Source organism: Colius striatus, chromosome 7, assembly GCF_028858725.1.
Source record: "Colius striatus isolate bColStr4 chromosome 7, bColStr4.1.hap1, whole genome shotgun sequence".
Classification (NCBI taxonomy): Eukaryota; Metazoa; Chordata; class Aves; order Coliiformes; family Coliidae; genus Colius; species Colius striatus.
The window spans coordinates 31,896,097-31,968,185 of record NC_084765.1 but is presented as its reverse complement, the minus strand read 5'-3'; the positions used below and the strand labels follow the sequence as shown (position 1 = coordinate 31,968,185).

At 40.4% G+C, this 72,089-nt stretch overlaps 1 protein-coding gene across 2 annotated transcripts; it reads right to left on the bottom strand.

Annotated features, from left to right (window-relative positions):
- Positions 1-30,992: 30,992 nt before the first annotated feature.
- Positions 30,993-71,540, bottom strand: FAM169B (Protein). 2 transcript variants are annotated; one of them, XM_061999989.1, is made up of 9 exons: positions 71,445-71,540; positions 58,418-58,548; positions 55,566-55,665; positions 47,924-48,009; positions 46,202-46,376; positions 38,890-39,072; positions 37,228-37,356; positions 32,359-32,432; positions 30,993-31,387 (listed from the first exon to the last, which is right to left on the bottom strand). In XM_061999989.1, exons 1-9 carry the CDS (start codon positions 71,482-71,484, stop codon positions 31,334-31,336), a joined length of 972 nt encoding a protein of 323 aa, XP_061855973.1. In that variant the 5' UTR covers positions 71,485-71,540; the 3' UTR covers positions 30,993-31,333. The 2 variants fall into 2 exon arrangements, with proteins under 2 accessions (XP_061855973.1, XP_061855975.1); XM_061999991.1 differs by lacking the exons at positions 47,924-48,009; positions 55,566-55,665.
- Positions 71,541-72,089: the final 549 nt, after the last annotated feature.

The following is a 72,089-nucleotide window of genomic DNA, read 5'->3' as shown; positions in this document are numbered from 1 at the left end:
TATTCAATAACTTGCAAATTGATTCTTCCTCATGAGAGAGTACTGGCTGGATGCCACTGAAACAAAAATAACCACGTTTCTGGAGGTGAGATTGCTTCTGTTTATTCAATAAGCTGCATCTTCACTGTGTTCTGCTATTGGAAGTGTTTTAAGAAATTCCCATTTCAACTGAATTCTGAAAAGGCAGGATGTTTTGTTGATAGATGAACAGTGTCCTGACACACTTAAACAGATTAATATTTGTGAATTTTAACATAATTACTGATTTCTTCAACAGATTTAAAGTTTAAGTTTATCTTCATGTTAATCCAATTTCATGCCTAGAACAGAGCAAGCACAACAGAATGTCTTTCGTAACCTTCTGATATCATTAATTATTGCTACATTGGGAGTTACAGCATGGAACAAACAGGTTTTTAAATGGAAATCATTTGTCTCTCAGCAGGGAGACTCAACAGTTTTATTTCCTTCAACGCCAAGCTGCATTCAAATAATCTTGTTTCATGGTGATCCTCCCTCGACAACCTGCAAGTCAATGGTGAAATCCCATCTATTTTGTCCCTGGATTGGTCAAATATGTTGCCCATAAGGAGAAGTGTCTATTTCCTTTCCTAATTGTGGAGGAAGGGTTTTCTATATGTTCAGGCCACGCTTTTCCCAAGCTGTGGGCATTTGGTCAGGTTTCCTGGTGATTTTCCACAAAAGGAAATCCCCTAACTCATTAAAAAAAAAATAATAGATTAATTGACCGGTTCAGTAACAAGCTGCCCCAGGACCCAATAAACTTTACAAAGGGTACATTCCAATTATGACTGGGCTCAGCATGAACCTGATAAGTAAGCCAGCATAATCTTTCTCCAGCATTAAGACTTTTTTTTCCCCTTTTTCCTCCATTAATTTAACTCTTTCTCAGCACTTGTGGATTGACAAACTTCTCATTTTCCCTTTTCCTGTGAATGTTAACCCTACTGAACAACTTCAGCAAAATGATCTAACAGGTTCAATAAAACCAACCACTGGTCTGCAGTCGCTTGCTTGGCACTGCTGTGGCCTCTTAAGAAGGGCTAGCCACAGTGCTGACTTCTTCCACACTTTGCCTGGTGTCATAAAATGAATCCAGATCTCAGACCAGGACAGGGAAGAAGGAAAGGGATCTTTTCACAGCAGAAACATCTAGTGGGGTAATTGTAACCACTTGGTAACACAGTACAGCTACAAGCCTGCATTCACATGTGACAAGGTTGTAAGAGGCACAGCGTCTTTTGCCAACAAGCATGATTGCAACAGCAGAAGGAAATAGAATGCAGATATCAAGTTAGGGAGACAAAACCAAAAGTTACTGTCTAAAAAACATTTGTTGGTTTACATTCTCATATGTTAGTTCACCATAGCATGACATGATACAGACGGTCTTTGGAGAGGTTCCCTGTCTGAGGCACCAAGCTGCATGTGGACACAGGAGACCATGTGCTTCCACTCTATCTCCTCTTTGCCTATGAGGAATATTGTGGAAGCTCAGGCTAAGCATGTGGTTGTCCTCAGGTACAAAAAAAAATCGTTTGACCACTCCAGCAGCATCTGGATGTTGTCCAAACAACCATTAGGTATCTCCTTCAGAGACAAGACACAAAGGTTAGATGGAAGTGACCAATGAACCGCATCTGCTCTGCAGAATCTCCAGGCTGACCCTGCTGCCACACAGCCTGGCTCAGGCCAAGGCATTCCATCAGACTGACCACTGTTGATGCAAGACAGCCCTTATTCACAGAGGCTTGTTTAGAAAACATTCGATGACTAGCTGACTAGTCACATAAAGCAAATTTACACAACTGCCTGGTAACTATTGTGACTTTTAAGACAGAAAAATGCACAGAAATTTGTACAGAAGACAAACTGTTTGGACCTACATCTACTGCTGCTCACATTTAGAATATCATTTTCATACATTTATTATGCCTAGTCCGCACTGTATTTCTTATAGGAACACAAATAGCTGTAATTATTGTTGTCAATCAACGTTTCTCTGAAGTCCTCAGCTTTACTGTTTCAGCAACTCATTTTTACCAGTGGCAAATGTCTTCAACAAACACTAGAGCCTAATTTGCAGCTCGATTCCCTTGTCATTTTCTGAGTCATCCTGGTGGAATGCTGTGAGGCATGGGTTTAGTTTTAGGGTTTTTTTCCACTTTTCATGTGAGGGCTGTTAAGAAGCCTGGTTTCAATAGCTCTGACAAATCCAAGGCACACTACAGGTATCGAAGGTGCAATGAAATACAAAGTTTATTCTACCTCAGTACAAAGAGAATACCTGGTAAACTGTTCCAAAGTCAGCCTTAGCACAAGCAGCTGCAGCTGTAATTGGTTTCACTGAAATTAAAGTTGCTTACAACTGGTGCTGGAATTAGCCCCTTACAAGTAAACTCAACATCACATAAGGCTCCTCTGTGATTGCTCAACCATCGGTGTGAATCACAATCCTACCAATGGTGCACAAGCTTCAAGGTAAACATCTGTCTCCCAAAATAGCTTAAGATGCCAAAAATAAACCTGTTACAATGTTGATGGATATACAGGCAACTGACAGTTTCCTTCTCAGATTCTTAATCAGGTGTCACTGAGAGGTGCTAATATAATTAAGGATGAGATATGGATTAATAGGAAGAAAATATCACAACCTCCCTCTTTACAATGAAACAGTCCACACACTATACTTACCCACAAACTGCACCATTCTTCTGGTAGCATGACATTTGCTAAAGCAAAAGCCTGTTGATAATCCTCTATAGTCCTATATAGCACTCTGCCATGACTGCTCTTCAAAAGGCCATATTTATCCCTTGGGAAATATAGCTGTATTAATATGACATCTTGTCACAAATTAATCTTAAACAGGGGTAATATTTTTGACACTGAGTTGAAACTGGAACTAAAAGGCAGTTCAGGTGGTTAAAGTGGCAATATCCTGTAGAAGACTTATATTCCCTGAGATAATACTGTTACGGTGTAAGTACCAATGTACTGGGATGTACCAAGAGGGAGAAATGTGCAAGTCTTTCTTCATTTTAACAACACACAGGATCATTGGCCTTCTACTCTTTATTACAGCTGGCAGTATAGCAATGCCCACTGACCCCAAACATCAGAGCCTATAGTGTCAAGTGCAGTATGGAATAACAAACCTTGTGCTCACAAAAAGAGCCAAGGCAGATAATCAGCATCTTATCCTATCATCATATTGGGCTGCACTGTAGAAAAGTAGGCAGTTTGAAAAAGATTTTCTTTAAAAAACTAATTTCTCAGCAAAGCAAATAAAAGTGTCCTGGTATGATTTTTAAGTGAGGTCCCATGGCACAAGTCAGTTCTGATGAAAGGGATTCTCTGTTATGCACTCCCTTTCCTGCTGTGGAAGTTCCCAGGCTTTGTACAGTTCATCAGTGCTAATTAATACAATGTAATCTTGTCACACCCATTTCCCAAACCATTTGCACTTGGCTTCCATTATTAAAGAAATCAGGGTGAATTCAGAACAGGTTTCCACAGGAGTTGACCCTATTATACAAAGGATGCTGTTAACCTTTTTTATTTCATTCCTCTGAAATACATGATGCTGATTGTCACCAAAGATGACGGGTGATTTGGTATACTCACATCTTACCTTATGGGGACTTGAGTGTATATCTCAGCTGTTCTTCACCAATTGCATGTCATTTGCATTTAATGGGATCACTTTCATTAAGACTAGCGTCTCCTCCCTGGCTGTTTAACTCAACTCCCTCCTGAACCTGAAGGCTGCAGCCAGAAGCCTTCCAAAATCACACTTGTGTTACATAAAAAGACTGAAATACCTACATTTCTCATCTATTTAATACTTGTCTTTGAGATGTGATGGGAAGCCCACTGACCACTAGCAGTCATTAAAGATCCTATGGCACTTTTCGCAAGAGCAAAGGGCATCATTAACTTCAGGATCCTGGCTACATTCCAGTTTGGATAATTACATTCTACCACACCAAATTTCCCCCTGCAGTTTCAGTTGGTGAATTTCTGTTCTTCACTTCCTCTTCTAACAACCAGAGCAAAGTGTCACTTGCACTGAATTGCCCACACGTTCCAACCCCGAGCCTGCGTTTGGGATTCAACCCATGGGCACACACTCTGCAAAATGCTCTGGGACTCATTAGTAAGGAGGTGCACAATGTGTGACCTAGACAAACCATAACAACCGAGTTCCAGCCTCAGTGATACTGCAGATTGATCACAACGCTCACATGCTGCTGGATTTCATTTCTGGTGAATGCAATTAATATGAAAGGTCTGGGTATCTATCAATGCCAACCTGAAAGTCCCCAAGCTGGACCAAGAGGTTTTGCTGGTGGGTATTTTAACAACTGCTCAAACAAGTGTAATAATTGATCCAGCCAAGATCTAAAATTTGGGGCTTTCTATGCCTGAGTAATCGCTTGGTTGTAGTGAGCATTTGTGAGTTTTAGGTAATCATTGAATCTTCTGGAAATGGACAGTAAATACAAGAATCTCTAATTTCTATACTGGAGAGCACCAGAAAACGCTAGGCAGGATTTCTTACTTGAACAGGTAATCATGCTTGTTTATCCACCTGAGTTGCTTACTCATTCTAACCTATTGGCTAAGGATTAAATGCACCTGTAGTGAGGCAACAAGTGGTCATAGGAGTACCATTTTCATGACCTAGAGGGAGAGGTGGAGCAGAAAGAGACAATATAAGAGTGGGAAGCACTTCTGTAACTTTGTTGAGAGAGGTAACCTACCACCTGTTTAGTTTTGAAAGTCCGTTTGGCTTTCACATGAAAAACATTCCTGGGAAAGCTAAGTCTGGGGCTCAGAATTTATGATGGTTGAATGAAGCAATTCACTGAACTATTAAAGAAACCTTGAAAATACTATTTCTGAAATCACTTGAGAGCAAAGAAAGAAAATTTCTCTTTTCTAAATTCCTCCAGCTTAGCAAAAGAAAGATGATACACTGTAGATTCTGTTGCTCCAGGCAGCTGATGAGGAACCTCTTTGATGTGCATTGATTAATGCTGGCATCTTTGATTCAGTGATATTTGGTTCCAGTTCCACTTCAAAAAAAGAAAAAAAAACAAAACCTCCTGAAAAACATTAAGACCTCAGGGAAAAACATTAAGGACACTTATTTGGAAAACACTTGGTCTCATGTTAAGAGTTTCTTGCTCAAGATAAGAAATTTTTGTTTCCTGTAGTGTTTGCTCTCCTTTGAGCCGATCACCTTGACTGCAAACCTAAACACCAGGTATGATCTCCTGGCGTAGCACTTTCCATCTTCTAGACTGATAGAAAAAAGCAGGAGTAAAAGAGACTTGCAGAGCTCGTGCAGCTCCCCTTCCCTCCCAAACCACTTGATTGTTTCTAGCAGACATCTATCTGTCTCTGCGATGGAGGTTTCATGCTCTGCCAGAGTGATCTATTTTAGGATGTGACTACTCTACCCACTCACACCTCCAGACAAAGAGATGCTTTCAGGAAACATGAGGCCTCCAGAGAACGACAGACACTGCAGACATTTCTGTAGTAAACTGTGGAAGTTATATAAAAACACAGAGAGCGAATCACATCAGTAATGTTTGATAAAAAAGTTAAAATGAGTGATGTATCCAGCCCAGGTGGAAAGGGATTCAGCTAGAGTCAGAACAGCTGGAACCTACCAGGATTCCCTGGCTGTTTGACAACTTTGGGATTTTATCTTTGGTAATTTTGAGTTGAGTAGATTTGGATTAATCAGACCAGACCACAATACAAAGTTGTCTTAGTATGGTATCCAGCTAACAGTAGACGAGACAGAGCCAGCAACCAGAAAGAGAAAAAGAGGACCACCTATGGTGTTTCATTCACAGGGCAGGCAGCCTCAAACTCTCAGTCCAAGAAAACTCCCACTTGTTTCTGAACGAGCTGTTCAAAAGCAGCATTTTCCTGAATGGATCGGTACAGCTCATAGAGTAAAGGCTATTCTAGAACGAGCCAATGGCATTTTTATACTGCTCTGAGTTAATACTGGTCTATGCTGCACTGAGTATACTGAGAGTGGTTTAAGTTAAGACATTATTTATCTCTTTCTTTTTAAAGCTATGTGAATTCCCGTACGCTCTACTTTGGTAGCTTGAAGATTGTAGGAGGTCAAAAAAAAATAGGTCACTGAAAATAACATTGCAACAAGAAATTAATTGCAAAGAACGTTTAATATGACAGGGGACTACATAAAATCCTATTATATTTCTTCACTATCCTACTCAGTAGTCTGTACTATTGCTATACTCAAAGGCCAGGGCAGTCTCCCAGGGTAAATTGCTACATTAGTTTGACATTTCTGGCTCCAATTAACCTTATATTTGAGCTATTTTCTGAGGGTTTTTAAAAAAAAATATGTGATAAGGTTATGTTTTTCTATTAGAGTTTCAATTGCTTAATGGCCTGTTCCTGATGCCAACCCCTCTTTAAACACATCTTAGGTGAGAAAATTAGACCATAGTTTGACAATACATTGTTTTGGCAGCAAGATCAGCCTAAGGTACTCCAAATTCTCCCTCCTTGCCCCTGTCCTCGCAGGGCAATCCTCTCTTTTGCAGCCACCCAACTAAAGTGCTGCACTGCAGTCCAGGAACTAATCCAGCTTCAAAAGCTTTACCAAAACACCTATCAGAAGAGCAGAGAGGATGCCTGATTTCACAAGGAGAGTAGAATAACATCTGTCAGATCCTGCTCTCTTTCCTCAAGTTTTAAGGTGCACGACACTCTTGATGTGGTACCATGTTACCATGAGGAAGGCTGTCATATGCCCCTCATTCCTGGGCATGCCTTCACATTTGCATCTGAGGGGATGAGAAATTGGATTAGAGAGCCCTTCTATGTGCAAAGCAATGCTGATCAAGCAGAAACAAGATTTACCCTCCAATCTGTATATTAGATTAATAGATAGATAATGCAGAAACAAGCAGTGCAAATGATTGTCTCAACAAGAAAAGAGCAGGAGTACAGTTTTGCTTATACTTTAAGCCTGGAGTATAAGCACATTCACTCTGACCCTCCTTGCAGCTATTACTACTAGTTTTAATAGGTATCTCCAATTCAGAAAACACTGCCAAGTACATGCAAAAATGTGTTGAGAACCAATGAACCCTGCCCACAGCTGCAGATTCAGGCAGATCAATATCTGCTGGGGACAAATCAAAGAGAAACAAGAAGAAATTTAAGCAAGCTTTCTCTGTGGCCACTTGCCAAAATAACGTTCAGTGAAATACACTAGTAGTGAAATTAGCTTCCTCCCTCTCCACAAACATATTCATTATTTGAACTTCATCAGAAGGTAATTCTTGGGAATAAGTCTTGGTCTGTAATTTGCTGGCAAGCAGTTTGCTCCAAGTATGAAATTTTCAAAACGTGAAATTCAAGCTTTATGACCTACAAATTTGGCAGAAGGCTCCACTTTAATGCTTTAATCACGATTCTGATCTAAATGCTTACACTTACGAATGCAAATTCATTAGCTACAAGCATTTGCCAAAAAACCTATCTTTTTTTGAAACACTCCCAATGTCAAGTCTGTTTATTTTAATGTTTCTGGAATAGAATTATTGGGGAAGTGAAACATCTTAGGTTTTATTTTTATTTTCATATTAATGTGTTTCAAATGGAAAGAATAATAGCTAGATTTTACAGATCCATCTATAGTATGAGGTGAGGGGTAATAATACTACACAAAGCATCATAGAGACAACTACAGAAGTGTGAGAGCTGAGATATGGTTGGCAAGGAAACCACAATTTACAATAGCTGGGATTTTCATATCCAGAACCTCTCGCACTGTAATGTTAATTATGTACAGCAAGGCAATGCTCTGCTGCTGAAGTCAATCACTGCTGACTGCCATATGAGCCAAACTAAGCAAATACCATGTACTTTATCCCCACACAGCATTTCTATGCTAGAGCCAAGTCAATGACAAAATTCTCCTTTATTTTGGAGGATGAAGATCAGGACCTTGGGCTTTATTTTACTTATTTTAATCCATTTTTAATACCATTTGTCATCCAAAACTAAAAGGTATGGTAAAAGCCAAATGATGCAATACACTCCTCTGCTTAAAAAATCCAAGCATTTTGGAGATATACCGTGAGAATATAATCACAGCTAAGGTTCTCAAAGGTCAAGGGAGGTTCTGCTTCCCCTCTGCTCTGCCCTGGTGAGGACTCATCTGGAGTCCTGTGTCCTGTTCTGGGCTCCTCAGCTCAAGAGAGACAGAGAACTGCTGGAGAGAGGCCAGTGCAGAGCTATCAAGATGATCAGGGGACCGGAGCACCTTCCTTATGAGGAAAGGCTGTGAGACCTGGGGCTGTTCAGTCTTGAGGAGACTGAGGGGGGATCTCATTAATATTTACAAATATCTAAATGGTGGGTGTCAGGAGGCTGAGGCATCACTTTTTTTCTGTTGTATCCAGCGACAGGACAAGGGGTGATGGAAAGAACCTGGAACACAAACAGTTCCATTTAAACATAAGAAAAAACTCTTTCACTGTTGATGTGAGAGAGCCCTGGCACAGGCTGCCCAGGGAGGATGTGGAGGCTCCTTCTCAGGAGGCCTTCAAAACCCCCTGGATGCATTCCTGTGTGACTTAATCTAGCTGGAACCTTCTTTGGCAGGGTGGTTGGACTGGGTGATCTCTAAAGGTCTCTTCCAACCCCCACCATTCTGTGATTCTGTGAAATCACATACCAAAACCACAAACATTCACTTAGGTGCCCAAAGAAAGTTAAAGACAGAAGAACTTTTAGCAGTCATCAAAAAAAATCCCAGCACTAAAATCATATTTCTGAACTACAAAAATCATTCACCTCAATTCTGAAATCGTGGTTAATATTAACATCAGGCATATATGCAAATTACTAGACCAGATTCAAGCTGCAATTGAAATCTGAAGCACAATTGTGGCTTGCAGCTTATGTGAACAGGTACAGACTTAGAGCAGACTTCAGGCAAAATTCAGCTCCAGTTGCTGTGAGCAATTAGCTGATGCTCTCTCCCTTCTTCTCAGGGCCTCAGAATCAAAGAGCTCAACCCCTCAAAAAATAACCTCCAATTTGGAGGAACCTCTATGTCACATACTGAAAATGCATTTTGAACTCAGTAGTTTGAGATACAGATCCTGCTAGCAAATCTGAAGTCACAAGAGATGCTGCCCTTTGTGCAAACTTGCTGTGCCCTGTAGCTAAGCCCTTGCTGAGGGAGCCCTTCTGCCACGCAGGAGGAGCAGGCAGGGGTGGGAATGCCACCCACCCCTCACTGCTCGCCTCTGCCCAAGAACCACTGAGCCCACCATTATGTAATCTTCCATCAATTTGCATTGTAGATGCCGTCAGGAGCATCACTTTATCCATCTGGAGGTTACAGGCAGATCATTTATTTATTGTGTTGTCTAAAAATTACCTTCAGAAATATAAATGCTAATTTGACTGTGAAAAGATTGCATCAATGCAGAGATTCAGACTGGGGGATGTTTTCTACATTCATTAATGCAGAATAAACTGCTCTGTTTTTCAGGAGCTAAGGATCAAGGACTGTCTTTTACATAATTAAAACTCTGAAATTTTAATATTATCTTCCCTGTACAAGATTCAGAATTCAGGAAACACCTCTCTGAGTATTAATTGTGCAGAATAATATGGCTGTCTGTCTGTATGATCTCTCCATCCTTTGATGTTTAAATTGATCCTAGTATTCTGGAGACAGCTTCTGCAGAACTGATTTCCTTGTCTTTATTTTAGCTAGGTTCATTCAAAGGGCAAAATAGCTAAGCATTCAGCTTTTGACCCTACTAGCAAATATTTAATGTATGAATTAAACTGGACAGGGCTTTGCCAGAAGGTCTCTTCATGTTTTATTTCTGAAGCTATTTTTACCAACATTTAATCGCTTAACTGTAAGGAGATAAAGACATCTCTGACAAACTGTGTTTATTGAGCTAAATGCCATCAAGGAAAGCCCTTTTATTTTTTTATAATGGGTTCAGCACATTTTGCATCTCTGGCTTTATTCTGAAACAGTCCTAAAGGATGATACAGTAGCTAATATCGCCACTAAATAAGTGCACAAGTGGATGGACACAGGAGGCAACTTGACAAAGAGATGAATGGATAAACTGGAAACCACCTTTAATAGGCTCCCAGGAAATAAAAGCGTGGTCTACAATCTCCATTTACTCTCCTGCCCTTTCTGTGTATATTTACAAGGGACCATTCTGTAAAAACCATCAGCAAGCAAACAACAGCCAGACACCTGATTAAAGGTCAAACCAGCAGCAACAAAGCACAAATTAAAAGGGAAACCCCTGATTTTCTCTCCCTCTCTCCACTGCTCCCACCAACCAGCAGACACTAGAGACCAGTTGCTGTGAATCAGCAAAATCCAAAACATTTTGGACATCCAAAATATCCAAAGTTTGTTGATATATAACTAACTTTGGGACAGCCAGGAAGAGGAAGAAGCCAGAGGGGAGGAGAGGGGTTTAAGAACAAATAGCTAAAAGGTGGAGAGGGCAGCATCAGAATGGGAGAATGACAAAATCAGGCCACCTCCAGGTGAAAAGGGCATTGGTAGAGAAAGTAATTGAGTAACTAGCAGGTGGAGGGGAAGTAAATAGTCAAAAAATCCATCTGTCAGAAGGCAGCAGAGAGTTACTGCCACCGCAACAGGCTTTTGACTGAACAATGCAAGAGAAGGGCTGCAGGCTGTCGGGAGGAAATTGCTGCCAAACATCTGCCTCAACTCTGCACTGGCTGTAGCACACTCCAGAATGGCCCAAAGTTTGCTGCTTCTGATATGCTTGCTCATTTCTGAGGGGAAAACAAGACTTTGCTTCGCTCCCCGTGGGTAGACAATGAACATGCAGGCTGCTATGATCACTAGATTTTGCTTATCTAAAGACGGAGACAGACATTCCCAAACTAATTCCAGTCCACAAACTGTTTTAATGTAAGTAATTAAACAGAATGGACTCTTCACTTCTCAGACATTTTGGACCCCAACTTGTTTCTTTTAAATTGTTTTTATCATGTCTTGTCATGGCAAACAGAGCACCATGATACAAACAGCCAGAATGAGCTAGCCCATGAGGGAGGCTTTTACTCCAAAGACATGAGGCAAATTTATATACTCTTCTGACTTCAAGAACACAACTGTCTGTCTGTTTTTCTGAACTACCCATCCTTTGATGTTCAAATCCATCCCCAAGCACTGTAGAACTGATTTCCTTGTCTTTTTCTTTTTTTTGCAAGGTTTACCCAAAGGTCAAAAATCCAAGTATTCCACTTTTGACCTTGACTAATCTGATGGGCTGTACCAGAGACAGGAAAACTCTGTCTATAGTAAAAAGGCAGAATGGCAAGCGCTGAACCAAACTTCCCCACTGCACGTCCTTTGACAAATTTCCATTTACTGTGAGGGAGAGAGCAGTGTTGCAGGAGGTGAAGCCCTCCACCACTGCCCAGCCGCCCTTTGGTGCCCCTGTGAAGGCCAATAATAGTGGTGATTTTTGTTATGGGGTAGTGATCTGTAATTTAAGTGGAGACATTCATCATTCAGAAGTCACAGTCGAATAAGCTGCTCCACGATGACCTGAGGGCATTCCCAGTCATGAAACCAGACTCAAACAGCAGGCTGGGGATATAAACGCTCATGTTTAGGGTTGAGTGTTTACATCCTCTCTCTCTCTCTCTCTCTCACTACTTCTATTGTTTAATAAATGGGTTGAGACCTCATGTGATGTCCTGCAAGAGTGTGTAAAGAGCTACATGAGTTCCAGCAACCAAAAGAAAAAGGAGACTTTGTTTATAGACCATACCAATGATCCACTCACATTCATTGTAAACGGATAAAAAAAAGTTGTTTCCAAAATCTGAAGACCAAACCCATGAGTTTATTGCACAGAGATGCACTAATCAACTGTTCTGCTCCCTTAAGAGCCAGGTCCCAAATACTGTTCTTTCAATAGCAACTGCAGAGCTATGAGCTGTCTCCAGGAAAAAAAAGAAAAAAAGAAAAAAAGAAAAAAGAAGAAAAAGTCAGGAGGGTAGAGAGTGTGAAATTTTTTTCCCCAAGGGGCCTCTAAATCCATTTTCAGGCAGGACACAGCAAGAACACTGAGATTTTTCATGGAGAATGGCTGGAAGTCAATAAAATTCTGAGAGCATTTCATGGCCAGCACACCACACGAGGGGTGTTTGTGAGGAGATGATCAGGCATCTTTATGACTGTCTGGTTATCATGCCCATCTGATTACCTATTGGATAAACTCTATCCATCACCTACTGTCTGCCTTCAGTGAGGACAATGCTACTGTCTGTTCCAGTTTCCCAGGCAGAGCAGATTGCCAGGAACAGTAGCAATAATGACATCCCCTTCTGTCCTTGTGGGAAATGAACACAGAAATACAGCTGTTGGGATTCTTCTGCACACTCTTGCCACCTCTCTTGCCAAGATCTAACTGTAAGACAGATTGGATCCAGAGATGGCTTCCAAAACCACTAAAAATCCCCAATGACCAGATGTGCCCAATAATTGAGAAGACAGACCCTTTCTGTCACATAGCTGAAACTTGCAGCATTATGCAAGACCCATCTTTAGCTAAAATATAAAATCTCAGAACTCTTTGGATTTTGCTCCTGCCCCTGATCCTTGTGCAATTCACTTCACTCATCTATGCCTTGATATCCCTTGTCTAAAAGGGGATGACAGTACTTTTCCATGCCTTGGTGGTTTAATCCTTATTAACATTTGCAAAGCAGATTGGGACCATTGAATGGAAGGCTGAAAAGAATTTACAAAGACTTATTACTTGAGAGAAAAATATTAGGGGGAAAAAAGTTCCCAGTTCAGAAGAGAAGACTCCGTTCCCCTTCCTAATGTGGCAGTATTTGGCTCTTTGGGACCAGTTTAGCCCTGTTCTGTAAGGCTATTCTCTGGCTTAGCTGACTCTGAACAATCATGCTCCGCAATCACCTCTTTTCATACCCATTACAAAAGGTGAGCAATATTTATTGGTTCAAGCAGGGCCAAGGGCTGACATTAAGCAAATTTCAAGGGTTATTTGAAGTTAATTGAGTTTAATCATGTAATGATTTTATAATTAGTCATAGTTCCCAGTCTTGTACTGAAAAAGTCACACTTAAGAATTATTTAAAAGAAAATTAAAGCCAATTTAGAAGGTAGAAACTACAATCAGTGATTGGTGGGACTGGGTGAGAGCATCAGAAAGTGTGCTGGCTAAATGCACTAACTGCTTTAGTGCACTGAACCTCTGCCTTAAAGTGCAGTGAGCTGAGGTCCCAGCTGGGGACTTGCACTAAGGGGAAGGAGAGCACTAAGTTTCCAAATGTTAAGTCATGCTGAGATGGTGGTATTTCTCACTGGCAAGGACTTGGATGGATCCTGCCCCAGGGGAAAAGAAACTTCAGAATTTTTCCAGCTCACTGGAGCCAAGTCCACCTGGCTGATTCAAAAGCGAAGGACAGAAAAGTGTGTTTATACATCCTTAAGACAGGACTTGCCAGTTGAGTACTTTACTCCTCAGCTACGTAGCAGAAGGTAAGTCTTACAATGTCATTACTTTAGAACTTCAAGCAGGTGCTTGTCAAGTTGAATCTGAAATGCAGTTGTTATTTTTTTAAAGATTCCCATGAAAATGGCATGTGCAGTATAAATGATGTGTAAACAAGAGAAGTATCAATGAGTGAAGTTATGACACTAATCCATCAGCCATTCTGTCCCCAACTCTACAAGGCATTCAGGATACGTGCAAATAGCCACCTGTATAACACAACACCTCAGACAGTGAACTTCAGTCTCTGCTTAGGGATGAAGGGACCTGCTTAGAAATAACGGACTCATACCACTAACTACGTGCTTGATAACAAGTACCACTCCTCCTCCCTGCTAATCCAGAACACTCCTTACATCAGCATTACCTTGTCTTGATGAGCTGGCTTTCACCAAGTGGTACTAAAACACAACAAGTAATGGTGGGAGTTTGCTCTGGGTTTAAACAACGTGTTTCTCTCAAGAGTAGAGGCAACATGCAAGTCAGCATCATAGATTTTCCCTGCATCTCTGAGTCTCTGTATACTGTGGAAATCCAGTCTCCTAAAGTTAACATATTCCTAGGATGAGAAACCCCATTGCAGCCAGAGAAGAACCCTAGACAACAGCATGGGAACCACCTGCAATTTTGACTTTTAGGGTTGAGGAGAAGGTCAAAATGTAAGACTGTAACATTTTAGAGAAGCAGGAAGGTGTTTTCCAACAATAGGAGCTATAGTCTGACTCAACTCACTCCACAGTGGCAAAAGCCTCTTCCTGTTGTCCCTTCTGCTTCCCCTCTACTTCCACTTCACACCCTCCAGAGCAACCAGCCCCTGGCTGAGCTCCTTCTCCCGGTCTTGTCTCTCAAGACTAAAAGGCACTCAAAGTTTTACCTATGCAACTGAACAGCCTCGCAGGGATGCTGGCTGGCTCTGGGTCTTGTCCCGCTGCACATGAGGTATTACAAAAGTTTCGCAGTGGCTTTTTCCCTTTGGTATGGGATGGAATGGTACCATCACCACACACGGCTCTTTCCACACACGACAGCGTGGCCGTGCTCAGGGCAGGCCCCGAGGACTATGGCACTCATTTGCATTTAAAAAGTCCTTCTGAAAAACAGCTTCTAGGGACCACTCTGCACAGAAATACAATTATGGATAAAATCATACTTCTCATCACCCACTGAGAATTTTTCTATGATTATCTTGCTTATTTTTACCAAATTACAGAACCACTGTGTCCACAGCCACTTGACAATGAAGAGCCACAAGCAACACTAGCAGGGACAAAATTGTTCTTTCAAATACTCCGATTGTGTGGAAAATTCAGCCAAGGAAAAATAATTAAACAAAAATTCAGAGCAAAAATAAAAATTATGTAGAACACTCTCTAACTATGATATGTCAGAATTAAATTAATTTGATCTTTCACTTCAGAAATAAGATTTCCAAGTGTTACTTTCCTAACTTTGTTTATAAATACATTTTTAAATACATACGTTCCAGCTTGAAGTGACTGCTTCTGCTTTTAGTGAGGGAGGGAGGATTTCAGTGTTAAAGCTGTGAGACAAGACTTTCAGAACAGCCCAGTAAACATCAGACCTTCATCTTCTTAAGCAAAGAAATAATTTGGAGGCAATGTTCTACATGTGCTGCTGTAGGACCTGAGCAGTTCATAGAATCATAGCATACTTTTTGACTTTTAAGATCCTCAAGTCCAGTTGTAAAGCCTGACAACGCTGCAGGGTCTACCTGGGACTGCATTGCTACTCAAAACATCACCATGTGGAGTGCTGCCTGATGCAAAATCTTTGGTCCTTCTTGAGACAAAAAACCAAGAACAAGAGGAAGGAGCCGTGGGACGTGTGATATGCCCAATGGACAGCAAAATCAGAGAACATCAATTTGGTGGCTAATTGTTTCAATTTGTTGACTAATTCTTTCAAAGGACACCCACCTCCCAGGACACTTTCCAAAAGCTAGTGCCTTAACTCCAGAAGATGGTGTTTAAAATGATGAGCCTACCAAAAGATTCTTTTCATTGTAAACACAATCTTGTCCACAGTATTCTTGCCATCTCCCTACAGCCATAAATAATACCAGTGTATTACTTAATGATATGACTTATTTATTATTTAAGTGATTTATGAGGAGCCTATAGCCTTAACAACCATAATGATAACGATTCAAAAACCAGAAGCAACATGAAAAGGAGATGCTTAAATAATTAAAAGCCTCCCCCCTTTCCCGAAAGCAAGTGTGTTTTTCTTTCTTTAGGTTTTTAGTTCTACAAGTGAAAGGGTAGAGTGCCACTGGCTAAATGCTGGCTTAGCAAGGGGAAAACAATAAATCTGAATAACCAGTGTTACTGTAGCTCTTGTCTAGCCTTTACCATCCATGCATCTCAGAGAAGTACCACAGGATCTGTTTTTACAGAGGTGAAACTGAGGACAAGGAGGTGATACAAATGGTCTACAGTCACCCAGAAGTTAACATGCAAAGCTGGGCATAAATCTTTTTCTTCTTTTCTAGATCAGACCTCATCCACCATGCCACACGGCTTTTATATTCTCCCTTCTTGATATTTTTTCCTTCATGACTCTCTGCCTTTTCAGCATTTACCCCGTACCTTCTTTATGTCCATCTGTCTTCCAGTGTCTCTATTCTCAACTTCAAATATTCCACCTCCCCTGGGAGCTTTTCCTTCCATGTTTACCCAGTTTTTCCAAATAGGTTTCATCCTCTCCAACTAGGTAAATACTTGGCAACTCACAGCACAAGTGAGTAATTGAGCACAGTTGTAAGTGGACTATCATTGAAACAACTGATTTGACACAACGCGGAAAGCTCAAAGCAGCAACAGGGTGCTTTGCAATTTAAACACTGTAAAGAGAGGGAAAATATTTTCAGGTTTCATTTTAAAACTTTCTAGCTGGAAAAATGGAAGCCTATTCCCCAATGGCAAGGCATAAATACACATTGTAAACTCTAATCACCAAATGTTTGCCTGGTTCTATTAGAGGGAACAGATGAATTATCAGAATCAGGCTTTACAGAGCAGCTGGAGCAGTAAAAAAATCATATAACATTTTAAAAGATATCCTGGACTACTCTTCAAACAAGCCAAAAACACAGAAGTTCCTTGACATTAGTCTTGGGGTGCAACGAAAAACCTATGAAAGAAGGCAGACAACTAACTCCAAGAGAAAACCCTAAATCCTTAAACTTTGAGATCTCAAAGTTTACACCCATACTGTGGAGCGTTCACAAACAGCTTGAGAATTCATGGGCTTGACTAGAAATTGCTAAAGTCAAACTCAACATCTGTCTAATCCAGGGATCCCCTCACTCAATTTAACACATTTAACTCTTCAGCAAAGGGAATTTTAAAATTTCTCACTGATTTAATTGTGAGCACAGAGCAAAAAGTGCTTATGGGTGTTCAAAAGCATTGGGGGGTTGTTGTGGGGGTTTTTTCTATTCAGGACACTAGGCTGAGATTTGGTAAATGGATCTGAGATTCAGCTCTGTCACAAAATTTCTGTGTGACCTTGGAAAAGTCATTTAGGTCTCTGAATCTCCATTAGGAAGCTAAACCAACTAGATGATGCAGAGAGACGGAGACAGGCACCAAAAGGGTGGGGATACAGACCACCTAAATAATACATAAAGATATTATTTTCTCCCACTCTTCATCTCCTCTATTGAGTATTGCTCGTTCGATGTTGCATTATCTTTATGGCATAGACTTTTCTCCCACCCCCAATAGGATCCCAATTTCATACACCCAACTTGAAGTATTGCATTAACACAAATAACAACAAGAACATGAATTCCAAATTGTTATATTTATCTCATCAGAGCTGCTTACATTTAAAAGACGTAGCTGTCACAGCGAACAGCTCACAAGCAATCTGCAAACTAAAACAGCAAATAAATGTTTTTGTTAAAAGTTATTTGAGGAATGATTCTAAAAACCACAGTCAACACACAAAAACCGCAGTCTGCTCAGTGACCCATTGAGAACAGAAACAGATAGGAAGCTGGAATTTAAAAATTCACAACTTAATCTGCCAAACTACCTTCTTTATTCTCAGAAATAGCAAATAAAGGAAAGCATTTGTGAATAAGGGCTATTCATGACTGGAAGCAGGTACATTAGATATGGTGGACTGAGAAAGCAGACTCAGTCTGCTGGAGACAGACAGTCGCAACAATTTCCAGTGTCAAAGAAAAATCTGGCACCTTGTTAAATATTAATAAGCTGTCGGGGTCAAAATGTTTAGGTCCTCCCAACTCAATCACTTTCATTTCTACTTCTCAGAAGCCATTCAATTGGAAATACCCTTTCCTGTCTTGCCCCTCCCCATCCTGCCTCCTCACCAAGAACCATGCAGAATCAGATGAAAATGGACAGTAAATGAGTTGGCAGGCAAATGACATTTTTGTCTCCGCTGCCTGTCTTTGCTGGTATGCATTCTGTTATTTTTAGTGAGGCACAGGAAACTTAAATACAAGAAAAAAGAACAATGTGAAGAGTTGGTTTAGCAAATCTCTGCTGCATTTTCTGCAGGTTAGTATTATTGATTACTGACACCTAAGGGTCTGACACATAATCGATAGACCTCACGACCCACATATGTGACATGGCCTGTGGGGGCTTTAGAAACAAGAATGAACATGGCAGCTCCATCCAAAGCTTTTCATATAATATTTATTTATTTATTTGCAGGCAAAGCTGTTTCTACTCAAATTGCTGTCATGGTGAAAGCTAGTGTCTGAGGGGTTTGCTCATTTCTTCTCCTGGTGCCTGAAAACTAGAGGAAAAAAAACACAAAGAAAAAAAAGCCAAAATGAAACGAAAAAGGGAAATAAAATTCTAACCCTACATCAGCAATCTAGGAGCTGAAGCTCCTCTTCCCTCTAGAATTTAGTTACTTGCAATGAGAACTAGTCATCTGAAGGAGAAAGAACTGCTTGAAAAAGAGAAAGAGGCAGAAGGTGTCTCACCATCTTACCTTTATCTTTCTGCAAGGTGCCAGAGTAGCAGAGACTAGCGTGGAAAGAACCACTTTGACTTCAGGAGATAGGAAAGGCTCTTTTCTTGTGCACAGTCCTCAAAGGTAGACAGTGAGAAAAGCTTTTGTGCTGCAGTTTGCAGACCACAGTCTTCTCCAAATATATTTCTTGGTTTTGTTATTTTCTTCTCCCAGTAGCAACAGGTCACTGGGGATTACTGCTGGGTCTCAAAGAGCTATACCAGATGTGCTCATTTTCTTGACTGCAGTGTTGTTTTTATCTGGGATTTTACTCTCCTAGATTTTTCCTCCTTCTCACAGGGGACTATCTTTGTTGTTCCCGAATGGGAATTGTCTTCTCTCAGCATTGCTCACTTTTAGGTCGAGGAGTCCCAGTGCTGAATTCCTGCCTATGCAGTATTCAAATGAGGCAAACATCTCCATTTGGAGTTTCAGACATTACTAAAGTTTTTCCTCCCATTTCTCCAGTCTATCCTATCAATTGCCCATCACTTCTGCATTTTTTTTCTAGCTTGTTTGGGTTTTTACTGTCTGAGGGGCAATTGTTACAGTCATTTCATTGTTATTGCAATATTTTAAGTCCAAACCATACACATAGGCCATTTTCAGGCTGCTCATGATAGCACTTTAGATAAATGCAGGTATGTAACTTCAGGAGCATAATGAACAATTGAAAGCATTCACTATATAGTTAGTGGATCCTGGCTGGAAGAAAACAGGAAACCAAGGAAAGTCAAACATCATCAGGAGGCCTGATTATGGCTCCGGGTATGCATCTTCACCCACATAAACTGATACTGTCATACAGCAAGTCTGTTACCAAGGCTGAAAAATCAGCAGGCATAAGACCTAGTCTCATGTTATTGGAGTGTTACGCTGCAGCTTCCTCCCTGCTTTGGAGACTTAGCATATTAGAACATAGCGTCCTACCACAGCTAGGCACTCTGCCCAATCACGGCAGGTTAATTCTTTCCTGAATGAGCAAATCCATGCCAGAAAAGCCTAGGCTCTTTCATAAGTGAGCAATGGCTTTTCTACAGTATCTGCCTTTTTACAGCAAGCAACCTAGCCTGCTTTCAAGCCAGGCCTCAGGAATCACTTGTTGAAGCTGTCTGAGGCCACAGAAGGCGTCCAGCTGTTTTCTTCCCTCTAGACTTTTCACTCCACTTCTGTCACATTGACACTTTCCTGGCACATTTTCAAGGAGAATACATTTCTGACCCAAAGCTAGGTGGACTTTAAATGCTTCTTTCAAAGCACAAATAGCCAAGCTGCTGGAACTAAAGAGTTCCCATCAATAGCATACAACCAAGACAAAAGCTAAGATCTCATAGCAATCTTTTCTTTCATTAAATGCTCCAAAATAGCACCCAATCATGAAATATCAGTCAGCAAAAGTCAATTGAGAGGTTTTTGACAAGTCCTTCCACAGTCTTTTCCCCTCAGCCAGGTTCTGGGTAACACTAGAAAGATTTCCGTTCTAAAAAATTCTTTGTCAACATGAGAAAAGTTATTATTAGGCCAGTGAGGCATGCATGGATGTAGTGTACTGTACTGTGTGTTGGTAGAGGAGCAGCTTAAGAGGTAGAAATGAAACACATGCATGGCATCATACAACCCACACTTACCTGGTGGCCTCAGAGCCACTATAGTTTTACAGTGGCTCACTGTATCTCTCAGTTCTTAGGAGAGAAACTACTTCAAGTGCTCAATACAGAACAAAGCTTGGCAATTCAACCGTTTCCACTCAAATCTTCCTCCAGTGTTTTTCTGCCCTCTTTACTAAAAAACATTGATTTCTGATGCTGGGCAGCTTCACCCCAGTCTTGTGCTCCCCCCAAGCCGGCTGCATTTGAAGGCAGGTGGCACATAGCATTTTGCATTCTTGGTCTGTGAAGTGGTTTGAGTTCTTCAGGATAAAGAACACTACACATTTTATCCCCACACATCTTATACAAGCCAACTAGCCACCTTTTTTGGTTTTCCTTCTCGTTTTCTATCTCTTGCAAGACACTGTTGTTTTATGGAGAGACAAAAAATACCCATGAGTAAGTCAGAGGCAAATAATAATATTCAGTGCACCACTAGAAACCCTATGAAGCTTTTCTCTTTCCACAAGACCCATCAATATCCTGCATGAGAGATGGCCTGCTGCTATCACTTCAGAGGTGCAATCTCTCTTTTTTCTCATTCTTCCTGCTGCAGAAAATTCTCCATCAGCTCCTTGTAAACACTATTTCTGTTTTACTCTGTTGTGCCGCATGGGGAAACACACTGCTGGGTGCAGGATCTTCCTGGTATCTATTTTACGCCTCCAGGAGTTTTCCAGCAGCCAGCAATAATATAAAAGATCACCATGGACTGTGATGTGACCAATTACAGCAGACAGCAGTTATTCACAGAAAAGTCAGCAGCACTGAAGCTTTAACACCAGCCAGCATACCCCTCTGCTTCCTATTGCTCAGCGCCTGTGCTAGTGTCCTGCAACACCCTGTGTAGCAAGGAGTTTTAAGGCAATTGCCTCGGTACCTCATAAAACTGTAGAGACAGGTGGCATATGCCCACAGCACAACGAAGCAGCAGCACTTTACATACACTGCATCTTCAAGCTGCCACAGCATATTTAGTTTTCATAAACTGCTGACCCCAGATGTCACATTCACTCTGAAATCCTTGTCCTCCTACTCAGCAGCGTAGCACATTAGGGCACAGCACCGTCGATGCGTGTAAGACCCTGTAACACACACCTTCCCAATTCCTAGCTCTTTGCTAAATGGCTCTTCTCATCCTTCCCTGGGACCTGCTATAATTTGTGTCCAAAAACTATGGTACTAAGGAAGAAAACACATTAGCTAGGTACCCTCCCCAGGTAGGATATAAACTAAGCTAGTTCGTAAAGCTTGCATTCTCTTTTGATGGAAAGGTGGGAAATCTACCGAAAAAGTAGAAAAAACCCGCAGTAAGCAAGTGAGAGATGTTCGTGCCAGGGTTCATACACTGCCCCACTGAGTGCCTGCTGCGGGGCAACGCTGGCAGCGCCTCCCGGGCAAACGGCCGCCCCCAGCGACGACAGCAGGGGCAGGGCCCTCTGGGCGCTGCAGTTTGTAACTCTGGCACCCGCCATCAGTCACGGGAGAAATCCGGATTCGAAGTGGAACGTGGGATTACTTTGCTTCTGGGACATTTACCACCCGACGCGAGGGGCAGAGCCGCCCGGGAGCGGAGGCGCGGCCGCGCGTCGGGCGCTCGCTGCGGGGAGCGCTCCGCGCCCAGCGCGCTGCGGAACGCGAGGCAATGCTGCCCCCTAGCGCCCCGACGGGAGAACACCCCGCGCCCGCCACTGCGCGGGCACGGATCCGTGGTCCAGGGCGGGGAGTCTTTGAATCGCAGTGAAAACGTGATTCCGGCTGGTCCGAGGTCACATCACATTAATACAGCCTTCAAAGCTTTTTTATTAATACAATTAACGATTTCTGCCGTACCATTAAGGGAAATAAAGACCAAAAACGTAGGCAGTATTGACCTATTCCATTTCTGGTTTTTAAACAACCTGGTTTTACTTCTGCTTAAGCTCACAGATACATCATTCTTATTAATCATTGTGTTTGTGTTCACTTGTACTAAAGATTTGGATAAGCCATTAGATTCTGATTAGCTAACGCCTTTTTTCTTGTGAACCAACAGGTTGGGCCTAGGACCTGTTGCACTACAGTAAGGACAGCAACACTCATTAAGAAGGTCAACACTATGGTTTGATGCTGAGACTAACTTCCACAAAGGTACTTTAATTCCTCACCCCTCTTTCACAGAATCATTTAGTTTTAAAAAGATTTTTAAGCCCATTGGGTCTAACTGTTAACTCAGCACTGTCACTGCTACCACTAAACCATGTCCCCAAGTACCACATCTAAACGGCTTCTAAATACCTCCAGGGATAGTGATTCAACCACTTTCCTGGGCAGCCTGTGGCTGTTGATAAATGGCATTTCTCAACAAATGGGGCTATTAGTTGGCTACTAACTTCAGCCTGATCATCCCTGGGTTCAAAGTGCTTCCTTAGCAGCAGTGCAGAGTGGGATGCTGGCTCCCATCAATATCCACTATCAGAACACACAGTGGGGTTCGAACTACCCAGAGGCTGTGGCCAGAAAAGCAGGACAGATGTGCTCTGATACAGTTGTTAAATGAGCGAGGTCAGCATTAGAAAGCAGCAACACGGTGAGTTTCACCCTGGATGAGTTCCAGTGTTCAGGAAAGATTTTAGCCAAACTGGCATTACATCATGTGCCTCTGTATCTTCTATGTTCTGTTCTGTGCTTGGTTGGTTGATTTCTTTCTTGGGATTTTTCTCTTTTTGAGTGTTATATATAAAACCTGGCAGTCCGTGTTTATTTTAAGTAAGGACAAGGGAATCCAGGGTATGTAATTTTGAATCAATTGCTGATACTGGCAGGGTTTTATGAAGAAAAGCAGAGTTGTGTGAGACTCCATCCCACTCCTGGGCAGGATAAGAGAGGAGAGAGGCAAAACTGCACATGTGCATGAAAAATTGCAGACAAAACCAGGGATCTGTGGAAAATCTATAGCAACAACTCAGCCCATGTCATCACCATACGAGCTTATTGTCTCAGGCAGGGGTCCACCATGGGATTTGGCAAAGGTTATTCGTCCTGATCAGAGTTAGATAAATCCACTGCTACGAAGGAGAATAATCTGGCATCAAAGCTGTCAGGGTTTTATTCCCCTGCATTTCTTGGTCCCGAGCAGCAGAATACTGGCTGCCTTTTAGATTTCTAATATCAGTTGTTTTTCCCTTGGCTAGGGCGGGTAATATTGTTTGTCCTGACCCTACTAAGTTGAAAGGTGAATGATCAGAGTACATCTTACCTCCTCTTCAGATCCCATTGTTGGGCTGGGAAGGAAATGGGAATCATATCTATCTTTGTAACTATGCTACATCAAAGAGACTGTCTGGTCTGAATGTAACTCACTGCAAGGCTGTGACCAGGCAAAAATACAGAGGCAAAAATCAAGCATTTCTATTGCTTGCAACTGATGTCAGCTCTGCCTTTGGTAGAAACCTGCCTTCCCATTGCTCTGTAGGACAGCAGCACCACTGTAGGCTTGGCCTCTAAGTCAAAAGCCAGGCAAGGACAGAGCACAGCATGGTATATCCATCTGTGGGAAGCCAAAAGCTCTCTAAAGCTCTCAGTCTGTTTCCTCAATGAGTAGCAAGACACAAGGTCCCTCCCTCCCATCCCCAGCATGGCAGAGCAATGTGCTTTGCAATCTATTTGACAACTCACAAGGACATTACCTATCGAAGCACTAGTGGCTTTGATGCCTTAACTGTTCAGGCAGGACATGCTAAATATCATCGTGCAGAAACTTCTGATGTCTACAGGGAGCAAGACCCCTTCTTGACCTTTTCTCTTGCTATTTTGCTGGTTTTGTTCTGTGCTTCTCAGAGCTGCTCTTCCATTCCAGATGCACAAAAGAGGTCAAACTAGCAGAGGTGGCTTGTGCCAAAGGCTTTGGCTTCTACCAAGAGACACTTTAAAAGGAAGATATTTGTGCTTGTGACATAGAGCAAAGAGGGACAATATGTCTTTCACTCCAATTGATTTACCCACCAACCTTCTACGCAAACAAGGATAAAAGCAGCATTTCAGTCTGGATTACAGCAGATGGGCTCTGCGTGCGGCACAAGAGAAATAGCTTTAAAAAAGATTGAATCAGCCCCAAGATCTGGAGAGGGTGGGGGAATCAGGAGGCTCTTTTCTATCATACAGCTTGAAGACAGCACTTACCTAAAACGTATCTTAGTTAAGATACTTACCAAAGACTTGAAGGACAAGAGACGTGCCAAGCAAGGAGAAACTTAGAAAATTAGTCAGTTGAACTAATCCTTTTAGGAATGTGTTTTCTCTTCTCCCTCCCTGCTTTTTTCAGAAAGCTAGGATGGGATTGCTGGTTCCAGGTAGGAAGACTGAAAGTATGCTGCACATCTGTATCTTTTAAAAGCAGCATGACATTAATGCTGTTAAGCCAAGGACACTCCTGTTGACCAGAGGGCACACATAACTCTGAAGTGTTTCTCCTCTCATGGTCACTGACCTTTAACATATCAGTCCAGAGAGGCTGAGCTATTAATTTACAAATCAGATGTTGGTGAATGAATACCATCATCCCCAAATGTCCTCATCATAGTGAATGCCACCTCTGATCTCCTCCCTGAGAATTCAAAAAAAACCCACAAACCTCAAAAGTTCAACCTCATCTAAGTGTCAGGTGGCTGTGAGAAAAGAATTCTTCCAGATGGAGTTTATTGATCTTTCAAAAATGGAGCCTTCAGTTTAAATTAAAGCCAAAAAGACTTCTTAAAAAAAACCACACACCACCAAAAAAACACCCAACAACCTTCAAGACACAGAAATTCAATAAAACAAGGATAAAGTCTAAAGGCAAATAGAGAAGATTAAACTGAGACTTTACCATCAAGTTGAATTGCAAGAGAAAACAAACTGAAAAGCAAGCTAATTACAATCTCCTAATTTTGTCTCCTGTGTACTTAAATGTTATTGCATACTCATCTGTAACAAAATATACATAAAGGAAGGCCTAAGTCAACATCAAACAACTAACTATAGCTGGGTGTATTCTTTGTTTATGCAGCTGAGAAAAAAAAATTACAAAGAAGAAATGCTATTTGGACATATCAATTTTGTCTTTTTCTGGAACATCCTTGATACGCAAACATTAAGAAGGATCCAGCTAGATACTGAAGTTTAGACTGTTCCCTCCCTTCTTCATCCATAGTGAAGGATGCTAAAATGTGGATCTGAACACCCCTAAATGACTCCAACTGCTGTGTCTTACTGAGCTGCCAAGGCTTTCTTAAGGAACATGGGTCACTCAGACAGAATCAATTCCAATTATGCCAGCTAGGCATTCGGCTCTAAGGATGTCACCAAGTCTCTGTTTGAACACAGTCAAGGCAAAGATGTGCCGAGTTAGTTTGTTTTTCAGACTAACGAATTCAGACAAGTCATCTGTTTTTTCCTACATTTTCCTACTTATAAGGCAGTCTTTTGGATGGCTCACTTCTCATTATCAAGTAACACATGTGAAAAGTGGTTATTTAGACGCTTTACCTTGTACTTCTAAAACTCAAAAAAGAATCCACAAAAAAGCATAGGAGACAGAAGGCATCAGAAGTTTCTATAAGGTGACTTCTGGTAGATCCTTCAAGAACAGTCCTTGAGTGTCCAAACAGATCCCACAAAACATTAATGCCATCACAGAGGTAGGAGGGAGGGAAGAGTATTGGCCCAAGTTACTGATCTCATAAGCTCTAAGAGTTGCACAGAGCTCCTGCTATTTCACAAACAGAGGTATCACGCTACACTAATCATGGAGTGTGATATTGCAGCCCTGGAGGAATGGGAAATCACCTCAAAAATAAAGTTAGTGTTGGGCTTTCAAAGAGCAAGTGAAAGCAAAGAGAATGACTTGCTTTGAAATGTCTGCATTACAACCTTTGATTAGGATGTTAAGCTGTCTTTAATGCACTACTTTATCTTTTCACTAAAGTTTTAGTTTCTCAAACTAAACAATAAACATTTCCTCAAAAAAAATATATTAAATCATCTGCTTACTTAATCTGCTTCTCTCCTTTGGAATGGTCACATATAAAACACAGCAAAGGAAGAATCTTAGCATTTAGGGCAGATGTAGACCATCCTTGCTTTCTTAATGCTCATAATATTAACAACATATTACATGACAGCTGTTATTACATTAAAAATAAATAATATACTCTGATGCAAAGTATGTAGTAGACATAGCAGAAACAGAATCACAGACTGGTAAGTGTTGGAAGGGACCTTTAGAGATCACCCAGTCCAACCCCCCTGCCAAAGCAGGTCCACCTAGATCAGGTCACACAGGAATGCATCCAGGGGGTTTTGAAAATCTCCAGAGCAGGACCCTCCACACCCTCCCTGGGCAGCCTGGGCTAGGGCTCCCTCCCTTCAATAGTGAAATAGTTTTTCCTTATATTTAAATGGAACTGTTTGTGTTCCAGGTTCTTTCCATCACCCCTTGTCCTGTCACTGGATACAACAGAAAAAAAGTGCTGCCCCAACCTCCTGACACCCACCATTTAGATAGTTGTAAATATTAGTGAGATCCCCCTTCAGTCTCCTCCAGACTAAACAGCCCAGGTCCTGCAGCCTTTCCTCATAAGGAAGATGGTCCAGTCCCCTGATCATCTTGGTGGCCCTGTGCTGGAATCTAAAATTAGATACTCCAGTTCTCTGTTGAACAACTAAGACAGAATCATCTCATGCTGGGAAACCACGAAACACAACATGGAAAAGCCTCACCCAGGCTTCTTGAAGAAACAAGAGTACAAAGGTGCACAATCTGGGTGCAATTTGGATTTTGTGCTACTCTGACTTCATCTTGGCTTCACAACTACTTGAAAAAATCATCCCAGGCCCACTTCAGACAAACTGCACAGATAGAATTAGATTGAATGGCAATCTCAAGTCAAGATTTACCACACCTTCATCCTTCTTTTTCTGAAGGAGTAGCCTTTCTCTGAAGAAGTCAAGCCAACCGGTGAGGAATTTACATCTTGAGTACCCTCTCAAGTACCAGAGATGCCAACAACGTTACGCTATGCAACGGTGCCATCTCGTGGCAATAACAAAAACGATGCTGGATAGACAACATTTCCCGTGGTCTGCTGCAGCCATTGTGGCTACTCAAGACAACACATTAAAACACATACCTCCTAATTCCTCCTTGTCATTTAAGTTTTACAGTGTATGTTCACCATTAAGACACTCTCAAGCACAAAAAGAATCCTTTAATGATTTACCATCGCAGGTCATAGCAGTAGGGAAATGCTAACCCATAAAGGTCAGCGTGATTGCAACTGAAGCTGGGTCTCTGATTATTCAGGCTTCTAGGAGTAATTTGAAAAATTGACAACCTCTCTGCAAGGGCAAGAAGAAGGAATCTAGGTCAGGAAAAGCTGCCTTACAGAGACAGACCCGAAAAATAGCACTGTTCACTGTTCATGAGGGACCACACCACAGGGTTTCCATCCCCACGCTGAAGGAGTCTTGAAAGTACCAGAGCTGTGGCTCAACATTAGACAGAAAAACAAAATCCATCACAGGAGACTAAAACAAAATTAATTCAGACTAAGAAAAAATTGAGTGCACTTGTGAACACGAAACTTTAGAACAACTTGCCAGCCAATGTGGCAGATTTCCCACTGCCCAACATCTGAGAAATCAAAACTGTCAAATCAAACCAATCTTTCTAAAAAAACAACAAAAAAAAAGAGTTGTTTCAACCCAAACCAATGATTTTTTTGATACAGCAACCAAGCATGAAATTGTCTGGCTTACATTATATGAAACATCACGACAGATTAACGCAATGAAACTTCTAGACTTAAAATCCATATGTTTACTTGTCTTGAGAGCGCTTCAAACACTTTATTTAGTTGGCACACACCCACCCCAGTACTTCTAACACTAATGTTGACGTCTCACATCTTTCTTGTAGGCCAGACTATAAGCACCCACGCTTAAAAGAATAGGTACACATTTCCTTTCAGCAGCTCTGCCATCTCTCTCATGCACACACACTTACCTCTGTGTCTCTCAAGCAGAAATACCTTTCTGTCAAGGCATAACCACCAGAATATAGATTCAGAAAGAGATTAAATCCAAGGTTTTGAAAACTTGACTCCAAAAATTGGAATGCTCTTTCAAGCCTTTGCCAGCTTTTCCAGCACTCTGAAACCATCCTACCCTTGAGTAAATGCAGATTTCTTTGAAATAAAAGAACTTTCACTGTGAGAAAAGGATGTTTGTACTGTTGGTTTGGTTTTTTATGATATGTTCCATTAAGAGTGAAGATATTGGGTCTGTTTCTGCTTCAGACCCTCTTGGGATTTTTGTGATCTCACTAACAAGAGCTTCAGACTGCCAAGAACAAGTTGCAGGTCCAAGCTTCTAAATTAATCAGATACTTTAAAGCACTAATACAACAAAACAGAAACAAAACCAATATTCAGATTAATTATTCTGTAAGTCAGCTTTCTGAAATGATATGGAGCAAGCTTGTGTCCTCCTGCAAGCTGTAGCACAGGAGTTTAGTACTGTTAAGTATGACCTCAGAACCCTGGCTCTGAATCTTTACTGGATACAGATAATGGGCAATGTCTGTACCCCTCTTACTGTACTGTTTCTGCTTGGTGTGTTTCATTTGCCAGGCAGGGCAGATGAGCTGAATGCAGAACATGTCTAACTGTCACAAGTTTTGAGTAGAAGGATGGCATGATCACTTTCTTTCATTAGAAAGGACCAAGCCATCTGTCAACAGCACCTCATCAAATGCACCTTTGCTTACTTCTATAATACACACAGTTGCCATCATGCATGTTTTTGATGAAGAAGAGTTACTTAGAAAACTAAAAGCTAAACATAACCACAGAATACAATTCTTACACAGAGGAAAGAAGCAACTTTTCTGTGAGAGTAGCCAATAAAGTGGCTGTTAATGCAGCCAGATGATTACTGGGTAACAGAAAGGTGAAACAGAAATGCTGTTTGGGGATACTGAAGAATTGCTGTTTTTTCCTCTGACTCAAAGTGTCCACAGATATGGAATGAATTTAATCAAATTAGGTGTCTGCCCATTCCATACACAGCATCCCATTCTTTTTTTTTCTAATACAAATTCATGCAGAGTTTTTCAGGGCCTTCTTAGATAAAAGTTTGTTGAGAGACTTAAATAATAGTCCCCACTTGCTGGAGCAACCCCAGTTTACTCTGATCTGACAATTATAATACGAGCTGTTATGTGCACACTAGACATGAGGCTACTGCAAGTTCAGAACCAGATTGCACGAGAGATGCAGTCATTTTCTATCATACTTGGGAGCAACTGGTATTACAAGTCTTCACAAATGTTGCATTTTCAAAAAAATAAATATACCTCAAGTAAGAATATATGCTGCTGCACAGGAGGGCACACAGTTTTTCTACCAGTCTGTATAGCACACTCTTTGTGGCTACCAACAACCTGAAGATCAATTGATTGCAAAGTTAGTCTAAACACATTCTCTTTGAGACAGGAGAACCATAGCAACATGATTAAGGCTGGCACACAATGCAGTGTTTTAATTCTCTTGGCAAAAATTTGTAAGTTCCAATTATAGCATTTCTCTTTTTTTTTTTCTCTAAAGAGATGCCTAGAAAGGTCTGGTTCTGATGTGTCTCAGGCATATGGTTTACTGAGCAGCTCAACAGGGGAGGAGTTACTTGGATACACGAATAAATGCTAAGTTAAATCATGACCTTAAACAAAAACGGGGTGACAGGGCTACCTGTGAGCAATTCTGCCATTCAAGGGGAAAAATACACATCCCTCCAGTGTACCCACAAAGCTTGCCTACAGAACTGTCTCCCTGGAAATACCAGGTTAGCTTCTGGAATGAAATAGCTACCTCTCCTTGTTCCAAGGCACCTACCTAAGAAATACAGGCTGCTAGATCTATTCAGGCTCATCAGGACTCTACTCCTGTTCACCCTTTGCAAAGCCTTCTCTATCACTGAACTAAAGATCTGATCCTTAAGAGGTTCACATGCAAACATTAATACAACAATCAAGCTTTAGAAATTCCCCACTAAAAAATATATTGTAATACACAACCATCTTGTGGTGAAAGAACAAATTTTCTTTACCAAGCCATTAGATGAGTAATCTAGTGAAATATGTTCTACTTCCAAGTTAATTAAAAGCAAAGCATTAGGAAAGAGCCTAGAGGAAAGAAAACACACAATATGTAATCTACACAAAGTTCTACACCCTGAACTTACACACAGCATGATCACCATGCCTGAATTTAAAGGCAGTTTAAGGTCTGTAGCTTGCTCAGCCGCCTTCTCTGTGCCAAACTTTCCCTGCATTAATGGAGTGTGTACGCCATCATGTCCACCACAGGGTTTAAGTCAGATTTTTCTGCTAGAAAAGATCAAATGAAAGCAATTCCAAATCAATTGTTTGCTTTGAAAGGAAGGTTACAGCTGTCATTCTGATACCAACGTATGTTGTGGTATTTCTCTTCCATAATGCAAGATGTGGTTTCCATAGAAATATCTTCTTACATCAGCATCTACAAGCCCTCCAACTATTCCCATTTGGACATCTCATGCAATCCAATAAAATCTTTTCAGAGCAGGGAAATAACTGTTTCAGCTATTACTTATTTACTTGGCGAGATGAAAAAGGAAAGGACAATTAAGAATCAAAAGCTTTATTTAAAACAAAACAGTTTGTTTTGTGGAGATGGAGAACATGTGTCTTGTGAAGAAATTGTATCTTACCTGAAGAAATCTCTCCAGTGTTACTAAGTATGAACAGTCAATTACAGTTTTTAAGACCACACTGAGATTTTGTTGATTTTTGAAAGTGCAATCATGGTATAATTCTAAACTGTTTGATGGCCATGTCTTCAACTAAGCCCCCAGAGTCTGCTCTTCTACTGAATTCTTTGCATTGCTGAGTATTGCCTGCACCTTGTTCTAAGTCCTCTTGTTCAGCACCCTCTCTAGAATCCCTGCTGCTGCTGTGTCATCTTTTTATTCTGTGGCATCTCCTGCCACTTTCCCAACATTAGGAAAGTATTCAACGCCCTGAAATTAGAAATAAGACAGAGGGAATACCAAATTATACACAAAAAACATAAACAGTGACTTAATCCTAATATAAAATGCCTCAGTCAACCACAGCTACCATAAACACGCACGGCAAGAAACTTAGCTGCATTGTTTGTATAGATCAGCTTCATTCCTGCTGCTCTGCCTGAGTTCCCATAAGTGTCAGCATAAAGAAAACTGGGAGTATGGGGAGCTTTGATCTGGCTGGGTGGGCTCTGAAGCCATGACCACAGCACATAACGCAACAGCGTGCACCACAGGAGCCAGTGCTGTCATAGCTCCCCCCAGGAGACCCATGTCTGAGGAAAACAAACCGATTTAATTGTGCCACAACCCAAATGTGCTGGGGAAACAACCCCTACAGCTCTTTGTTTTGCTTCCACTCGTCTCTCTTTTTTCTTTATTACTTGAAAAACCTTCATAATTGTGATTTGTTTTCTCAGATACATGTACCACTAACTAAGTTTAGCCTTTATTCAAACATCTCAGCCTGTCTTAGGCCTCCATCCTGCAAAAAGTCAAGCACAGTTAGACCTGCAGCTTGGTAGTGGGATAAAATAGTTTGGTTTACTCATTCTAAAAGTATCACAATCAAGCCCCTGTATAGGCACATGGAAAAATCACAGTTCAGTTCAGAAAGTCATTGTATACACAAACCTTGGAATTCACTGCGTGGCAGCTTGGTTACAGTCCCCTTATCTCAATAAGGATCCAATTAAAACATTTAGCAAAAACTATCCTGTAGTCTTTAGCCTCTCAAACTACTGTAGCTGTATGAATCAATTACATGTGTATCTATGTATATTATATAGCTATCATTACCTACTTCAGTCCATGGGTCAGTTGTCTGTGATGGTCTGTCATATTTAAACCTTGCTACTTCATGAAAAAGGGAAAAGCTCACCAATGAAAAACAAAGTAATAAAATAGCAAATCAGTCACTGTACCTGTATCTGGTCCACATCTGATTGTCCAGGTTTACTGGTTTGAGCATTCTCCATATGACAGTGTACTTCAGCCTCTGGAGAAAGTGAGTGAATGGTTTTGTCCCAGAAAGAGATTTAAAGGGAAAAAGAAGTTAGAAAATTTCCACAGCAATTTTCATTTTAAAAGCACACCCAAAAAAAAGCCACTTGGTTGTTGCCTCTCACCTTGCCTTTGTTCATTAACTAAACTGGATGAGTTCCTGTGTGACCTACTCTAGGTGGTCTTGCTCTGGCAGGAGGGTTGAACTGGATGATCTTTGAGGTTCCTTCCAGCCCTTAGGATTCTGTGATTGTGTGAAACTGGGGTGCCCAATGACACTATCACAAAAGACTAAGGTGAACAAGTGTACCAGAAACAAAATGTCTCTGGGTCTTTCTTAAAATCATAGAATCATATCAGCTGGAAGAGACCTTTAAGATCATTGAGTCCAGCCTTTGTCCCAGCCCTATCAACCACCAGCCCATTTCCCTAAGTACAACATCCATCTGGCTCTGAAACTCCTCTAGGGATGGTGACTCCGGCACCTCCCTGGGCAGCCCATTCCAATGCCTGACAACCCTTTCAGTCAAGAAATTCCTCCTCATATCCAGCCTGAACCTCCCCTGGCATAACTTGAGGCCATTTCCTCTTGTTCTATTGCTCATTATTGGGGAGAACAGACAGACCCCTGCCTCACTACAGCTTCCTTTCAAGTAGTTGTAGAGAGCGAGAAGGTCTCCCCTGAGCTGCCTTTTCTCCAGGCTGAACAGCCCCAGATCCCTCAACCCTTCATCATCTGAGATGTGCTCCAAATCCTTTCCTGGCTTGGTACCTGCCTCTGGATCCTCTCCAGCACCTCAATGTCCTTCTTGTAGAGAGGGGCCCAAAACTGGACACAGAATTTGAGGTGCAGCCTCACCAAAGCTGAGTCCAGGGGAGTGATCACCTCCCTGCTCCTGCTGAAAATACTGTTCCTGATACAGACCAGGATGCCCTTGGCCTTCTTGGCCACCTGGGCACAGCTCTGCTAAATAGATAATCCATTCATTTCTCACCCTGAGAAAATCCATATCCTTTCCATCCTTGCAGAAAATGCAGATGCTCTGACCAACTCAGATAAAAGTTTATAAGCAATCATTTGAAATTTAACTTTTCCTTGGTCTGTTTATTTTTTGCACTAACTTCACATTTACAAGCTTTATGTATAGTGCTAAACTACTTCAAGACAGCTCAGTTCACTCCCTGGTAGATTTAGCAACTAGTACCAAATCATGTTAAATGATTTCTGTTCCTCCAATCAGCCCCAGAAGAGAAATGTCACTATGTTCCTGTTACCAAGGGTATTTGCTGTAAATAAATCTCTCCCTTTTTCAAACACTAAGAATCATTTCAGAATGAAGGAATGCAGCTAGGTGTGACAACATAAAGAACTTTATTTCTATAGATACATGTATACATGCAGACAGAAAGATGTGTGTATATATGTCTATCTGTGCACACCAAACTGAAGAATCAGTTGCAGTAAACAGTGCTGCAGTTTAGTTGTACCGCCACTAGATGCAGCCACATAACCTTACAAAATTTGAAATTCTGACCTCAGGGTCACAGAAACCTTTTTTTGGAATATCTGTCATTGCAGAATTCTCACAACATTAATAGCATTCAATGCTGCAAACTGAGAGGAAATAAATATATGAGTAGAATTTTCAGTGTTTCTTCTCAATAATTTTATTCCAAAATGTAGCATTGCAAATGTTCACAGCAACCTAAGAAATCAGAGCAGAGTAAGATTTGGCTATTTTCATGGTTGTTGCCATAGATCCACTTCGGAGCTGACAATGCTGAATGACATTGTGTTTTGCTCTCTACATAATAGAGCAAGTAAGAATGAATTATTGTGTTTTTAAGTGACTCCCCTAAAGATAGAATCATAGAATAGTTTGGGTTGGAAGGACCTTTAAAAGTCATGTAGTCCAATCCCCCTGCAATAAGCACTGACATATTCAACTAGATCAGGTTGCTCAAAGCCCAATCCAACCTGACCTCGAATGTTTCCAGGGATGGGGCATCTACTTTCTCTGTGAGCAACCTGTTCCAGTGTTTCACCACCTTCATTGTAAAAACTGTTCTCCTTATAGCTACTCTAAATCTAATGGTTAAAACCATTATTCCTTGCCCTATTGCAATAGGCCCTGCTAAAAAGTTTGTCCCCATCTCCTAAAGGCTGCCTTCAAGTACTGGAAGGCCACTGTAAAGTCTCCTTTGAGCCTTCTCTTCCCTAGGCTGAACAACCCCAACTCTCTCAGCTTGTCCTCATAGCAGAGGTGCTCCAGCTCCCTGATCTTTTTTGAGGCCTCTGGACCAGCTCCAGCAGGTCCGCGCCTTTCCTGTACTGAGGGCTCATTCAAAACCCACCTGGACGAGTTCCTGTGTGACCTACTCTAGGTGGTCCTGCTCTGGCAGGGGGGGTGGAATGGATGTTCTCTTGAGGTCCCTTCCAACCCTTAAGATTCTGTGATTCTGTGAGGGCTCCAGAGCTGGATGCAGTACTCCAGGGTCAGGTCTCATGATCACAGAACAGAGGTGCAGAATCCCCTCCCTCAACCTGCTGGCCACGCTTCTTTTGATGCAGCCCAGGACACAGTTGGTCCTCTGGGCTGTGAGCACACGTTGCTGGCTCAAGTCCAGCTTTTCATCTATTGGCATCCCCAAGTCCTTCTCGGTAGGGCTGTTCTTAATCTCTTCATCCTCCAGCCCATATTGATACTGGGGATTGCCCCAATTTCTAGTGCAGAAACCTTGCACTTGGCCTTGTTGAACCTCATGAGGTTCACACAGGCCCCCTCTCAAGTTTGTCCAGCTCCCTCTGAATGGCATCTTGTCCCTCAGGCATGTCAACTGCACCGCTCAGCTTGATGTTATCTGCAAACTTACAGATCTAAATGACTGTGTGCATATGGATCACATAAGCACATAACTCCAGGAGTTCATAGCCTTTTCCTCTCTCTGTCTCTCTATCACAACTCTGGTAACACAAGCATCTCTTTATGTGTTCGGTAAGCAGCACACTACTTCAGATGATAAAGGATTCCTGCACTCAGAAAATATTTGCTTTATCTACTATTAAGAGATAGCACAAAGCCCTGGAAAATTCTCTTGTTATTTCCTCACTGGTTATCAGATAGAGCTCTGCAGGAGTAATGCTGCCTTTAGGATAAAACAAAATCAGAGAAACCCTCCTGTAGTTTTATCAGGCATTATCTAGCCTGTACTCGCCCTTGGTATTTCTCTGGGTGCAGAATATGTACAGTACTGGAATAATACAAGCACAAGAAGCATACGAATAGATTCCATATGTAAAACAGATATCATAAATGTATTACACACTGTCTTAAATACCATTTTTACAGTCAATTTTACAGAGTTTTCATCCACTGAGGATGGATGAAATAAAGCCTCTTCAGTACATTCAGTGTAAAGGAAAATGATGCCCGGTGAGCTGTGCACCAGAGTACAGAATGTAATTTAAAAAGCAGATTCTTATTTATATTTTAGTGCCAAATTCACTTACTTCCACTCCCTTCCACTATAAAGAAAGATCACATTGCAATTCACAATCCATATAAATATATATACACCCCACTCCCCTCATTTCTGATTTATATTTTCCCTCCTTCCTTTTTTGTAGGTATGAGATATCTCATGTACATGCAGAACTGGCCAAGGCAGTTCCCAGGCCTCATGTATATTTTTCACTGACAGCCACTCTGGTGAAATTACATTTACCCATGTTTTCTGTTGTTTCTCTTTGTTTGTTTTTGTAGAAGATGGCAAAAAGAAGAAAAAATAGAGTATATTCTCCTCCAGGATCTGCTCTCTGTTTGCTGATCCAATCATAGTTCCCTTCAATTGCCATTAATAAACTGAATTTAGCAAGATGGATTAAAGAGCAACATCACTTTTTTGTTGGTTTAAATCATGAGGAACATAAATATAATGGCTTCAGAGGAACCCAGCCTAGGGCTAAACTCTGACTTAACTCTCCTGTGGGGTGTTGCAGACAAGATGAAACGCAATGTCTCAACTGAAGGTCCTCAAGCCAATACAAATCAGGATAGATGTGGGAAGGCATGGGAGCAATTTGCTCTGCAGCACTTCTTGCTGCACTTCCAGAAAGAGACAATGTGTGCCCTTCCTTTGGAGCCTAATGCTTATCACAGCTTGTGTGCATGCAGCAGAGGAGCCAGTCTGGATGCCCAAGCCAGCTGAACAGATTACATCAACAAGATCCCCATATGAACTGTCAAAAGGTTTTCCTATTCTGTCACTATCTTTTGTGAAGTAGGCAGAAAATGCTCCCAGCAAGGATTTACCCTGTAGGAGAGTATCTGAATCTTCCAAAAGCCATAATGTAAATGTTTCTGTTTCCATCCAAAAATGGTATTGGCAGCAAATTGAAGGTAATGAAACACATTGTTCATACAAGTTTCTTCTTTGTAATAACTTCAGAGAAACACACCCCTCTCTATAACTCAGACACTGTATGGTGCAACAGGAATTATTGGGGCTAACTTCTATCCTGCTCTAAGTGCACTCAGTGGTAGTTGCAGGTACTTTATGCCAAGACTATACTTTGTTCAGTAGTTCTCAGGTGCTTTGCAGTTCCATTTTGTTACTTCATAATTTCTAAGAACTGTCCTGTTTCCTGGGAAAAGACCACACTCAATAGTTTCTCCACTTGCAAACAACAAAGAAACCATCTATCTATTATCACTACCCAACCCCTGATCTTGCTTTTTTATCAGTCTATAAATTACATGGCCAAGTTCACACTGTTTATTTCAACTCACTTCCTGAAGGGGGTGACTCCATCTGAATTTTTAACCAGATATTCTCTCGCTGGCTCCAGTCTCCTGGTGCTTCCACCTCCCACAGTCGCTTCTGCTCCTCAGGATAAGTCTGCAAGAATTTCTGGCAAACTGAATAGGGCAAACCAAAGGGTAAAAGAATGAGTGAAAAGTGCATTGGAAGAGGAAGTATATTCTATCCTGGCAATTCTCTCAGACCTACTTACATTAGTTCCTTTGGAAAGGTTACTTTCTTTCTTCTCATCTTCCTTTTTTTCCTTTTAACTGGGGCTTTTAGGAAAAAAGTCTATGTGGAATGACCTGAAGAGGCATGAGTGAATCCTGTCCATCTGCTTCAGTCTAGATAACTTCATTATGAGCATAGAAATAAAGGACTTGAAATGACTTACTGAGCCACCTTCTTCTGGCACTGCATCATAGAACTATCTCCAGACACTTAGCAAGTTTTTGACTAACAGTAGTGTGGGCTTCTTCACTCTCGGTACTCTAAAATAAAAGGTGTTTCAGTATCTCCCAGTTTTAACTCTTAAGAATGCTACTTCAATTTCTATTTATAAACAAAACCTTTGTATTGGTTTGTTCTTGGGCCAAAACCACCTTCTGTTTTACTACTGCTACCCTACACTCCACTGCTGGGGTTCATTTACTTCTTTAGGTGTGGAAAACAGGAAATTGGAAGAATTAACAGAACTAACAGAGGAATAACAGGGGTATTTGTGCCAGATGTGCAATCATCTTTAGAAATGACATTCCTATAGATTCCCATCAGTGTTAGTACACACTGAACAGAAGTATAATTTGTCAACACTCTTCCTTTCTGAATTTAGAAGTAGCACTACTTTAAGTAACCCCTGGGATACATTCAAATATATACACTGGGATATATTTGTACACATTCAATGGCACATACTGACCAAGAGAAAGAATAGAAACAATCCAAATTTTGTTGAGACTTATCGGGAAATGGCTGTGAAGTTATGAGTCAATAGAAACATCTCCCGAAAGAGGATGGTAAAGACCATATCCTATACAGAGAGGAACTTCAGGGAAAAAAGACTTTTCTACAGAAAACAATTGTAACAGGAGCACAGACATTTTCTGTACATTTTACCATCAAAATCGGAACTTCAACCTGAGCACAGAGACAATACGTAGCTATTTGATGATCTTCTAAAAGTGCCAAATGTTCAAAGATAGTCAATACAAAACAAGTACTGATGTGACTGGATGAATGAGCAGAGCCTAGGTATATGGCTTATTAAATCTAATTTTATACACCACTATGTGCCTAGCCTAGGCTTGACAATATCTTCAGATTCTTTTCCCCCTGGTGTCAAATAAAACGGGTAAGTCACTGTCTAGGGCATTGACATAGTTGTGTCTTCAGACAATATCAGAGAGATATCAGAATGCAAGATGTCAAACAGGCAGCATGAACATCATGCTTCTCATTGTGTTACATAAATATTGGCCTACCTTTCTACAGGAAATTCCAGATGTCTCAAGAAAAGTAACCAGTTGCACAGTTCAGTTCAGACAAGTGCACTGAACTCTTCTACAGTTAAGAAAATCCTACCAAGGCCATATTGAAATTTATACATTATGTATGACCTTTACCTAACGTTTCCACATCAAACCATTTACCTTGATACATGGCAGCAGAAATAGGGCAGCTGATCCCCAAGGCATCCTCAGCCATGAAAGACTGACAGAAATCATGTAGCATTTTCATCCCTAGGCCATCTCTTCTATACTTTCTCCGGACAAATATAGTATCCAAAACCGGCAGCAAGTAACATTGACTGGTTGTGCCATCACATAAGGTCCCTGAAAGCAGACAGTAAAAAATAACATGGATTTGAAAACTAAATTGGTATTGCTGCACTAACTGCTCTGTGATTCTAGCCACAAATGCTGCTTTGTTACCTTTCCACAGGCTATGAGGATGACCCCAACTGAAACACATTTGCATAGAGAGTAGACACTTCCCAGGAGGAAGATTTGTGCCATCAAACTGTGAGGACCTGCTTAATATGTGGTTGAGAGGAATTTTCCAGACCCTGATTCTTCATAATCAGATTATCTAGGTACATGGGCAATGTACATAGGCAGGTTCACTGAAAAGACAGAACTGGGATATAGCCAAAGAGGTATAAATATTCTGAATGTAATCTTAGTATATTTCTTCAGGGTTTGGCTCTTCTGGTAAATTACTCCACAAACTCTTTTGATGAAATACACTGAGCCATTCAACACAGTATGATGTAAGCATTCCTAAGATCCATACTGCCTGATGCAGATGGACAAGGGAGAAGGATTCCAGAGAAAACTTCCAATACTGTTTTAAGCTACCAATCTCATAATGACTACAGGGAGAGAAGAGAGGTTCTTTTGGCCTCTGCCTGCATTGCTGTCATGCCTTCTCAAATGCTATGATAATACTCTTAAGTGTGAAACTTGACTAGCCCCATCATTTACACCTCCTTTCTGACTTATACTGATCAGAGAGTCATACTGTGTATTCAGTCTTTGAGCTCCTAGTTCAGTCAAGTCTGTAGACAACTGTACAAAAGAATATTTCCTCGCTTTCAGTTATCTGTCAACACATTCCCAGGAGTCAGCTTCAAACCTTAGTTGGTAGGAGAACCACACAAGAAGTGTTGGAAATGGATCCCCAACTGCTCACACTCACAGTGACTCTGGGACAGAGGAAGGGAAGTCCATCACTTGCCTCCTGAAGGGAGTAGTGCAGAAGCTGGCCAACCCCAACAACCCAGCACTGAAGAATTTGAATTATTTCCCAAGGAGGAAGAATCACATCTGAGAAAGCACTGAGTGGAATCCAAGTGATAGCTAAACTCATGGCAGCAGCTTAGGTTCAACCTTACGCTGCAGTGCATAAAAGTCACACCTCTGTAGGAATATGAGGATAGCCATTAAGACATTTGTATATAAAGCCAAAAACAACTGGGTGATGCATTTTACTCTAAGGGCTCCTTTGTAAGTCACTTGATATTCACCAAGTGGCAAATTATCACATATGTACATGCTTCTAGCGATGGTTTGAGCTACTGAAAACTAGAGTTTTCACTCAAGGATGGTCCTTGCTAATAAACACATTAAGTCAGTCACTTGAAATCATGGAGACAAGACATAATGCTTTACATGTGGACAAAATACAGACTCGAGTAGAAGCCTCCAAATTGATAAAACTCAGTTCTCAGAGAAAACTGTAAAAAAAACCCACAGAACCAAGGGATTTATTTTGCAATCATGTATGGTAAACTCAAACGGGAGTCAAATGTCCAAAATGTTTATGTTGCCCCTAAACAACCTAGAGTCCTACTGCAGGAAGTACATTAGCAATTCACTGTACAATGGCCGTTCAGGGTGAATGAACAATTACATCTTCTTACTATGTTGCTTAAATCTTACTAAGACCATCTTGGTTTTCTTTCTTACCAGTTACTAGTGTATCACTTAGTCGAGTTATCAGTGTCTTGAGATATTCAGTTTCATCATTTCACTAAGACCTGTTTCACAGATATTTAATTGAATGGCTGTTCCTAAACTCCAGTATTTAATAGATAATTTTTTTTTCTGTATCACATCCCCATAGTTATCTTAAACTAAAGCCTACTTCTGTTCTTTGAATTGGTGTCTAGTATTTTTTGCTGACAGTCACTAGGTCTGATTTTCATTACTCATTCTTCTACCATACCAGTTGAGCAAAGCACACATGACTATATTTAATTCTAGACCTTGATTTATCAAGGCTGTAGCTCTTCATTTAGCAAGCAATCACATCACACATGCTCAGCCATACAATGACAGTATGCAGGTACATAACCAATCCAGGCTTGGTGCACCCCTGCTTAATCAAAGTGCATGCTTAACTTCAAACACACATTCAAGCACTTTGTTGGAAAAAGATGGTTTGTGGTGGTGTTTATAACCTTTCAATATTTGTTATACATGATGGGTACTCTTTTTTCACCAGTCAAGAACACTGAGTATATCCCTCGTCCTATTGTTAACTGCCAGCCCAGTGGAGATGTTGGATTCCTGTAGTGTTGCACCACACATTCTAAGAAAGGGACAAACTCTTGCCTACAAAGTAAATAGCTTTAAGAATTCCTGCATGTTGCAAGCATCCTTATAAGTTTATTATTATCTCATATAGTCTGTCTCCTATAAATCCTGATGAGACTGCTGCACAGCAATCCCAGGAGATGAGTGATTTATGTCTGTGTTCCTAATTTTGTGTTGAGAAGATGACAAAAACATGTAACGTCTAAAGGCACCATAAATAAAGAAACCATGAAGCCATTCTTCACCTTGTCCCTGGGAAACATATTAGAAGAGTCATAACCCACAGTCATTTGAAATAAAATAAATAAACAAACCAACCTTTGTAACAAAGGCCACTTTGTCTCTTGTTCTCATCCAGTACCAAAGAGATTCCCGTAAGCTAATGGCGGCCCAGAGGTGACCACTAGGCCCTCACACATTTGGTTCAGAGGTTTGTTTCATTGTTAAAACACACAGACTAAGTTTTGAGGTGAGGTAGGAGACAGGGAAAATAAAGACATTGGTGATGGAGATGGAAGTACTCATACAGTCTGCCTTTTGAAAGCCTTTGATCTGTTTGGTAAGGTCATGAGTACCAAATGACCAACTTCTGAGCCAACAAAATGGTAAACAGATATTACAAGGGCAGGAAAGCAGACAGCCATTAGCATTCCCAAAGAGCCACAAACCAGAAAAAAAACAATCCAGTCCCCACATCCAACAGACCTAAACAAAACAAGGTTGTGTATACTGACTGTTTCCCTGCTGAACAAGTTGGCTTGGCACACACATGTTTGGACAGGCCTTAAGCAGGCTGAGTGCTTGTGTAAAGGGTGGGGAATATTTCTGCTGAATAGAACCCAAGGTCAATCCATTGTGTGAGTTTGTATGTGAGAAGGGGAACAAAGGTTCTGGCTTCAATAAAATTAAATGAATTCATGTCTTGACTGGTATGTAGTCATTTAATTTTTATTACAGCCAGAACCTTCAGTCAGAAATGCACATTGAAAATAATATTGCTAGAAAAGAGAGGGAGACAAAAGCAATTACCCAACAAGATTTCAGCTAATCGTCTGTCAGGTTAACTTCAATTCCATTTATTTATTTTTTTCTAAAAGAACTGTATGTAATCATTGAAAAATAAAATCCTATTATCTTTTTAGAGACTATTACCTAGGCCACCAAAGTATTGAAAACAAAACCCTGCAAAGGCTTTTATGAAGAACAATGGGAAATAGATCTTAACTTGGGTAGCTACTCCCAAAGATCTGGGGTGGTAAAAAGCTGAGACTGGACCAGGGTTATTTTGCTGCCTACTTCATATTACCTCTCAGTTTTAACAATCCGGTGTTCCCAAAAGGTAATTTGTGGGGCATCTCTAAAGAATGAATGAGAAGCCAACAATGCATTTACGCCTGGTTCAACTGCATGTTTTACAGCCCTCTCAGAGGATGGAAAGAGTGGTTTTACTCACACTGCAGGGAACACTATCTTTCTCCACACTTCTACTACTAAGGCTGGACAAAAGGGACACAGTGAGCTACTAGGGAAGGGACAAGATTTGACAAGCTGACTCTTTTGCTTTTTGTTCTGCAGACAGCTTGGCCTGCAACCAGGCAGCTCCTACATCTTATAGAAACAGTAATCCATAACAGTAGGAAAAAAGGTTGTATATTAAAAAAGGGGGGTTATTCTGTTTTACTCTTAAAGGGATTAAGAGGCTCCTGGCTCCTTGCATCCTCCAACTTCCTTACAGATTTATTAGCATTATGAATCTTCTACATTTTCCTGACATTCATGTGAAGGTGGTAAAAGCCCATTTTCAGTAATTACAAGTCCTCAGTAAACAAGAAACTTTTAAGAAATTACATGGTCTCATTGCACAGAAAATAGTGTCAGTAACCATTGTCATTAATCCCACAGCACTACACAAAATACATTGGTTTTGAGCTTTTCACACAGATTTGGAGCGTGCCAAGAAAAAAAGAGGAAAGAAATACTTAAAATAATATAACACAGATCTCAAACCCACAATATCTATACAAAGGTCTTCTGCAAAATATTTCAGGTTGCTGTCTACAAAGAAAAGGACAGGGAACTGTCATTTCCTGTTGTACCTTTAAGTATCTACATTCAGTGAGGTCTAACTCCTCAGCTGTCTAATATGGAAGCCGCTGACATAGATAAAATTGGGGACATTTATCTTGGCACGTGACAAAGTGTCTTATCAGCCTCATTAGTGGCTTAGTATGTCTCATCAATCTTTAGTATACCCAGTAGTAAATGCTGCATGCCTGTCATTGAGCAGGAATAGGCACATACCAGAGAGGCTAGGTTGATGATCTGTGTAGTCATGAATAAATTTTGTTTTAATAAAGGTGTCTAATGCTCAGGAAAAGTGATAGCCTTGAAGAACGACTCTTCTGTTTATCTACACAACAGGTGCAGGATGACCAGCATCAGTAGTTGCCAAATCATCTCAAAACCTTGACTTGCATTTACTGCATCTCTGAGCAAGACAGGTGCTCAAGACCATCTGTCCCTCTTTAGCTAGACTATCAAAAGACATTCAGTTAAGGAGGTTCATAAGATGGATGGATGTGTGGAACCAGACCAAAATTACCAAGTTCACTTTGTACAGGCCACCTAGGAGCTGGCAAATGGAAACGACTCTACAATATTGCCAAGATAATTAATTGGAATCACCAAAGTCCACTGAAAATTTAGTTTGCATAATGGTACACTAAATCTGTAACAAAGATAGAACAGACTCTCTCCTCCTTGGTCACCATTTTTATAATTCACTCTGATGACTTGTGTCTGAAGTTGCCATGCTCAACAGATCTGTTCTGGTTTATTTGACCCCACTGAAGCACGTTTTTTGTGGAACTGTAGATAACAGAAAATTCACAGATGAGAAATACAGCTGAACACAACATCAGCATAAGAGTCTCAACTACCTAGTGGAAAAAATAAAACTCTAAACAACAGCCAGGTAATTGCAGAGCATGGAAATAAAAGGAGTCAGAATCCCATGGTGGGCTCACAGGAAAATCATTATGTCCTGAGACAAGAAGCTGTAGCAGAGGGTCAGCAAAATCCAAAGTCCCATACTTAAAGCTGCTCCTACTAAATATGCTGACCAGGACAGTAAAAGGCAAAAAACCCCTAACAGTATGATGAAAAAAAAAAGAGTAAAAAAGAAATATCTGAAACAATCACGTGAAATACAACTTCTAAGAGAAGATATTTATCTTTGTCTGAGGCCTAAAAAACCCATGGCTCTTCTAGAAAGTAGACTGGTATGAAATTGAAATCACAGACCTTCACAAAGAGGAATAATTTTCTCTTTGCATAGAGCAAACAGAGAAAAAAAAAACCCAAACAAATCAGTTTCAAGCTTCCCGAAAAGGCTTTGGCAAAAGACTGAAGTAATTTGTGACACAGGCCAAAAAGCTAACAAATATAGCTGCCCAGAGAGAAAAACCACTGGCAACAAAAGACAGATGCTGACAAAGCTGGACTTGAAGAATTTGTAGTTTACGTGGACCTGGTTTAAAACCAAACTGTGACTTTCAACTTACTCAGAAACTTGGCTAATACTCCACCCATAACAGACTACTGTGCAAATTTATTTTACTGAAGCATGAATCATTACAGCCCATACGAGTGTTTCTTTCCAAAAGCTATGCTCAGAAATATTTATGGACTAAAAGGAAAATGTGCAATGGCAATCGAAGCATTTGCCGATTACAAACCAGTTCATCAGCATATTCACTAGTGTATACAAGATTCCTACATCATAGGCTGAGACTTGATTTGCTGATAATACAGTATCACTGTAGCAGCACAGCAGTGTACAAGTTACACCTCAATGACAAGAAGGATTTTTCCCAACCCAAGGCAGCAGAAGAGTAGAACAACTCTGACTGTTGCTGGCCTCTAAGGCACTATCAGGGAAGGCACCTTCAGAGTGTCCTGTGTAAATCAAAGCGGTCCATGTCTGTACCGCTCTCAAGATATTTCATCTTGTCTTTTAGACAGATGGCTACTGATGGCCAATTTAAACAATACATTTACCTGCAAAGATACCAACCTCTCTACATTTAAGGCTGTTGGCATTGAGATGACACTCATGAATCTTAAGCACAGACTGGTAACCAGCTCCTACATAGGGTACATATTCAACTGCATATCTGGGGTTATTCTAATGAAGCCTTTTCCACTCCAGATTGGTCAATAACAATCTACTTGCATTAACTCTCTATTTAATGAAAGACCTTCGCTAAAGCTTACACTGGTGCAAGTAGCCCTGAAGGATCAAATACATTTTGTTTCTTTTCTATGCTAGTTAATCAATTAGCAATACAATCTTTAAAATGAGAGTACCACAACTGGACAAATTATTCCAGGACTGATATAGCACATAAACCTTCCTTTACACAACCCAGCCACTGCTCTTTACACATCCAAGGATATTGCCACTTCTGATACACTGTTTTTTTACTGTGAACTGTACTCCTATTTTCAGACATCATTCTTTCCAGGATGCAGTTCTCCATTCTGTGGGCAGGCCCTGCGTTCTTTGTTCCTAGATGTACGACTTTCTGCTTGGCTGAATTAAAGCATATTTTATTGGAATAAGTCAGTACCTCAGATCACTCAGTGTAACTGAGAATAGAGTTTGGAGCCATCATGTTTAAATGAAAGTAATATGGATGGCTTCCAAATTCTGGGAAGGTTTGTTCCCCAGATTCATTCTAAGAGAGAGATTTGATATAAAAATGTAAATGAGAGCCAGGATTATTTATACTGAAAGATAAACAAAAGGATTACATTTCTAGCTATTAGGAACCAATGGAAATGTGTCTCAAAATGACCTTACCTTTCATTTTGACTGAGTAAAAAGCAACAGCCTCGCCATTTCTCCAGAGTATCTTGGCACACTCAGTGGCAGAGTGAGGTAGGAAGAATGCATCATTAGCTGAACTCCCTTCCAGCGTTCCAAAAATAATGTAATTCAGAACAAAGAGGACAATCCTTTCTCCAAATGTCTGGACCTTAGAGAACAAACAAAAACAGACCAAAAAAAATGAAGCATTTCATAAAAGGCTTCAAAATTAAAAGGAGTTGGGAAGGAGGAGGTCAGGAAGCATGTACAATTAATTTGGGGAAAATACCTCATGAACTGGTTCAAATGGAATAAAAAAACTAAGTTTTTTTCCTAGGGATCCACCCTCTATCCAGAGGGCATAGAATTATTTAGTAACAATTTATAAAGTTTGATATATCTCCTGTTGTCACAGAGAGGAATTCTGAAGCAGCAGCAGAAGTTGTATCTTGATTGTGGTCACAGCAAACTAGTCACAGATTTGGAAACAAGATCAAGGCAATCTAATCCTACCCAAAAAGGAAATAATGACAGGATTCACTGTCACATCCTGGTCATCTCTGCTCTGTTACCTGTCTTGCCACAGCAGCAAAGAGTGTCAGTGCTCCAGGACCTTACTGAGGCAGACACCATACAAATTAGAGAATAAATACAATCTTTCCTAAACATCTTATAATCTAGGTGTAACATGAACAATTAGGTTTTATGCTGTGTTTCTTCTTGCTAGACAACCAACAGCACCAGAAGATGGAGAGATGTAAAGGGACAAGGTCATGTTGGTCATCAATATAAAAAGTGATGCCAACCAGCTGTACATGAATGCTGAAGAAAATGAGAGTTTCCACAAATAATGACAACTTACTGCTTAACAATGAGGTAGAAGGGGCAAGTTTCCTATTTTCAGATATTTTTTCATTCTCTGTTGATAAGAAGATGTTTGAAAGTCTGAAAGTCCATGTTTCTATCTTGCAAGGATTTGTATTCCAAAATCCTTCCAGTTCAGTTACTCACAAAAAAAGTCTACTTAGTTCAGTGGAAAATTAAACTCTATGTATGGCAGATACATGGGGAAGATGATAAAAAAACAAAGAATTAATAAGGACCAAAGCTGGACACAGAGGGCTGGGTAGCAAACAGAACTGACAAAACACAAAGCTCAAATGCAGTAGGCATCTGACTTCTTAGTTGAAAATCTACTACAGGCTACCCAAATCTCTCAAATTATGAGAAAATAGTTGTATCATACTAAGGTAATTTATTTGCAAAAAAAATACAAATATAGAAATCATTAAATAGAAACTATTTCATAAAAGAATATAAACATTATCCAAGGCAAAAAAATGTCCTAACTAGCTAGGTAAGACATTGTTCCAAAGGTTAATAACACTTTCCATCAGTCAGTCAAGCAACACTATCGTGAAGAGCTATTGGTAATGCAGTAACTCAGTTTATCTGGTTATTCCTTCAGTTGGCAGTGAAAGTAAACTAGAAACAAAACAAAATAAACCCCACAGACTAATCATAAACTGCGTTGTTTAGAGGATTAATGTACCTGTCACTGTGGAATGGGAGACATGTGAAGTACTTGGTGAGCTACATTGCCCATATCCCACAGGTTATAAAGCATGAGCTATAGGAGATCAGAGAAAATTACATATGACTGTTCTAGCTGGAAAGTTCCAGGATAAAGGCAATTGTTTAAAATAGCATCCTTACTGAAATTAATCCATTTCTAGAAGGATCAGCTGTCTTCAGTACATCATCAACAGGCCACCAACACTGATTCAGATAAACTGCCAAAACTACAAAAAGAGAAAGACAGAAGAACACATTACCTGCAAATAAGTACAAAGCTGGTTCTGAATCTTTCCATTAGTAGCCTCAGATCTACCTTTCCCTCCAGCTGACTCCAGCTGGGTCTGCTGTGAGACAGCAGAACAAGTATTGTATTTCAATTTCACCTCTGTGTTCCATGATATCCAATTTTCAGTACCGCGCGAGGCATCAAGTGAAGGTAATTTTTCTCAGGAATTGATGTGACTTTGGAGTGACAACCTGTATGCCATATGAATAAAAACACTTCCTGCATAGTATCTGGTTAGGAGCACAGTAAGCTTGAGTGGTATTTGAGACAGAGAGAGATACCCAGCTAAAAGTTACACCCGTGAAGTTTCTTTCATGCTTTCCCCTGTTCACGTGCATACAATTCAAACATAAAAGTTTCCATAGCCACTTTATCAAATAGCTTTTCAGTTGTTTATGTGACTGAGTTTCTATATATCTGTACCTTTAGAGTACAGATTCCTAAATTTCTACATGGACAGATATGCACAGAAGTTCAAAAGCATACAGAGGTTTCGATCAACAGAGGACAGACATGCTCACAGAAATAAGACACACTTTGCCCTGAAGCAAAAGTATGGGACCAACCTACACATAATTCAGGTCCTTGTGTAGCTGCTGTGGAAAACTTGCACCCCACCTCTTCTCATCCTTTCTAAAATTGTCACATATGCAGAAACAAGTCTTTAAACCATACTCCTACAGGTTGATCTACAGAACTCATTGCCTGCTATTAAATTTATAAGGGAAAGAGTGATGCAGCAACAGTGGAATTGAAATTGCTCCCAAATCCTGTTCAGAAAGTTTTGGCACGAGGCCATTTCAAAGGATATAGAATAGATTTTAATAATTTAAAATATGTTTTAGAATAAACACAGAAATTTGATCATTTATGATCACCAACACATCATGTAGCAATTAATCAAAAAGAACTTTAATTCTCTGTAAAGTGGTGACATCCACCTAAAGACAGCACGTGCCCACAATTTCAGGATTGCTCAAGAATACCAATATCTTTTCAAACAGGGCACCTAGCATCCCAATTTTTAGACAAAAGGATCAAATATAGTATTGGAAGTGTGTTATGAAGAACAGCATGGAGCTGGCACCTCTGGAGTCCTAAAGGAGTGAACCATCTTTTTAAGCTAACCCAACTAGGGATAAACATCAGTAAGGTAAAATCCATCTGTGAGTTAGAGACAAATTTACACACAAGGATGTGAAATGGCTTTAACAGGATTCATCATTTACCTGTTTTAGCCTCAGGTTATACAAATGTCTCTGATGCTCACGGGTTAATTTCCCTTTTTGCTTCAGTCTGTACCAGCTCTCGTTGACTTTAAGGCTGGAGAGATTATGCTTAGCTAACTTATATTTCAAATAAATTATTAAAGTATGTGCCAAAGAGCATTACACTTTGTGTACTGGCTTAACAATGAAGAAAGCATTGCACGCAAGGGCAGATGCCTGTTTATAGCACCAGATTCAATTCATTAAATATTATACACTTACTTGCAAGGGAGTTTCATACCCTTTCTCTGATGGATTCAATCTGTTCCCTCAATCCCTTCACTCTGCTTTCAAATGCAAGCAGCCACTGCTCCATTACACATCCATGAAGCATGCAGCTACAAAGGGAGCTGAGTCAGACAAAGGGGACATAACAGGCCAAATGCTGACTTTAATGGGAGCTGCACAGAGGTCTGGCACATATTTCAGACACATACAAAACACACAGTAAAGGTCAGAAAAGCTTTTAAAATGTTTGGGGGGAAAAGGAAGATGCACAACTACCTTCTAAGGAGCTACTTTTATAGAACATTTACTGTGCTATTCAATAATTTAAATGTGTTGAAGGGAACACTAGTTGACATAGCAACTGTCACATCACATTACTTGAGCAACCTTATCTATATGGATGCCTTCCTTGAAGGAACATTTCTTCAGATTTCACACAAACATATGTACTTTGCTTTCTCTTACAGTTTTTCGAGTCAACATCTGGTCCACAGTTAAATCCATCCATGCTTCCTCGTATTCTCATTTTCATTTTATAATCAACTTTGAGGAACACTATTTCAAATGCAAACGTGTTTTGTGAGACCACATGTTCCTTCTCTCTCCTTTCCCATCCCTGTTGTTCTTTCTAAGACGTTCCGTTACGTTCACCTGATCACAGAGATCGAGTTCTTGGCAACAGTAAGTTACACACATCACCTGAACCCTGTGAATCATGATGTACATGATTACAACGGTCTTGCAACTGCAAGACTCGATGTGCTTGATCTTGTAATTGCAAGACTAGGTGAGATGGATTCAGTCCAACACATTTCAGCTCACAATTAATGGAGTGTATACAAGCTCAGCTGGGTGTACAGTTGCCCTGTAGGCACTAGCTTGCTACACCTCAGTACTTTGGTCACTTGCAGTCAGACAAACATATTCTGTGTGTTGGAAGAAGCTGAGAGCCTTTGAAGTACATGGTTCCATAGCACTACGGGTATTTGGAATACAGTACTCAAAAACACTGAGTTGAATTAGGCCCTAAGCATAATGCAGTTGTCTCCTTTTCTAGGCAAACATGGATTCCTTCCCAATCCAGGTCTGGATTATATTTTTACTTTCTAGGCTATGCTGGCCAAAAGTTCCCACATTGGTGTGTAACTGGCTGAGTGAAATGTGCACATCAAAACTCTACACACAGAGTAAAGCAAAAAGATTCAAGCAACATCCAGCTTGGTATGTCTTTTTTCCCCAGCCTTCAGATGAATTGCTGAAACACAGTCCTCAGTCACAAATTAATTAAAGGCAATGCTACATGTGAGAGATTTAATTTGAGTTTGTTTAATAAAAATAGAATGTACCAGTTCTTTACCTTAGATAAAGTCATCTTTACCTTAATTTCAGCAGTACTTGAGATTGATGGCACACTTACAGAGGCTGCTTTTGCTAGATTTCCAACTTGGAAGGAGAATGGGAAATTACTCCAATGAGTAGTTCTGTGCAACTGACCCTAAGTCAGCTCTGATAACGGTGCAAGCTCAGATACCCTACATCAAACAGCAGCCTACAACACTGACATACCCTGAATAGCCGTGTCCCCTTGCTCTCTGTCTTTAAAATGGAAGAACAGCATTTCTCTCTCTCTCCTAAGAGTCTTATCAAAATAAATATATTCAAGCTTGAGAGGCATGCAGATGCTGCAGTAATGGCAGCCATTCAAGTATCCAAGATAGATATCTTTCCTGCTACCAATTACTTTCTCTCCTACAATTCGAGTTTTACCTAGTGATTTGTTGCAAATGTCTTGTGATAAATGTTCCATGGCATCTAACAGTTATTGTAAATTATTATATACAGCATACAGAAAATGCCACGATAGGGTATGTTTATTTAGTGTTGTAAAGATGTTAATCACCCATGCTATGCTCTGTAAGCCCTTACAACACAATTTACATTCTCATAAAAATATCTGTACAGATATACTAACAGAACAGAACAGTCAGCTCATCAAAAATAAATTGAAAGTCCTCCCAACCAAGACCAAGCACTATGGAAAAGCTACCATACCCATTTTCTTTTTGAAATATGCAGGTCATTTCAGACCACAAGCTAAATATCACTTCTGGACAACCCATCTGATGAAGATGACCAGATACAAATCTCAGCGTTGGAATCAACTCCTCTTTAACCTATGTTCAAAAATTAAATGGCATCAAACTTCAAAGCTCTTCACAGGCAAACTTGTAGTTAGGCTGATAAACTCAGTATTTTTTCCAGAGTCTAAATATAAATTATTAGATTGACAATATTTTCTTGGAAAACTGTGGGAAAATAAGTGTACTGTAGAGGATATTATAACTATTATATGCATCATTTCATCTATGCAATAGTTAACCATTATAGATATAAACACATGTTAAGCTGAAAGCGGAAATCCCATCACATATGAACAAGAGACATACAAGATATGCAGCTTTTCATTGTGACTAAGGTCCTACCCAGGTGTGATAAATTGTCAAGGTTTTATAAGGAGTTCATTTTAGGGGGTGAGGGGTTGGGGAGCCAACAGGAGCAAAGATGGAGATGTTGGAGTGACACTGAAGAAGTGATGCTGTCAAGGAGTTGGAGAACCACATTGAAAAGGCTCTAGCCACGGTTTTGGCATTCACCAGTCAGCAGAATTACCAGAGAGGAGGATGGCTGTGGCTCTCAGAAGCAATATGATATGGTCCCAAAGCACTACGTGAGCTGTAGCAGAACCAATCCATGATGATTTTAACGCTTCTAGCTGCTTCATTATCCACACCAGGATCTGAGAAATACACAGCTAAATATCCTCTACACACTTATTAACTGCATCTTCTACTCTGTTTCTAATTGCTTCTCACAGTAAAATGCCTCTTACTCAGTGAATCTTGGGACAACCTTGGCTTCCTTTCCCCACTGGACCTCAGAAATGTCCCAATGAATTGCAAGAGATAAAATCAGTGGGTCACATTTGAATTAGCAAGATTAATACTAACACTAACAAAACTGAATTCACATAGCAAAACATCTGGTGCAGAGAGCTTGATGTTCACAAATTTCAGTCTGGTGCTGAAAACTAAAAGCCCATTAGAGGTTGGGGCACGTCAGTGTATTTCCAGAGTGCATCCTCTAATTTCACTTGAGCTAAAAGTAATCCAGTTCCCATACTCTGAGACTGCTCCTTGATACGAACTGAAGCACAGTGTGTGGGGACAACCAGGAAATTTTCTTCTAGGAGCACTCCTGCTGTGGAATAAAACTAAAACAGAGATGCACTGGACAGCATAGAGAAAGAGATCAACTACAGCAAGATTGTTTGCCTCTCCATCTAGATGAAACTCAAGTTCGCATGAAAAGTATAAGACTCAGGGGAGGAAAATATATCCTGCAACCTGTTTAGTGTTTTAACTTGAAGCCCATGTCCTTAAGTGATGACGACTGAGTAATAAATATTGCTTTTCTCTGAAGGAATTGGTTTTGAAACAGTGGAATCTGTTTACTGATCAGAACAAAAGGTCATATAGGTAAGCAAATCCAGATGGACTTGCCATACTAACACAGTCTGCTGCCTTAAAAGTCAATGCCAAATCCGCTAAGCTGTGGGAAAAAAATATTTGGGCAAAACACTTTCAATGTATATACCCATATGTATAGGTATGCACACACATACACACAACCCAGCAGCAGTTAGAGAGCTAATGAAAATTTATTCAAATTCATCTAGAGAAAAAAAATCGCATCAGTCAAGTTAGAGATGTGTAGGAAGGTTGGCCACATGTTTATAGCATATAAAAGCCAGAAACAAAGAACTTCCAGTAAAATCCTTTCAATCATACTTCTAAAAGGAAATATTAAAAGCCAGACGATGTAGGCCTTACTTAAATAACTAGACTTGCTGATCTCTGCGAGAATCTATCTGTGACTCCAGGCTGGTGACTCAAGCTCAAGTTTTGCAAGGGGGTCACAGTAGTCAGTCAGTCTGTTGTTTATAATAAGGTGTTTATTCTGCTAGGTTTAAGCTTTTAATGCAGATAGTTATCATGTAATTTAGACTCCACTGTGGACTTGACTTGTTCCTGTGGGAAACAATTTTTTACCTTGTGTACATGCATCTCATTAACACTTGTTGCTCCTAATACTATTAGATCGTGTAACAGCAGATCTGTGCTAAATGCACTGCTTTCACCTGCATTTATTTCACAATTCTTTATTTTTGCATCGTAGTTGTTACAGATCCCCATTTCTCTTGTGCAGCCAAAACCAACTTAATGCTGTTGTCACCTACATTCCTTTGAATGTGAATCAGTAGATATGCACAACTGCACTCAGAGAGCTGGTTTGGCCTCTGGTGTAGCCACTTTGCACCTTTATCACACCAGTGCCTACCTCTCTCTCTCTCTCTCAGAAAAAAATGTTAATGGACTACATAAATTAATGTCAGGGAAGTAATTCTATATCAATAGTTTTGGAGATATCAGAAAGTCTTTTGATTACACTTGTAACTGGGAAAGTTCTCCTAACTTCAACTATGTGAATCACAACCTATTAGCAAACTTCCAATTGAAATCATATGTAAAAGGAGATGGAAAACTTTGCCGAGTTCAGCTCTAACCACAGATGATTTTAATCTGGTTTTTGTTCTTATGAAGAAATTTCCTGGATATAGGGTTTGGACTCAACAATGAACACTTAGTTACACTAACACTGTAACCTGCTCTAGGAGTGCAAGATCATTACCTGATACACTTTAGAACTGAACATAGAGTGCTAAACTTCTCTGCCTTGCCTTTGTGTATTACTAAGAATACTGGTTATTAAAGTCTTTCATGTGTAATCTATAGATTAGCCTTTAAAAAATAATAATAATAAAAAGGTATGTTTTCAATGACAGATGTCATTAGTTTGCTGACACATTTGGAAGCTGAAAGTTCAAGAGGTTTCATGGGTTCTGTATTGTCCAGGTGACACAATGGGTCAGTGCATAGGTTCATGTCTTTGTTCTAGATATTCCGAAAGTTCTATAGCCCATTGCTTCACAGTAACTTCAGCATTCCTCATTTAATCTACCTGGGGTTTTGGTACTATGCAACTTGAAGCCAAATTTCCAGTTAATGACACCGGTATCAAGAGTTCTTACTTATGTTACATTTGCATTTTATCCCATTGCATAGTCAAAGACACTTGCCTAAGAGAGTAAGTAAGAAGAAATTAGGTTGTGTCTGAAGATACTGCAATCTTGATAGAAGATAAAACTTAGATACAATTATTGATAAAATCTTAATAACCTGTTGACACTCTAAGCAATGACTCATGAAAAGAAACATCAGTAAGCACACGCTGACTTCTACTGCTTGTAGCACAACTGCAGTGCACCCGTCAGGCTGACACATGGCTCTAAAAGGAAAACACCAGCATTACTAGCAGTATGCAAGGCAAAGCTGGTAGAGTTTAAAGCATATCTTGGGAGATAAAATGGATTTAACTCAATTCCTGAGCACGATCTCACTCCAAATTTAACCCTCACACAGCAGTACTGGAAATAGGAGGCAATTAAACCAAGGACTGAAGAAGATATCACAAAGGAAAAAGAATATGAATAAGACTCAGTAAGACCTAACACATTTCACATATGTATTTGCTCTTGTTTAAGGCTTCCAGAATTCTAGCCAAACTGTAAGTCCTTAAATTTCAAATCATCTTGAATTAGCAAAATATTATCCCATTGAACAAACTCATAAAGAATAATAGATTTACCCAAGGTGATCTTTCAGCTGCCTGCAGAGCTATGCATAGAATTTAAGAGCCCTGATTATCAGTCTTCCCTTCCAATCAGCAGCCCGATGACACAGATCCTTGACAGGTAAACTGAATCCACTTCATATTCAAAACAAACCCCAAAGCATTTAAATGCAGAAACAAGAAGACCATCTTAAAAGTAAAGAAAGTAAAACTAATCAAATTTTTAAATATTTTGACAGATTCTAACCTGTCTCTTTATCCTTTGGATCAGTTAACAGCAACACTTTGCAAGCAGGATTATTTCGGTAGAGAGGGACAAAATACACACAGGAATCTTCAAGTTTAACCTAAAAAACAAACAAAGCCTGTAGCTGTTTGTACTGCAAAGCTCCTGAGAAGTATTTCATGTATGAGATATATTTATTATATGCTTTACTAACATGCACGGTATAAGCTTATCATAGCACCCTCTAAATCTTGAACTTCAAGGCACTGAAGCATAAATAATATTCTAATATTACCAGTAAATAATGTTAATTTAAAAGAAATGAAGCTACTGGATTTAGGGAAGACCTTAATGCTGACCTAAAACGATGAGACACATAACCTGGCTTTGAAAATTGTTACATGAACACAAATGGTGTTATGAGACCAGACACATCAAATAAAAACAAACTCAACTTGCACTTTTTACAGCATAGTCCAGCTGAGTACTTGTGGTGTTTTGCAAACAATGAATTAAGCCTCAGGGTACAGGGAGTATCAAAGCATTAGGGCAGTGCCTGGGCAGTTTATCTGTGAGGCACAGGGAGGGTAGATAATTGGCACAAGGTGGTTATGTTGAAGGTAAAGCTAAAATCAAAATGCAGCTTCCAAGCTCTCAGTCTTAGACTAAACTTCTAAATGATGTGACACATAAACACAAAATTACTGTGCTCAAACAGCTCTACATGCATAGAAATGACGATTTCCATATGAATATTGCAAATGCTCTCATGTAAGTTTAGGTACAGGCGAAGAGCGTGCATAATTTAGCACAGTATGTACTGTACTTTGAAAAATCTGGTCCATTGTGTATGTGTGGGTGTGCCTCTCTCTCTAATTGCACCCATTTGTCAGTTTGCTATGAAACTCAAATCAGTCATGTGATACATTTAATATTTCTTGGTGCATGGAAGGAGTAGTATGAATATGGATTATTCAAGATAACAAAGTTGAAACCAGCATTCACTAGTTTATGAGTGACAGAATCCTGGGATCCTCTATGCAAACACTGGACTCCAGCAAAGAAAAACTGAAAGCTGCCTGAAATCTGTATTCATGAGCTTCCCAACATCTCAGTGTGTTCTGAGGATTCGGTTGTTCTTTGCATGCCTCAACTATAACAGCATCGATGTCATTACAGCACCTGGGAGAATTACTATAATGAAAAGGCCAGTATTATTTCCAATACTGCTATGATTGTTATTTTGTTTCATAAGGTAATGTGCACTTGCACAGGTGCTAACAACATCAGCATGAGCCAAGCTTAGCTTTCTGTATATAAAGCTGCCAGCAGGCTTCCATCCTGACTCCAAATAATCCTTGCTATTTGTGTACTGAATGCTTGACCAAAGACCATGCCATACCAAAAAGAAGTTTTGGTCTGACAGCCACTTAACACTTGCTAAATAATTATTCATGGAGGCTGATCCTGCCACTTGAAACCTGCTTTACTTCAGATGCACAGAGTCAAAAAAATAAAAGCCTGGTAACTGCAGAACTGCAGCCATTATTCAAACATCAAAATCTTTATCCTTCAAGTTGTAGGTATATAACACAGATTGTTAGCTGAGATGTTCACTGGGAATAGGAGCTTTATTTTATTGGATTTGTTTTTAATTACAAAATATCAACATTCTTTAAACTATCTATTAGAGTATAAGGAAAACAACAGAGCAAGAACATTACCATTACTTCTGTCCTTGACTAGCTGTCTGACTGCAGATTAGATTAGACCTGAATTAAATGAATGCAAAGAGAAATGTGTTGCTATGAGACTCAAATCAGTCATGTGATATATTTAAGGTCTGATAACAAGCCACAAAATCAAGATGGTTCTTTATCGAAAGCCAGGAGTCCACCTTTTACTGATCTCACTGTGCCTAAGGTATTGCAGGAATACACTCAGCCTGGGATTCTCACTTACCCTCTCTTCTAATGCAACTACAAATGAGCCTCTCAAAGCATAACCAGGCATGAAAGGGTGAGGACATAGAACCCATGAAGTGGGAGATCTTTGTATTTTTGGGTTGGTTTATATTTAACCCCCTACGGTCCACTAGAGGGCATTGAAAGAGTACTGAAAGCTGGTTGCACTCAGGGCTCACAGATTAAGTCACCCGCCTGAAACAGGGTTTTTCTGGAAACTACCGCATATTATCATCCTAGTTTGTAGAAAAAGCACCTTATTCCAAACACTTATTTCGACTAAACCCCCTAATTAGTTTAATAATACAATACCAGCACAGCACACTTCTTACAATCTAGAAAATGCCCTGAATGAAAAGTTTTGTAGGTTGTGTAAAGATAGAATTTTTAACAGGTCTGCTCAGTCATCTCCAATGGATTCTCCACAGGTGGCACAGAAATGGGCCTGAAAACATTGGCACCTACAGTATTTACACCATCTATCAGTCACATCTGATCAGAATTCCTTTGGGAGAACCCATATTCAAAATTATTGTAATAAGTGTTGCATAGACTGGAAACAAAAGAAAGGCAGGTATTGTATCACAGTACCTGTTTAAAGTGCACAGTAGAGGCAGAATACAGGATACATAAATGTCTATCAAATCCACTTTGGATTCATTCCTACGAGGAGGCAGGCCAAGATGCAAAGTTCAGCTAAGTACTTCATACCCTCATCCACACTCAGCAGGTTTTAGACTTGTAGTTTAAGCTTATCTCTCATTTGCAGCATGCAAACTATTTGAAATAACACAGAATCTGCAGATTTTAAGAGATCTTTAATCCAGCTACAGCAGTTCACCCTTATTCACAGTCAGACTACAAGCATAACCAACTAGTTCGCAAGTACGAAAAACATCAGTCTACTACCTCTTCTCCAGAGATTGAGAAAACATCAGGAGTGGATGATGATTTCTTCAGGAGTTTTTTGTAGTATGTTTCAGCATCCACTTGCAGAACCTTGGGATCTCCAGCTAACGTATCCACCAAGTAAAGGCAACCTGTAGTTAAAACAAAGCACAAGATATTTTTACTTTTAAAATGAACTAAGAAATATAAGTTTTTAAACCTCCATTTCCCTAGCAGCTGCTTGGTGTAGATGGCCCTTACTGTTCCCATTAAAAATTTCTGTATAATCCTAGTCTAAAATAGTAAGACTAGTAAAAACTCTACCTATATGTTTATCTCTTGACATACAGTTTTACAAAGACGAATCATGATAGCATCAAATCACATTTTTCTCCTTGGAATTCACCCAAACACAGTCACAAAAATCTCTAGGTGTAAGTAAATTGCTTTTAAAGATGGAAGAGCAAAAATACTTCTTCAAAACACAGCTTTAGTTTTAGTACTGTCCAAAACTGTAACAGGAAAAGAATTGCAAAGCTTCCTATCTGTTATATACCATTAGTTTGCACTTTCTCTGTTTTTTGAGTAACTTCATTTGGGCACTTTCATGACAATGAAATAGTGACCAAAAATTAAAATATCTACTTATTTATATTTCTTTTTATTTTATATTATTTCTATAACTATTATATAATATTTACCCATCATCTGTTATGCAAAATAACGTTTAATCCACGTAACTCATTGCTTAAGGGTGTTCATGCAAGCTACTTGTTAATTGCATGCAAACAAAAATTCCACACATCTGATGCCTGTTACCTAAACACAAAGTCAACCTTGGTGCTCCTGATGAGCCAAGCAGCCTCTTTCTCATACAATAAACCACACTGACTGGTGGCTCATCAATAGCCCAAGACTAAGGACATGGAAGAAATATGTTAGGAACGCAAACAGTATTCCTACAGTCTAGTCTATCACAGAAAGGAAATAGGTTAAATTTAAGGGGCTTTCAATCAACAAACTGCACCTGCAACTTTTGCAAGCCCCAAACTGAGGACAAAAATCTCCTACCACACTGCTATAGTTGGAATCTTCATTCTGAATCCTACATTTTTAATCACAGTTTCCTCTCACATGGCAGCTCCTCTGAGCCAAGTTTAATGTGACCTGGTAGTAAGTGCAAAGTAAATGGCTGAGACAATGAAATGTCTTACAAGAGCTGTTGCTAGAACTGTCTATATTAAAGACTCAGAAATGATGAATCATAAAAGTATCATATTGAAAATGGTATCTTTCCATGTAAAAGTATGAACATGGGATTTGCAGTACCAGGTTAGACTGTTTACCCTGGATCCCACCATTCTTCCTCTGGAGTGATCAATATCAGATTCCTCAGCAAAAGGGTAAGAAACTACAACTGTTAATTCACCACAATCCAGTACTGCTTAAAATGCTTTAAAGACTATTTTTCCTGCCCTCTGCAGGCAATCAAGCCTACATCCTGAGTCTTGACAGCAGAGATACATAGTCGGAATGCTGAAGAGAAGCTACTCTGTAAACGGTTTTCATAGTATGTTTGTATGTGACAAAATGGGAGAGAAAACAGCATTGCAACACTGGCAAGTTGAGTCACAATGTAAAATCCCAGCCAGCACTTTGCAGTGCCAGTTTTTTTCTGCAGGGTACTGTGTAACTGTGTAACACCATCAAGCAAAGAAGCCATATAAGGGAAAGAAATTAAAGATTATTATTAAAAACCTTAGTAAGTAACTGAAGTAAATTTACTAGTAAATTAATTCCTTGCAAGAGCACAGCATGTAAGACTGAGGTTTAGCTAAAAGAAAAACAGTGACCATGATAATAAAGACTATTTATGAGATGCTGCTTACAAGGCTATATCCTGCCATCACTGAGCCAAAGCAGCTTAATAAGCACAATCACATTTTCCCCTCACTGAACAAAACAATTAGTACCTTCAAAGTAACACTAGCCTTCTGATACATAATGTGCTTGTGTTCTAAGGTAACAATGACCATTTGAAGGATGAAATAATGTCACAGATTAAGTAATGAGAAAACTTCTGGCAGGACAGTGGTGACTGAGGTTCCTTCAGGGACATTACGAAGCAGAAATCTAACTTTAGGTACCCTGGAATGTCCTCAAGAAGTCAGTAGTGCCAAGGCATTTGAAAACTTCTCCTGAAACCTTGCATACACATACACATATACGTACCACTAATACTGTTCAACTGTTGTAGGCAGGAGAAAAATCACTAGTTTGAATTTTTTTTATGTTAACTAACGTATTTCCCAGTATTTCCCAGGACAAAGTGAAAAAATGCTCTCCTGTATATGTCTCTTTTTATGCTTTTTTTTTTTTTTTTTGTATACAGAAGCAAACAAAAACACTTGAAAGAGTCAAAGGGTAACTGTTGTTATTTGGCATTGGACTACAACAATAATTATTGCTGGCTATCAGGATGTTATAAAAGTTCCAAAATCAAATGCAAAATAACTCATTAACTTCACTGTAGAAGAAAAGCAGCACTATTCTCCTGTGAGTGCTTCTGCCTGAGGCCCCTGTCTTGGGATACCAAAATTGCTCTAAAAGTTCCAAGGACAGCCTTTTAACCTAATTTGAATTACAGGATTTTGTTGGAATTTGATCTTACCTAGCAGCAACAAAAGAACACATTGTGGCAGCCAGTCTGCAAGGGACCCAGCAAGCCCTTCTTTCAAACAGGCAATGTGCACAAAGGGTTACCATCTAGGGGAGAGGAGGGATGGAGAAAGGGGGGCAGGTGGGGCAAGTCATAAAAAGGAGGCCTCTTGCCGCAGTCACAGAGGAAGGACCATAAACCATAAGGAGAGTAAATTCAGAACCAGAGGCCTACAGGGTTAGAGGGATTCCTGACATTCGTGCTGAAGTGGCTGCCATCTTAAACAGCCAAAGCTGGCAAACAAGGTCAAGATATCATCTGGGCAGATTCTACAGCAGGAGTGACAATGAGGGGTTGACTGACAGGTAACAGACTTTGTCTTTTACAGGGCACCAGCATTCAGGGCAAAGGAGGAGAAAGTGTATGCAATTCCACTGAGCAAAGCTTCTCTAGACACAAATAAATGTGAAATTGGAATGGACATGTTTCCCTTTCAAGCATAAAGATTTTAAAGCAAAACCTAACTGTTTCTGCTTCTCCTCTCTTTTGTTTCCATGGAACAGTCTGGGTCACATTCTCAAGCAAGGATGTGTAAGTGCATCTCCTCTTACTCTAGTGATCTGTCATCAATTGGCATTAAGAATCTGACTTTTAAAGTGAAAAGCTACAGCTAAAACTAGCTATAAAACAGGCATCATCTACACAACTCAGTCTTCTTTATGAGATCCCACCCTCCAGCACCTCTAGGTAGTTCAGCTGAAAACATCACACAACTCTGCCAATAAGGCATAAACCAAGGCCCCTGTTTCAGTCCTGATCCCTAACTCAGCTTTTTTATAAACTCAATGCTGTTTCATCTCTAATTTTCTCCTGAAAGCCTGAATTTTATGGTGGTTTCATGAGTAGGCAAATATCCTTCTTGAGAAGTAAAAGTAAGAAAAAGTTCACTTGTGATCCAAAAAATTCAATATGTGGGAATCCAGAGAGATCTGATTAATGTGCTTCTGATCTGCATCAGGTAGATAAACAACAAATGCAATCCCAAAATCAAAGACAAGATTCTGCCTTACACTAGAAATCATTTGGTTTTGTAGATTAGAGATAGACCCTCATCATTACAGATTCAGCAAGAATTTCATTCTATCATTTAAAGTAAGCAGGAAGTATTTTTCCATGGGCAAATGGGTTCTCAATACAACAGAAAACACAATGGTGTACACACTTGTATGTGAAATTCCACAAGTGAACCTACAGACTGCTGTAATGTCTGAAGGTAAATGACATGCTTCAACCTAATTAGATATTCTGAAGATTCCTTTTGATGATCCTTCTATATTCTCTGCAATTCAACCATAATACAATTGTGCCATAATAGAAATGATTTAACTGGAAGACAGATAATCACAGACTTATATCATGGACATCATGCTGTGGCAATTCAAATCACTGTTATATCCCTCAAGCTCTCTTTCACCAGACAGGTCATTTTAGCACCCATGAATTAGTTTTACTATTTTGCCATTATCTAACAAATAAGTTACATCTTGGGACAGCCAACTCTTGTCTCTCTGTGAAGATGTTTTAAATACTCAAGTTTCAAATTAGTGTCAATACACTCAAGTCCTTTTTGGTTATGAACACAGTACACAATTTATTAAACAAGAGATATTTGCTTTCATTGATAAGAATTGTTTATTCCTTGCATTCATGTGTGGCTTATTAATACTCTTTCCTTAAGCCAATAAAGTTGGTAATGCAGTTTTGTCAGATTAGACACACCACTGGGTTGATGAAGATGCATTGAGGTATTGTAGGTACTCCCAGGAAAGATTTACTTGTTGAAAATCCCATTTCAGAGATTTGTAAGGGCATTTAGGATTCAGCTAGATGGTAAAGCAAAACACATCAACCTCGCCGTAGATGAAGCATGAAAAGTGTTACGTCTGAAGTGAATTAATCATTTATCCTACAACTACTTTTTCATGTTCTACAAACGCAGAGGATGATACTACACGCATCCATTAAGAACTGTGTGAAGAGCCATCAGTCACCACAGGGTTTGTATCTGGGCTGTGCATCTTTGTACATATGTGCAAACTTGTGCATCATTTTACATGTAAAAATATGAAAAACACTTAAGTCTGATTTCTAGTGGTGAAGAAAAAAGACAGATAAAAATAACTTAACATGCCTAACTTCCAACCTCCTTTTGTTTTTACTGTTTAGTTTTGCCATTTCTAATGCTTGCAAGAGCAGTACTGGTTTTATTTATTGGCTTTAATTTCATGCCAATATATTTCACAATTAAAGTTTCAAGGTTTTAAGTGTTTCTGACAGAGTTGTGGGGTTTTTTGTCCAAGAAGCATTTTCCTTTTTTTTTTCTTTTTAAAGCAAAAACCACTCTGCAATATGAGACAAACTTCTGCACAAACAAAAAATGGCAGTATGCCATGTCAATATTTAGAAGTGCTCTTGTAATTAAACCAGGCAACTAAGACTAGAACTCCTAAGATTTATTCTGAACACAGGTGTGTTTTTGTGGCCTCCAACAAATCACTTCATCTTCTGTCTGGTCTCTTATCAGTTAAGTGTATGTCTTATCTGCCACTTCAAAAGGGTGTGAGTTCTCCTTATCAATGCCTCTGAAGTCACAACAGAGAAAGACAAAGAAGTCATCTAACATAAATAGTTCTCTGTTCTCCTGTGGCCTGTCACTGCTGGGTTATGGTAGCACAACCATGACCAAGTCTAGGATCTAAAGATAACCTTTTTTTGCCTTCTAAATTCTGCACATATAACAGAAATGCTTTTCCATTACCCTCATTACAGGAGTGGGAACTCACTGTTAAACAGCAGTGCTGGCATCAACTCTTCTTTCCTTCCCATGAGTTTGAACAACTCTATGTATGTGGTTATCATTAGACAATTATATTTGTTTAACCTTTCAAAGGAAGGAAGAGGTCTCTGGCAAGTTCCTGGGAGTACACGTAGAACCTGACTCTCACATCCTGAATTTAATTGAGCAAGTACACGTCAAAAACTCGGGCTGTAGTGTAAATGAAACTTCAGTATCATAACAATGTGTGGTGGCAATGGAGCTGATGGGCAAAAGCTGTGGAGTGCCGTCTGTCCGACATGGCAAGGCAGCTCTTAACCACATGCTGTATGTCATGAATGAAAACAATGTTCTCCCCCACTGCACTGCTTTTCATCATTACTAATAGAGTAATCACTCTTGGAACATAAAGGATGAAAAAAAATGTATTTACATTAACAGGTTTCTATGTTTCCATCCAAAAATGCCATTTGTATATTACTTACTATTCAATCACAACTGAAAAGGCAAGAAGGGTTTCAGACAGCAAACTAAATACAAGTTTCTGTCTGTAAATAATTTTCTGCTGTGGAATCGATAAATGAAGGCAGGAGGGAAATAAATAATCCTAATCCCATTCCTAATTAAGAAACCAAACAGATTAAATAGATGAGTTTAAGTGTAGCTACATGTGTCATTACTGCAAATTCTGTCACTCATATGGAGGGCAGACCAAATGTTGGTCATCCCAGGATAGCAAGAAGCTATCACATTAGTCATACCATTCCTGCTAACTCATTTTTACTACTGATTTCAGAAAAGGGAAAGAAAAAGTTTAACGTATACACTTCTATTTAGTAGAATCGAGACAAGCAAAGGCAGAGACTAGACAAGCCTAACTGAAAAATGTCAAACACCTTCAATTTCCTTTCACTTCAGTGAGCTCTGAAGGCTCCTCAGAAACTCATATGATCAGGATCTATAAAACTCATGTTATTTATTTTCCCAAATTTAAAGTAAACTGCAATTTATGAAATAAACTGCATCTGCCTGGATGCATTCCTGTGTGACCTGATCTAGGTGGACTTGCTTTGGCAGGGGGATTGGACTAGATGATCTTTAAAGGTCCTTTCCAACCCCCAACATTCCATGATTCTGTGAAATAGAAAAAAAAAAAAAAAAAGACATGTGAATTAAATAATTCATTTAATTATTCATCCATCTCTTTTTGGAAAAATATCTAGATGAAACCACATTATTTTAAATGTTTTCAAAGCCAGACAAAGAAGCACATACTGAAAGAATACTTCCTCCCCTCTAACCTACAGTACCCCGGGACTGAAAGTTCCAGCAAACAGGTTCCAGCTATATCTATTTTTCCTCAGATGGATTTTTAGCTTTTACACTCAAGTGTAAAAATAAGCTACATCCATCTCATAGCATGGATAAACTAAAACACACCTGTGTAAATAGGCTGCTCTCATCCTGTTATACACAAAATGCACATCTGGACTGGCATGCTTTGCACAAAGTTCTAATCTCATGTAAGTGAAAGAAAGATGAGGTATTATGGTCCAGAAACAGACTTTCTATAAATAAAAACTGTAGCATAGTGTTAAACCGTGGAAGTGCTATTAGCTGTAGCTATGACACATCAGGAATTCCTGTTTCTGCACATTTAACTCTCTTTTTCATGGAGATTAAAAAGGAGAGACTTTACAGAATAACTCAGAGAAGATGTGGTCCTGAAGAAAAGGAACATTTGGGATTGCAATGAATTAAGGTTGTACAGTTCATGTTCACATCAGATTTTCCTCAAGGAAATTGCACTGATTCAAGTAGGATTGTTGCTATTACCTCTGAACCTGTGAACATCAGAATCAAGTTCTTTATGTGTGCTATTTTTCATACCACCAAGAACTGGGTAGAAGTGTTCCTGGAAAAGTCTAACTTCACCTATTGAAGGTAGTCACATGGTCTCTTGGAAGTGTTTAAGAGATAGTTGGACGTTGCACTTAGCAAAATGGTCTAGTGGTTGATAGGGCTGGGACAAGGGCTGGAGTCAATGATCTTAAAGGTCTCTTCCAGCTGAAATTATTCTAAGATTTTCTTGCACAAGTAAGAAAAAACCCCAAAATTTATCAACTTAACTACCTGCCTACCTCCTTGTTGTGGTTTTAACCCCAGTCAGCACCACTCAGACACTCACTCACTCCCCCACTCCCAGTGGGATGAGAAGGAGAGTTAGGGGAATAAAAGTATAACTTATGGGTTGAAATGAGAACAGTTTAAAAACTAAAATTAAATAAAATCAGTGTGTTATCAACATTATTCTCACACTAAATCCAAAGCACAGTCCTACACAAGCTACTAGGAAGAATATTAACTCTGTCCCAGCTAGAACCAGGATACAAACAAAACAAAACATACAAGAAAACATGTTTTCCAGAATGACTGTGCCCATATCAAGGGCTTTTTCCAGCAGTTATGTCAGTGCTACATCTCACTTCATCATACCCATATCCAAAATACCTATGCCAGTGGAAGTTCATAGTCCAGGTCTGACCTCAGTTAGAGTCTGACTCTGAAAATCTAAGCACTGAAGAAATGGGAGGCCCTAAATGACACTGAAATATATCACTGAAGTATTTTCATTATTCAAAGAGGCTGATTTGAGAGGAAAATGACAGAAAAGGTTCTGTGAACAGCAGTAGAGCTTTTAGGAATCACAAGTTCAAATGTAAATAGTGGTAATTCAGTCCTTTACAAAGATGGAAGATAGACAGGAGGATTCATTGGTCAAATGTCACCCTAAAACTGAAGGGAAAAGAGGAAGACAATGTCTTCCATAGTAATAAACAAGGAATAGTGAAATGGCAGGAAATGACAACTGAGTCTGGCAAATGATCCAGCACGAAGATGATTTCATCCCATGGGGGGAAGCCAGATAGACTGACAGGGCAGTTTCAGAAAATAGCTGTATTTTAAGATCACGGAGCATTTAAAATTATTACTGAAACATGCAGTCTCACAATGTGGCACCCAGGCTACTATTAAAGCAGTACTTTAAATACATTTCCCTGATATTCTCACCATTCAAAGCAAGAAATAGGAAATCTCAGGGCATACCACAGGGCCCTTCTTTTGGTGTCATACAAAATATAGCAGTCTGTGTGGCATACCAAGAACACTTTAAAGCCCTGGTTTGCTATCAGAAAGAACAACATTCCCCCAAACAAACAAAGCAGAGATGAAAATATGAGACAACTGTCTATATTTTTCAGGGACAGCAGTGTCAAATACCACATAAGTTGAGCTACAAATGCTTTACATCTGACAAATCTGCACCCACCAGTAGAGTGCATAAGTCTGCCTAAGAAAGCCCAGCAGCCTTTCTCCAAATTATTTGCAAGGAGCAATTTGTGCAGTCAGAATAATCTCAAAATAAAGCAATTAATTTGAGGAGAAAAAAAAGGAAAGAAACAAAGAAATCCCTTCTCCTAGTTATTTCCACTTTGCTAAATTTATTATGCGGCTGCAAATTAACACATCACCTGCACCAGCTATCACAAGCCTCTCAGCCTGCCTCAGAACTTGCTTTAATAAACAGCTGCAAGTAGTGGAGGAAATATGTAAACATCCCTCTTGTTTCTCTGTGCCATTGTGTCGGCTATTATACATGTCTTTGAAGGTGCTCCAAAATCAGCATGGTTCTGCTTTTCCCTTTTTCTCCTTTTGGGAGGAAAAGAAACAGAGAAGGAAGGATGGGCTGGCAACAGAGGGCTGACTCTGAGCTTGCTGTGCTCTTGACAGTAAGGCTGAGAGTGTTCAAATTCAGTTTACACAGGCTCTTCTGTAAGGACAAAAGAAACCATTGCTGGTGGTTAAAAATGCAAAAGGTTTTTATTGTAATGGCTTGACAATCAGCCAAAGATATGACTACAGGGAAAACACAGCAAGGCAGCTAGGACCAGAATGGAAGAAACAAGGAAAAACACATGGCTTGACTTTAGAGCAGAAAATTGACTTAGGCTTTGCATAAACGACAGCATACCTCCAAGCTTGCCTGATCCACAGTCTGCCTGGAATGAGAACATGCAGTCTAAAAGCAGAGCCTATTAAAAGGCATAATGTTTCTAAATGGCATCTGTTACGTACTAATAAGCATTACTTAAAGGACACAGGCCTTAAATTGCTACCAAACGTGCACTTATCTGAAACTGCTGCAAGGCAATCATTACAAAAATGTCACATGACACCATGGGAATCTGAATAATATCAAATGTTTTTATTTAGTTTGGCTTGGGATCTTTACACAGATAAAGTATGGAGGCACTTTCTGAGACTCTGAAACTGTGCAACTTCACAGGAATGGAACACTAGCAAGAATTACATCAGCAGAGCCATTTGCCATCTGTTGTCAGTAATACTATAAAGACCACTCACCAGACAGCAGTTACAAAGGTTACAAACACAACAGCTTTAAGCATCCACAGAGCTCTCAGTAACTGAGCAGGACACAATTTACTTCAGACATGTCCAACCTGAGGGTCTGCCAATCATTTTGCAAAGACAACACACCAAAACTGTGAATTGACACGCAAAGTGCTTGGGAGCTTCTCAGTGTGGAACCATTATACAACGTGGAAAATACATACCAGCCTGTTCTATGTAGGTTCTTATAACATACAGCCACAATGTCTGCACACCTCCCACTTGCAAATATAAACTGGCTAGACTTCCTCTTATGTTGTTTGTTTTCTCTTGTTTCCCCCAAGGGAAGGAGTGTATTCACTGCAATGCTATTATGGAAAGGGACTCCGGTTTGTTTGCTGGGTTTTGGCCTCTATTTTTTTCTTAGGAGGAAGTAGTTAGGATTTTGTTTCCTATTTTCTTTCCATCTAGACCATAACTACATGTTGATGTTAAAGAAAGCAAGGTTTCAGTAGCATGCCTTACCTGTAGCATGGAAAGCAAGGATGCAAGCCCTTTCCTCTAAAATAAACACACTCCTCAGCCTAAGTAAAATTCTACTAGTTCCATACATGAGATTTTACTTATCTTGAAGGACTATAGTTGCTGGTAGCATCATCTTAGAGATTTGAGTAGCTTTTCTAGATGTGGGGGCCATGTGCATGATAGATACCACCTAGATGCTACCTGAATTTTAAGGTTCCACCTTCCAGGCTGCTGACCTCCTCCCTGTAAACTGATTAACATGTATGTGAAGGATGGCAGTGAGATCTTCATCTTCCTAGACAAAAAGATGGAAATTCAAAGCTTCATTAATGCAAGTGTTAAACTAGACATACAGGTTTCTCACTCAGTAACTGTTTCTCAGGCTCCAGTCGTATATACGTTGTTACTAAACATCCTTCTTAGCCCTGCTCTTAGGTGGTTAACACACACAAATCTGACTTTCAAAGTGGTTTAAAACCAAAAAGAACTTGTGGCCAGGCTGAATTTAAAACAAGAATTTCAGGTTCTAGGTCAACAGTTGGCCTGCTTCTCAACAGTAAGTTCTGCCTAGGACCTCTAAAGGGGCTTAGAAACCTGGAAGCACAAGCAATCTTGACCTGTGAAAAACAATTAACAGAAACAGACCTCAGGACCTAGTAGGAGCATCTCAGTTACAGCACAACATAAACTGAAAAGCATCATTTGCACAAGGAAAGCTAATGACTGACTCCCATGTGCTCTTAGAGTGTGCCCAACACTCAAACCTATTGGCAATTGTCCAAAAAGATGGGGAGAAAAACTATTCTAAGCATTCAATTTGTGGCAAATGAAAAAGTCGGGAAGATATTAACCTAAATGTCCAGGAGCACAATGTTTGTTTAGACATGAAAAAACAAGTCCCATTCATCTAGAGATATTTTATTTAAGAACATCAGCAGAACTGAGTCTCTTCCACAATAGCACTATTACAAATGTTTGACTTTCATAAGTGGCTGATAGAAGGGAGAAAATAGAGCAATCTGACTACAGTGCATTTAGCCATGAGCAGCTAGAGGAACTAATGAACAACATCATTATTTTACTGAAGGGGATGAAGCAGGTGCTTTAGATAAATGGCAGCAACTTAAAATGCGTTTCAGAAGATAAATTCACTTTCCCTCCATTTACCTGCTAGCGTGACAAATTAAGAAAGAAAGAGAATAAAAACATTGCAGGAGGAAAAGCAGTGCAAAAGTGAACTGAGGTGATGCAACGGGCTCTTATCCAAATAAGTGTGTGAACAGAGATTCCTGGAAGTGCTCCTAGTCAAATATAAACCAGGAACATTACACACACCAGACTCTGTTGGAAATCCACGTTGGAGCATGTGCAGAAGATCCACCTGTCCTAAAATCGGCTCCCTTAGCAAGCACTAGGAGCATTGCCATTTGGGAACCAACACAATACCTGTTCATTTCAACGCAGTGTCATTCCGCCACATACTGATCTCTCTCTATTGGCTTCTGCTCTTTGCCTACTGTCAGAAACACCAGTAAATTAACTTCTGCTGAAAGGAGATGAGAGGTGAGTGGCTTTTTTCCAAAAATAAAAAAAATCATCATTAGAGATCGTGTATTTCTTGTTCTACAGTCAGCTCTCCACCAACACAGAAAGTCTTCACTGAATGCTTTTAAAATAAAGGGTAAGTACCCTGCAGTATAGAAAGCCTTTTACATGTCATCTCTACACCAAAATAATCCAACCAATTATTCTTCTGTGATCAAGAGGCAACGTGTTCACTGCTCCTTTTGTCCCTGTTACACCATGCTTCTTTTGTTAAACCATGTTTTTGCTCAGTTTGCGTAAACACTTGCTGCTGCTGCCTGACATTTGGCCTTAAAAATGTAGAAGTATTTTTCACACGATTCCCTCTGCTCTTTAGTAGTTTTCAAGCACTTAGCCATTAAAATCCCAGAATCGTGCACCTGTGCTGTGAGACCTCTGAACACACAACACTGGAAGCCTGCCCAACCAAAGCTGAAGGAAATCATCAGGCCGGTTCCTCTCTGCTTCAGGAGGTGTTTGGACTAACCTAACACCTGGAAATGTTACCTGTACGTTTGGGAAAAAGGGAGGGGGGAAAGACTGTAACAGCCTGCTCTAGTTGATCCTGCTTTGTGCTGTGAATTCAGACTGGACCTCCCTGGATGTACTGGACTGGTACTGGTCGTACTGGGATCTCCCTCACACGATGCTGTGAAAGCAGGGCACTGGGAGGATGGCAACGAAATCCAGCATTCGCTCGGTCATGACCACAGGTGACTGAGCAAACTCCTCCTGGAAAGGCCCGAGTTCTGGCCGCTCATGGACGGGCCGGCCGTTTCATGCAGCGGGGGTATACGCCACGGGCTGACAGTGCAGGCTGGCGCCGGCGAGGCCCCGGACAGCCCTGGCGGGCGGTGTGTCAGCCCGGCACCGCCACCCACCCTCGGCGGGCGGGCAGCCGGCCCGGCCTGAGGGCGAGAGCAGGAGGAAGGCGAAGCGAGCGTGAGGGGCGGCCGCCGCGAGGGGAGAGACGGGGCAAGGAGGAGACCAGGCCGCGGGGCAGCTCCCGAGTGCTCTCCCTCGCCTCTTACCAGCCGCGGCTCTTCCTCCTCCTCCTCCCTCGGCCTCCATCACTTCCTCCGAGGCGGGCGCCCGCCCCGGCGAGGGTGGCGGTGCGGTGGGGCCCGGTCCGGCGCGGGCAGCCGCGGAGGGCGGGCGCTGAGGGGCGGGACGCGGGGGGCGGCTGCCGGGCGGGCCGGGGCTGACAGGAAAAGCGGCCGTCGGAAGGGCGGGAGCGGTCATGGCCGCGGGGCGGCTGGGGAGACAAAAGGACGCGGTGGGGGGCTGACGCTGGTGAAGAATCCGGCCAAGTTTCTGTGGTAGCAAAGAGGCGAGGGGAAGGCCGCCGCAGGCTGAGGGGCAGCCCTGGTCCATGGCAGCAAGGCCCGGCCTTCCTCCAGTGCCAGCCCAGGCCTGCGTCCTCACCTACAAACCTCCCCGCACAAGTTCCACCTTCTTTATGTGAAAGGCACGCAATAACAAACCATAGACCTTACACCAGTCTCTTTAAACTCGAGTGGCAGAAGCAGAAGGCTTACGGGGGAAAATATGTAGAAAAAAAATGACATTTTTATGGCATTCTTCAGCTGTGTGAAAGAGGCTTTTGCAAAACCAGCGAGCAGCCTGCTGTTTGTTATTACAAGCCATACAATTATGATACGGAGATTAAAGTGAAC

Bases quoted from the DNA above. Each gene is read 5' to 3' on its own strand.
- FAM169B (XM_061999989.1), bottom strand. From the start codon at position 71,484: ATGGAGGCCGAGGGAGGAGGAGGAGGAAGAGCCGCGGCTG. The intron at 55,666-58,417 runs GTAGTAGACTGA...TTTGTTTTTTAG, and splicing joins TCTCAATCTCTGGAGAAGAG to GTTAAACTTGAAGATTCCTG. The intron at 31,388-32,358 runs GTACAGTGACTG...TTCTAATTTCAG, and splicing joins CAGATGTGGACCAGATACAG to GGCGTTGAATACTTTCCTAA.